Source organism: Ochotona princeps, chromosome 22, assembly GCF_030435755.1.
Source record: "Ochotona princeps isolate mOchPri1 chromosome 22, mOchPri1.hap1, whole genome shotgun sequence".
NCBI lineage: Eukaryota > Metazoa > Chordata > Mammalia > Lagomorpha > Ochotonidae > Ochotona > Ochotona princeps.
In genome coordinates this window covers 31660682-31732770 of record NC_080853.1, presented here as the reverse complement: position 1 = coordinate 31732770, position 72089 = coordinate 31660682, and the positions used below count along the sequence as shown (strand labels likewise).

The window sequence follows — 72089 nt, the reverse complement described above, 5'->3', positions numbered from 1 at the left end:
TGCTACTTTGGTATTAATCGAATTACACCTGTGCTGTCACAATGCCATCACCTACCAGTTCTTTTATGTTTATTTAATCTTAAGTGAAAAGCACTATGCAGTGATTCCTAAAATGTGGGTTTTAAGTTTTAAACTTTATTATTGGTCAAGCAATAATAAATTCAATAAACAGTCCAACCATAATTACCTGCAATTTCCTTGTATTCTTCTCCTATAGCTGTACTTCCTTTTTTGTTTCACCTGCACTACTCTCCTTTTCCTGGTTTTCTGATTTTCATCTTTGATCTACTCACCTAATTTACTCTTTGAAAATACATTATAGGGCCCAACACGACGGGATCCCATATGGGCACCGGCTCTACTCTCAGAAGTCCCGCTTCCCATCCAGCTCCCTGCTTGTCGCCTGGGAAAGCAGTCGAGGACGGCCCAAAGCCTTGGGACCCCACACCTGTGTGGGAGACCCAGAAGAAGTTCCTGGCTCCTGGCTTCGGATCGGCACAGCTCCAGCCATTGCGGTCACTTGGGGAGTGAAACACCGAATGAAGGATCTTCCTCTCTGTCTCTCCTCCTCTCTGTATATCTGACTTTACAATAAAAATGAGTAAATCTTTAAAATACATATATCATAATTTTTACTTATTGTACATTATATTTTATTTGTATTTCCCTAAATACTTAAAGTAATAAAAGATAGAAGTGCACAAAACGAAAAGAGAAAATACTTCACTCCCCATGTCCATCTCCTTCTCCAAAAGAGAATTCTTTTCTCAAAGAAGTATTTATTTTATTTTTTTAAGATTTATTTATTTTATTGGAAAGGCAGATGTACAGAGAGGAAGATCTTTCGTCCAATGATGCACTCCCCAAGTGGCCGCAATGGTCGGTGCTAAGCCGATCCGAAGCCAGGAGCCAGGGACCTCCCCCAGGTCTCCCATGGGGGTACAGGGTCCCAAGGCTTTGGGCCGTCCTCGACTGCTTTCCCAGGTCACAAGCATGGGGCAGGATGGAAAGTGGAGCTGCCGGGATTAGAACCGGTGCCCATATGGGATCCTGACGCGTTCAAGGCAAGGACCCCCTGGAAGTATTTATTTGAAACACAGAGTGATGAGAAGGAAGGAGAGACAAAAATAAAAATCTTACACCTGCTAATTCACTCCTGAAATGCAGCAATGACAGGGCGGGGCCAACGCCAGGGGCCAGGACTCCAGACAATCTCCCATGTCCATGGCAGGGGATTCAGTGCTCAAGCCACCATGTGCTGCTTCCCAGGTGCAGTCACAGGCCTCTGGATCATGAGCGAAACAGCCAAGACTTGAACCAGCATTCCAACATGCGAGGTGGGCATTGCAGCCAATGGTTTACTGCTCCACATCTCAATATTCATCCCCAGGGAATTATTTTTAAGATATTTTAGTTTTGGTTCATCTTCTTGATGATTTCAGGCCAGCACTAACCAGCAGAAACAGAATACAAACTCATATAATAACCAAGCTTGAAAAGGCAAAAATAACAGATTAAAAGGTTTTAATGATATGCTTAACTCTATATATCCAAAATGCTATCACTCCACATTTAATCAACCTAAAACTATATTTAAAGTTGTTTTTCATTTTATGTGTATTTCATATTTATAGCATGCAAGTATCAATGCATCTCAAGCACTCAGCTGTCACATACTGTAAGTGGCTAGTATACTGAACAGTATGGATCTAAATAAAATGGAAATGAAAACCACCATGGAAAGTGTAACTTCAATAACCCGATCCATACTGGGGGTTTTTTGGGTTGTTGTTGTTGCTGCATCCCATGTGCTTTATTGTGTTTGATTTCAGTTTGATTTATTCACAATACTTTTTTTTTCTCTTGTCCAATTCACTGCTGGCTCATGGATAACACAGTGGCATCATTTTTCCCAAGAGACTTTTGTGTTTCCTTTTTGTTACCCGTGTTTTTGTTACTCAGTGACATGTTATTTCATGGTGCCGTAATTTGTTGTTCTTGCTGTTGATGCTGTTGTTGTTGTGGCTGTTGTTCTAATTCACACCAGTTGTTGACCTTATTTCATAGCTTCTCATTTATAGAAATGTATAATGATGGAGTAGAGTACTGGGGTCTACCATATCCAGATGTGGGGGTATAATGCAACATGCATTCCTGCTTCCAGATGAAAGATGGACTCCCAATGAAACTATTGGAAATGTGTAGACAATGGCACGCTGGACTGTGTCTACCAGCAATGTGGGGGCACACTTAAATAAGCAACTGATGGAATTATGACTCCTATTGAAGGACTATACTATTGTAGCAACATGGAGAAAATCTGTCGGGGGTGGGAGTTTGGGAGGGAATCCCTGTCTATATGAAATTATACCACAAAGTTCAAAAAGTCAAAATAAAAATATAACCAAAAATAAACAAATAAATAAATAAATAAAATGAAAATGAAGAACTTAACTCTCCATTTTATCTAACAAACGTCTAAATTTGTACTTTTGGCTTTTCCATTGGTCCTATTTATAATCTTCAAAACTGGACACTGGGGCCAGCACAGTCTCCTCCACTTGAGGCACTGGCCTCCCACGTGGGCGCCAGTTCTAGTCCCAGCTGTTCTACTTCTGATCCAGCTTCCTGTTTGTGGCCTAGGGAAACAGCACAGAATGCCCTGACATGGGAGACCTAGATAGAAATTCCTGGCTCCTGGCTTCAGGTAGGTCCAGCTCCAGCTCTTGTGGCCATTTGGGAAGTATACCGCTGAACAGATCTCTTACGTGTGTAACTCTTCCTAGTAAAATAAATAAATCTTTTTGTCAAAATTATCTTTATTTCTCACAAACATTAGACAACATCTCTATTGAAACCTAGCCATGAGCAGATATGGAAATTAGTATTTTCTTACTTCCCTTCATTGTGCCTGCTATGCCTCCAAACTTTTGTCAACTATATCCATACTTTTAAATTATTAGTTTACAACCTATATACTTTGTTCTATCACTATAATAAAATTCTACTTCCTTGATTTAATGGGGCTTAGGAACGCAGAATTAGTGTTTAGGTATTTTGAGATTGGAAATATTTACTGTAAAATTAAATAGAATGACCGAACCCTTCGGAAGTATAGTCTCACACGTTACTTAAAGAAGAAAGGCTTTCACTCATAACAAACACTCTTATTTCTCAGCATTATGCTGAAGTTGAGTTAGCTCATTTGCAGACCACAGTTCATTATTTAACTTTGTATTTTTTTTTTTGGTTCCCTTAATATCTTTCACGTACTTTATTAACTAAGAAATATCCTGGCCATTGTATTCGCAGGCACGCCAAGCTTTTTAATCATACCTAACTCAACACAGGAAATTGTCTTCTACAAGACTAGAGACGGGCTCTGTTAGTTTACTAACTGCCTTTTCTAATTGGAATTCATTACCATTGTATATTCGGCGAACTGTGACTCTGGCGTTTATTTGCTATGTTGATTAAATCCAGTTTCTCACATGCAAAGTATCCCTCTTTCAATAAAGAAAATATTTATTGAATTATATCCTCTGGTAATTAAAAAAAAAAAAGAGGTAAACATTCTGCATCTCCTGCATGTTTGAAAGTGACCTCTGCTTCCTGTCACACTGGATTGGCATACTTTAATTTCCCAAGAAATATCAGATCTCAATAGTAGGCTTGCATGCTATAAATTCACATTAGTGTGCTTCCACCCACTTGGGACTCATCCAAGTAAGTCAGTTAACACTGTTGGAGGATAAATAAATCCTTGAACTTCTCCCCATTAAAGTGCTGGTGGTGAGGCAACAGCCCACACTTTTACCTTTTGCCAGTTGAGAAATCAAAAGTTTCATTATATAACCCTTCCTGCTAGATACTTGGAGGAATTACAACACACTCCTTCGAGTTTAGAAATGTTGTTTCTCCTGTCCTCATTTTACACAGACCCATCTGCATGGAAGCCACCTCAGAGACTTCTGAAGAACAAGGAGAAATGTAGCCATGCTGGCAAAGCTGGTCATTTTTGTTGTGGATCTCATGCTTGCTTTGGCCATTTCTGTTACTCTCTATGCTGTTTACTTACTAGCAACGACGGGGATTTTTATTTCAGTTGTTTTCTGTCTTCTCCGAGGGGACACGGAAACAAGCTGTGACTTCAACAAGGGCAGAGTCTGGGTGCTGGATTCCAGCAAGGCTGCTGGGAAGCCACTTGAAGGCCACACAGAGAAACTGAGCACCAGGGTGCTTCCTGTCCACTGTCCAGAGGTAAGGCAATGGGCCACACTGCACAGGGACAGCATTTCTCACTTGCAAGAAGCAAGGAGCTCTCTGCTATGGAAGAGGCACTTGAGAAGACTTGCAAAGATGGCACACCCACCTAAACAAGAAATACTCTCTTCAGGTGAGTGAATCAACTGCTCAGCTTAATTCTCCTCTTCAGAAAAGCTATAGCCACAATGAACCTGCGTTCTTGAGCATGTTAATTTGATTTTTTAAAATAAAAAATGTCTTTTAAGAACAAAAACTCTCATTTGTCAGCATCATGCTGCAATCTAGTTAGTACATTTGAGGACCAATAGAGATGTTGATTTTTAAATCACTGCCTTCACTTTTAATAGCACTTTGGGTAACATCTATGGCTGCTGCATTGTTACACTGAGACTCTTACTCACCCAGAAACAACGGAGCTATTTTTCTTTCCCAAGCATTGATCAGAGTTTCAGTGTTCCCTAGAAATGTTGCTGCAAGTTTACTTTTGAGAACATGCATAAAACTTTGGCTACCTATGATATTTTTTCTTGACACCAGCTAGTGAGGTGTGCAACAGCTGCCCTCGAGTGAACAGAGTATTTTCAAAATGGCCCTTGGAATAGAAATGATGTTTGCGTATGTGCATATGCAGAACAGAGACTTACTATCATGGTGGTTCATTATCTGGACACAGCACATCGTGGCGAGAAAATTTCAGCATTGCCTAATGAACTCATTTGGAATTACTTGGTTGGTTGGTCTCTTTTTAGCATTTGTTCAGGGGAATAAAATGGATCAATTCTATCTCTTTCTTTTTCCAGACAAATGGTTATTGTAAGTGAACAGTGCCTGGGCTTTCATGGTAAAATTCAATATGTTTAATGGAGTACACACATTGCGGAAGAGTCTAATAAACTGACCCAACGTTATCAGTTACAATTATACTTCTTAAAACCCATCCCTTGTCCTGTTATTTCTCCTTCATTGCCTTGTGGACTTTTGATATCTTAACTTCTTAAGTTATTTTCTGCCTGATAAGCTGAAAAATTATGTTATGCCAAGTAATGTCTAGATGATTCCTTACCAAGGAAAATAGTAGTTCAATATCACAGGCAGTAAATATTCAAACTTTTATAAAATAATTAAATTGTGTTAGGATAACAATGGAAGGCATGTTTTTGTTCTGGTGTTTACTGAGAATAAAAGCTCTTTTCATGGAAGAAAATGGTGAAATATTGCTGAAAGAGTACGGACTGTAGTAAGGGATTTTAAAATCCTTTCCATTTCATAACTATGAGTTTATAACATTTATAACAAATTTAGACAGGAGCAACCTATCAGGTGAAGTGTTGTACGCTTAATCAAACCATACCTTAAGTGAGTACCCATGAATACTGATCCCTCACATGGAACTTCCAATTACAGAAGCATCATTTCATGAAACGGTTTGCTCAATATGAAGACAGCTTCACAAATATTATGGGAGGGATACACAGAGTGTGCTTCCATTTGTGACTAAATTTTAATTCATTTCACAGCATGACTGGAGATGCCAGAAAGGAAAAGGAAGAAGTTGGGTAAATTCTGATTCAGAGGAGGCAGCAGAAGAGGTCATGTCCATGAAGCGTGGCCTCAGGCTGGATATTGTAGAGAATTAAGGGGCAGGGATAAGGAAAACAAGCCTAGAAAATGTAGAAGGGACATGACTTGTGAGTGCTGAATGCGAAGGCTATCAAGGCAAGCATTCAGTGTTGCCTTGAACCCAGCTTTTGAATGCCTAAGAAACTACACTGGACTGTGCAAGGACACAGGGGTAACAGAATACAGATGTACCCCAAAAAGATGGCTTCTGTGATCTCTGCCATCTGCCCCCAGAGTTATTTTATCTCCCATGAATTCCTACTGTAAAAGATTAATGTTAATGATTGGATAACACAGGATACCAAAAAATGCTTTGCAGTTGTGACATTTTTGAAAGCTAGCCCTCAGCTTCTACCACATTGTTGTCTTACACCTGCCTTCCAAGTACCCACTGGTACTTGAGCACAGTTGAGTTTCTCAAACCTGCTGGGCAATTCCAACACCCCCTGGAGGGTGTGTGTACACCCAAAGCAGGGACTGCTCCAGAGCCTTTATGTGGGTTCCAGGCGTAATTCAGTTCTGCTGAACCCTAAATTCAGTTACGTGAAAATTCATTTTTTAAATTTATTATGTATCAGCAGGGCTTCTTTTAGTTCGACTTTCTATCAGCACAGTCTTGAAAGTCAAAAGGAGCTTGGGAGTCATTCACTACATTTCTCAGCCAATTAAGACACCTCTACAACATTCCTGAAAGACAGTTGCCTATTTCTGCTTAAGTGTTTTGCATGAGATGCAGTTTCTTAACCTCACAGGGCAGCCTGTTCTTCAGAAGTTCTTTATAGTATCTAATAGAAATCTCAGTTGCCCAACTTTCATTTCTGTGTCCTACTTTTGTTCCATTAAGCAACCCAGAAAACAGCTCACTAAGGACAATGGCTTCACTGAAATCATCAATTCTAAGATGAACCGTTGTCCTTATGAATATTCTGTGACTTGAAGCATTGAACTATGCTTCCCTTTTTTGTACAGATAGAATTTCTTCATGTTCACAATAATTTAAAAAAATCTAAAGTTTTTTTTTTAATGGAGGATCTCCAAATTGTCTTTTCTAACTTCTTGTACATATTTGTTAATCAGGGTTTTTAAAGTAAATTTCTGCAAAGCTTCCTCAAGTCTGGGAGTGTTGCCAATTTGCACTGAAGAACAACATTTTATTAGCACACTCATAACTATTAAAATGGAATTCTAACGCACTGACCCAGTTTCATAGCATATCAAAAGTTTAATTCAACCCAAATGAATCTCACAGATGTCCAATAATTTTCCACTGAATGTTATTTGGAGGGTCAGATGAACCTGAACATTGTGGAAATTTGTCAGTCTTTTCAGTCAAATGTGCTGCTAAGTTTGTGGGAACTGAAGTGCTAAAAGCCACAGATTCTGTGACTTTGTGGCTCGCTGAGGGAGCACAAAGTCTTAGAACACAAGCAGGGAGCTCAGGTTCTGAGCAGAAACCGCAGCTTCTTTCTGTGAAGTCACTACCTCTATCGGCTGCCGTCTCCCCTGAAACAAGGGCATGCGACACCGCTGACTTTCAAGACGATTTAAAAGAGCCTAATTCCACCAAACAATATTAGGTTAAACATATAAAGTCTGATCAGCCAAGAACGCAATGTATCCAGAGGATTGATGTCTCAGTACTAAAGAGAAAGTTCTTTGGATAAAATATTCTTAGGGATCCAAAGTTTATCCTATTATTTTCCTTGCACTACTTCCTCACAACAATTTAGATTATATGCATGCGTGCATCTCACAAGTGTCCATTATTACCTTATTTCAGACACCTCTCCAAAACTCTGAACCCATCCATTTTTATTCTATGTTCAAGCCAGGCTTCTGTTTGGAGCCTAACATTGAAAAATTAAATTACCTGTCTTTCAAGATCCCAATTAGTTCATCCACAATTGAAAACACAAAGTAAATGATATCAGTAGTCATTCCTGGTCTATTATTTTAAAGATATATTGAGTAGTTTTTATTAGTTACTAGTCAGTTTTGTAAAAGATACATAATACTTAGATTTTGATGGCCAAAGTATTTCTTTATGTTATTTGAAAGGATCCACCAACTAGCCATGAAACAGAAGCATCAGGCAAAGTAATCAAGTAATTCCATAAAGAACAGGTAACGCTTTGTCAAAAGTTAAAGCTTCAATATCAAAGCCAATTTTAATTTTATTCATCTTTAATGTCCTATGTTTTGGATGAGGCAATTAATCTGGGCCGTGCAATTCATTTGGACTGCAAATCTTGTTTCTTAAAAGATTTACTAAAAAGAAATGGATTGATTGGCAAAAAAAAAAAAAAAAGTATCTTGAATAAGTCACCAAAAGCAGAGGCAAAAAGTAAAAACAGACAGACTGAACAGCATCAAAACTAAGCCTTCTACACCTCAATCCACAGAGGATAATGACAATTATCCTTTGATAATACAATGAGACAATCCCTGACAGAATGGGAGAAAATAATTACACCGCATAATATGAAGTTACTGTCCAAAACACATGACAATTCCTAACTAAACCAGGACAAAACCAAAATCCACTCACTGTGTTTCTAATGTTTGTTTCTGCCTCGATCTCTAACAAGGCAGAAAACTTGAATAGATACTTTTCGAAAACAGAAATTTCTGCCTGCAAATGAAAAATACTTGCATGCGTATGAAAAAAAGAGGCTCAGATGTCTAATCATCAGGGAAATGCAAATCAAAGCTACAAAGAGATTTATACACACATCATAATTGTAATTGCTATGATAAAAAAGAATGACAGAACAGAAAGAAGTGATGTTGAAATTTGGGACACTATGAATTGTGCTGGTGGAAATGTCAAATGGAACATACGCTATGGAAAACAGCATCATGTATATCAAGAAATTAAAAATAGGATTATGATATGCTTTACCAACTCATTTCTTTCTGGGTATAAATCAAATACTGAAAAGAGTATTTCAAAGACAGAGTTGTATACCCATGTTCATAGCACCATTCTTTCTTTTGTTTTTACAATTTTTTAGCACCATTATTTCTAACAGGCAATGATTTCATGTCATTGGTAGAATTGACATGTCCAAAAGAGTCATTCACATGTTTTAAATGAGCTTCGTATTTTCCAAGCAGATCTGCCAGACTGACAAAGTACTCAGGAAACATTTCATCTCTAGGGGTCATGTGCTTTTCAGCTGGATTTGCTTAACTGCAGAGCAGAGCACTTAGGGGATAACAGGGAAAAATAATATCAACATAATGCTGATAAAATATTAAGACTGTTTACATACTCCCAGTCCCAATCACATAAACTAATAATTTAGGCAAAGACAGCAAGGAAAGGATAAATCACAAAGCCCAAGAGCAAAGGGTGAAGAGTGGGCATCTCTCCAAACAAGCCACCTGCCTGGAAAGACAGCCCCTCCCAGCATCCTAACTGGACAGCACTGGTGCTATATGTGAAGCCTCATCTTTCCTTTACCTCCTTGATTACCAGTGGCCACCAGACAGAATTTCTTATATCTCTAAAAGTATACTTACTTTGTTTGTCCATTTTTTTTCTCAGCATTTACTAAGATTACTTGAGAAGAACATCCAGATGGCAGACATTTAACAATATTGAGGATGAAAATTATTTAACTCAATGCTCCCTGTTTTTGGATATGCATGTTACATCAACAGAATAGTGTCTGGTGGCAACTGCTTGTTCCCTTTTCATTGGGGGATTAGAAAGGACAGGTTTTTCTTTCAAAAAGAAGCAAGTAAGTTGAAATATAATTTATTTCTTCTATTTGAAAGAACATTTTCAACAAGCCAAATGGATACCATATGGCCTGTCAGGAACTTGACATTGAAGAACAATACATGGTTTGTATCTTGTTTTCAGCCACAGCATAGGGGATGTGTTGGATACGGCACTCTAATCGCTGACTGCCATTGTCCTGAATATTTCTCATGGGCACAATTCATTTGCTTTTGTTTTTACACAGTGAATGCCAAAGCAGTTTCAAGCTTTATTTTGTTAAAAAAAAAAAAAAACTCAAGCTAAAATATTTTCTTTTTGAATGAAGCTCTTGTCCCAGTTCTTCCATCACCCCTGGGGATTCATCTAGCCGCATTGAGAAAACTAAACAGAGCTCTAATCTTGATTGTGTATGATGTATATAATCCTGTCCTCTCCCATTACACCCCAGTTTCCTCAAGGGGTAGGGCTTGAAAAATGTTAAGATAGATACATTAGAAATTACATACCTAACTGCTTTTAGATCAAACTGGAATTTGTTCATATTTCAAATTTTTATTCATGTGTTTCATTTTATATGATAATAGAGATCATGATGGCACTTGGTTTTCTTAAGTATAACGAAAGTTAATTGAAAAACTTTAAAAAATGTTTTTATCTATTCAATTGAAAGGCAGACAGAGAGATGGAGAGAGAGAGAACTCCTGTCTGCTAAATGCCCCTAACAGAGCAGGAACCAAACAAGACACTGAGCTGGGAACTCGATCTAATCTTTCCACTGCTCCTGCCTCCCAGGGTCAACACTGGAGGTAACTGGAGTGAGGAGCCAGAGTCGGGTTTCAGGTTAGGTACTCCAACATGGGGCACAGGTATCTTAACCAACAGGCTTCACCATCAGATCAGATAACTGCATCCAAATGAAAGCTTTTTAATATTAATGCATAAGGTGAATATCTTCGTAAAGATGACAATGGTTTCTATTACAACTGTTACACGTATAGACAGAGCATAAGAAGTGTAAAGGGTTAATATTGGAAATGAACTATCCCACCCCATATGAATCTGTTTGTATAACATGATAATTAGGCAGCTTTCCTAGATTTGCCAATGAAAATAAGAAATTCCTGAAAAGGATACCACACTTAAGATACTGTTTAATTTATTTTAGTGGGGATTTTAATCCCTCTGGAGAGATAGTCAAATGTTTGGTTTCCACTAAAATTGTATCAGGTCTCTGGCGCATGAGCATGCACAGTTTGTTGGGCTTCAACAGGGCAGAACTGGTGAGTCCAGTCTGGCCAGGCCTGTCACGAGGAGTTTGCTGGGTAGAACTCAGGCCTTACTTGGAGTAGGTCTCAGGTTTGGATTCCTGACGTGATGAACATCTAAGTTTACATGGACAGTCACAGAGGGACACTGAAGGGTTGAAAAAGAGTACCACTTGAATCTCCAAAAATAAATGTTAAAATATATCCAAGTGGGTAACCCAGTTTGGTCATCACTTTATTCTTTTTTAAAATATGCTAGAGACCATAAAGGGAAAAATGACCTAGGCTCTTTCAAACATGTAGAAACCCAACTACTCACGTTATCATCTTACACACTGGCAGGATGCTGATGTGGAAGCAGAAATGGGACCTAACACAGGCATCCCAAACAGTGGTTTAACATGCAGTATCAGAATGCAGACCCTTCTTTATACTAATTAAAATTTAAAGTAGTGGAAGATACAAAAATGAAAACCTATGAGGGCCTCACATTTGAAAAAAAAAAGTCCATAAAAAGAAGAAGTCTTCAACGACCTCATCGTGCTGGGAGTGGCGGAACTGGCAGCGATTCATAACTGGTGAACTATTAAAACCACTTGAGCAGGTATCTCAGAGCATGCCTCACATCTGGGACTTGGGGTGGGTGGGAAACTGGGTGCGGCTTCTCCCTCAATATCCCCCTTTACCTCAGATACAAGAAGGAAACAATATGGACATAATAGTCTTACCCACTTCCCTATAGCCCCTGAACCTTTTTTTTTTTTTTACCATAATTAACTATATAAAGATTGTCAAAAATATAATTTAAAAAAAAGAAAAACTACTCAAAAAAAACCCACAAAAAAACAAAACAAAAAAAGTCAAGTCTGCGTTCTTTTTTACTCCCTACTTAATATTTGCTCTTCCCAAGCTTCCCCTAACACTTTTTCTGAAATGTGTTTGCACTTATTTTAAAAACAGTGTTGAGCAAAGGACTTGTCTGTAACTGTCTAGTGCCTGGGCTTAGGACAATTAAGGCAAGTGAGCAGCAGTGGTCTAGAACATGAAAGCCCAATAAAGCAGGTAGAGGTTGGGATGGGGACTCTACATTGGTTAGTTTCCATTTGAAAAGGACACAAATCTGAGGATGGTTTACAAACTATATCTGGTTTTAGCTAGTCCTAAGGATCAGCAGGATCCCAGACGACAAAGCATTACAAAACAGTAAACTAATAACAGAGCTGGTACACCCTGATACTCCCTTTTTTTTTTAATTCAAACTTACTTAAGTGTGTTTCAAACTAATAAACATCCTATTTGTGTGACATAAATAATATGCAAACAGACTGTTATGAATAGTATAACATCTGTAGCTCCTAGAAGATTAAACACAGTTAATTAAAGATGACATGAATTATGTAATCATTGTTTTTATGTTTAGTTCTTTCTAGGTCATTCGGACGGCATCCACACATGAATAATAATAAGATTCTCATAAACAAGCAGAAATACCCAGGAGGCATGAAGACTCACAATACTTCAAAAACGCATGCATTAGGAAATCATAACCCCAGGAAAAATAGAACCCATAACACTAAAATCTCAACCTTGAAGAGGATAAACATTCTATTCAATGACAAAATACTAAAACTTGTTGAAATGCCTTAGGAGCTGGGAATATCTACATCCATCAAAATGTCCTCAAAAATTAAATTCAAGAATGTTTCTTCAAAGTTCTTAGCCAAGCCGATACACGCATTTTGCTGCTGTGGAAAACACTGGGCACTGCCTGTCATGGTAGCAGCATGACCCAAGAGCAGCCTCTTTACTGCCCAACTAATGAAAGAAGTCAAATCAGTGTTTGTTACCAAATGTAGCTTCTCTCTCCATTGTCACTGGAACTACCCATAGCCATCGGCATCCCTGGGCTCCGCATCTCTGGATTCAACATTATATAGGTGGTAAACCTAAGAAAAACAAAACATAACAACACAACAATTTTAAAAACACAAGTTGCAGGCCTAGAGAGTGGGCGCAGCTGCTAAGATGCTGCTTGGAATGCTCAAACCAGAGTGTCTGGGTTTGGGTCTAGACACTACTTCCAATCCCAGCCCTAGCTAATGCATTCTAGAAGGTAGCAGTGATAGCTCAAGTACTGGGGGGGTCCCTGTTGATCACTGGGAGACCAGATGGCATTGCTGGCTTAGGCCTGGTACAGCTCAGGCTCCTCCTGGCACTTAGAGAATGAATCAGCAGATGTGAGAGCAATCTCTTTTTTCCAAATAAGATGAAAATAAATGACACTGCTCAACTATTTATGTAGAATTTGCACTGTAGTGCATGTAATCTAGAGGTGATATAAAGTATATTGAGGGCATATAGGTTATATGCAAATATTCCATTTGTTTAAGTAATGTGAGCACCCTCAGATTTTGGTGTCTCAGGAGTTCTAGAGCCAATCTCCCAAAAATGCCAAGGGATTGAATATACTTTCTCCCATGTATCACTTCCTGTAGTTTTCTTGTTTTGATCATTTATACAGTTTGTTTTAACATTAGATTACGCTTAAACTTTAGTAACTGCATTTTATTTAGCCACTTTATATCCTCATTTCTAGATACCTAGCCACCATTAATAGTAACAAGAATTTCTGCAAATAAATAAACTTTTCAAAAATCTATAGCCACAGTTGTAAATACCATACATTCCAAAGAAAACTGGAAATTAATGAAAGAGGGTTATCCACAGAGGGATGGAAAAGGTCAACATACAAGCCTCAAGATTTCTCACAAGATTGCTGCAAATATTTGTTTATAATTTTTCAAATGCTTCATATCTTAAGAGCAGGAAAATGTCTCATTTTAAGTGATTTTTAAAAAATGCTAACTGACACACAAAATTTCACCTATTAATGATAGCATGTGATGTTTCAACACATGATTACACTGTGTAATATCCAATCAAAGCAAACACACCCATCCCATCATAGAGCATTTCTTTACTGTCATTTTAAAATGTTCACTCATACTGGTCTGAGAAAGTCCCTGAGGAGCCACTGGGAAAGGAGAAATGAGTATCTGGGCCTTCCCCAGAAAGTCGAACTGGAGGCAAAGTTGTACATTCATCATGTTTACCTGGGACAGGAACATCCCAAGCGACCAGAACGAAGTACTGGAAAAAGTAAACACGAACAGGACATGTTATCAAGTGGGGCCCTGGGAAGCTGCTGAGGACCTGCCTCAGACATGTCCACATGGAGAAACAGCAAGGGAGCGGTCCATCAGTTGTCGCCTACCATTGGTCAAGAGTCATCCCAAGGGCCACCCAGGACCTTGCACTTGGAGCCCTTGTTCTTGGGGACTGCTTCCAAACGGCTGGGAGGTCTGCAGAAGTCACCTTCACAAAGCACAATAAAGAAGCTCCAGGAAAAAAGGCAAGTGACAGTTGCTATAGTTAAAGCAAGGTGCTGTCAGTGACTCCTGTACAAAGGGTTACTGGAAAAAGCTGGAGAAAGAATGTAAGCTGGGACACAGGAGGGTCTGATACCAACTCTCAGAATGACAAATCTACCTGGAAATCAACAGTGCAAGGGCACACCTTCCCTGCTGGAAACAGGTAGAGAAAGGACTCATCCAAGCCAAGTGTCCCTGGAGAGGTAGTCGGGAGAGAGGAAGCCAGGGTCCTGGGGGCATTGCCCTCTCCGAAGGGCAGATGCCACCCTTCTGGGCTCCAAGCACTGGCAAACATCTGGAGATGCAGGGAGAGTTTCTTAATTTGCCACTTGTGACTGAAAAATGCCATCTGCCAGCCCCGGACTCCTTCGTTGTCTTTGGTGCTTTGAGTTTTCTACATCTGAAACAGGACTCTCAGCTTCTTCTGTCCTGCTCTAGTCTGGACTCTTCCAAACTCAGCCTGTGAAGCAAGGATATAGGGAGAATTGATTTACCTGAGGGATGCTCCAAAAAATGCTGCAAGAGGGGTGTGAGGTGAGGAAGGAAATGAAGGTGTCAGTTCCAAGTTGTGTGTGCAGAAGCTTGACACCACACCTCAATATTTCTACAAGTTTAGGCCACTGGCAGATATGGAAGCTAGACTGTTTATATCTATATCAGTTCCTCTGGATGAACCTTGGCTGAGAGCATGACCTCCAAATATTCGTAGGGTTCCATACATGCAGGCAAAGTAAACTCCCTTAGTGCCAAGAAGGCCTCCAAGTAGCAGTGTGTGAATAGTTCAGATGAGAAGGGAAGAGTATGTTCTACAGCAGCTGATAATTTGGGAAATGGCTGACAGGTGAAAATAATAATAATAATAGCAATAATAATAATAAAGCAGAGCAACAGGGCAAGGCACAATGGCTCAAAGACTAAATCCTTGCACATGCCAGGATCCTATATGGGTGTCTTTTCATGTGGCCCCACTGTTCCACTTCCCATCCAGCTCCCTGCTTGTGGCCTGGAAAATAGTCGTGGACAGCCTAAAGCCTTGGGACCCTGCACCTGCATGGGAGATCCAGAAGAAGCTCCTGACTCCTGGCTTCAGATTGACTTAACCCTGGCAGTTGCGTCCACTTGGGGAGTGAACCAGTAGACAGTAAGATCTTTGTCCTGTCTCACCTTCTCTCTGTAAATCTTTTGTTCCAATAAAAATAATAAAGAAATCTTTTTTAAAAAAAAGAACAGATCAACAATTATTTCTACTATATGGGGTACTTTGGAAAGATCATGACAAACTGGAACTAAAAAATAGGTTTGTTTGATGTAAAACTTTTAAACTCCTTCCATCACTTGTTTTAGTTAAATGCATTTTATTCATGAACTTTTTGAAGACCCTGATTCATGCAGAGATTATCCTTATAAAGGCAAAAATCTTCATATGTGGGGAAAAATAATAGCAGAATCTTTCTTCTTGTATCAAAAAGAAAAAATAATTAACAAAAAGGTTAGAAACGGTGTGAATTAGTTTTGAAATTGTTAGTGTTCACAGACAAAAAAAAAAGCTTCAATTTGGCATTAGATTGCCTCCATTGCAATCAAGCTATTTTTAAAAAAGATTTATTTTATTTTTATTGCAAAGTCAGATATGCAGGGAGGAGGACAGACAGAAAGGAAGATCTTCCATTCAATGGTTCACCCCCCCCCCACCCAGAGTGGCTGCAGTGGCTGGAGCTGCGCCAATCCAAAGCCAGGAGCCAGGAACTTCTTCCGGGTCTCCCACACAGGTGCAGGGTCCCAAGGTTTTGGGCCGTCCTCAACTGCTTTCCATGGCCACAAGCAGGGAGCTGGATGGGAAGTGGAATAGCCTAGACACAAACTGGTACCCATATGGGATCCCGACACGTGCAAGGCGAGGACTTTAGCCGCTAGGCCACTGCGCTGGGCCTAATCAAGCTATCTCAAATAACAACTGTTCAGCCCTGTTCCTCTGATGAACACTTGGAGACCACTGGTGTTTGCTTTATTTTCTCATTCCATTCAATGTTCTGGTGAATGACGGAGGTGGGGTTGCCTCGCAGATAAGCACTTTCTGAATTAAAAGTCAGATGGCAATGCTGTGAATTCACTGGCGTCAGAACTGGACAGCACACAGAGTGGAAGATATTCTCAGTGGTTATCCTAAAGAACTCACTTCATTTCTTCTTAATAAAATTGTCAGGTTCTTACCATGACAATTACCCTGATTGTGAATAATGTGCTTCGAGCAGAAGACGTGGGCAGACAGGACATGACCAGCACACTGAGTTTATCTTTGGATGATTTTGATCATCCGTGAGAATACGTCTCAGAAAAAATTACTCCCTCTCCTTCTCTTTTAGGCCCTGGGACAAACTATAAAATATCCTGGAACCCACTCCCAGCCGGGAATGTCAGCCTGGGAGTATGCCACACTGCCCAGGGCTGCCAGGCCAAGTCTATCGAGATGAAACAGCAGAAATCTAGCATGAGCACAGATGTTCACTGCTGTGCAGTGCCCTGAATTTTTAGGTGTATTTGGGAGTTAATTTCTTATGTAGCATTACTGATGACTCATATAAAAGATGGATAATGTTTCCTTCTGAAGCTAAGGCAATCGCTGTAAGGGACAGATAAAGAGCCTTTCTCAGACCAGGGACTCACTGCAGACAGTGAGGAACATGGAATGACCAGGAAACGCCATTGGGCAGGCATTTGTTCCTGTAGAGAACCAACCAGAATGTGGAGTCTAGTGACTGCCTTCCCAGCCACCACGGATGCTGCCGCTCGGTGGTGGCTGCAGGTCAATGGGGCTCCACGAGAATGTCCTTCATTGTTGCCTGGCTTCTGTTTCATTTCTTTGCTTTTCATTTCACAACAGGTTTAAACTTGCCAAAGAGATCCCCTCTATCCCCACCCCATATCTCCTATTATTAACACCTATTTTAGTAGGATAGATCTCTTCCAATGAGTAACTACACCCACACTCCACTTTTATTAGCATCTCATATCGCTATATTTGTCAAAATTAATGACAACCAGTTTCCCCTTTTTATATTTAAATCCCTTCTCTGTCATACCTTCAAGCCTCCAGTAAATAATATTCTGTGAGAAGTTTATTTTCTGTTAGACATAAGGAAAATGTGATAGATGTGATTACGTTACAGATATACATATGTATTATAGACATATTTAACAGAATATTATTCAGCCATGAAAACCAGTCACATTTTATGGTTTTAATAATTAAAATGCACAGAATGCTTACAAAGGGGTGACACTGAGTTCCTGGTAGGTGGAGTTTTCTAGGATATATAGAGATCTAAAAAAATTGGGGAGTACTTTAGTAACCTTTTAACAAAGCAAGATAAATAAGCTTACTGTGAAATACGCAAAATCACAGTCGGGGAAATATAATTAAAAAATAACACAAGTCCACAGGTTCATAAACATTTAAGAATTCTGACATCAGTGTCATTAGAAGAAGTATGGAAACTGCTTCCCACCTCAGTTGTCACTGCGGAAAATCAACTTGGCATTCCTTTCAAACTAAAACTGAAATTTGACTAAGAAATGAGCACACTAAAATGCCCACACCTGTGGAAACACAGAAACTGCTTGTTACTGGTCTCAAAAGAAACCAGTGGAAATGCTGTCATTCAACAAACCAGAATAACAAGGCACACGATCAAAAGAATATTAACATTAAAAAGTCCATTTGAGGTTGTAGAATTTCTCAGAGTATGCAGAACAAAATTATGAAAGTATATCCTCTTTTACAGCTTGCTTGTTGATACACATGTGTCTACTTCTAAATGCATTGTAAAAATTCAACAAACACTAAAGTACTCGTTAGCTTGTATTTTATCTATACTTCTGCACACAAGGTGCTTATTATACCAAAGAACATGTTTATTATCCAGAAGAGAGAGATTAAAAGGGAAGGACGATGGATTTTTATCATACTCATCAATCACATTTCTGTAATGACTGATTTTTATGATATTATGTATTACTTGTGTAATTTACAAAACAAAAGTGAATAACGTGTCACAGGAAAAAGTTTATGAAACAAAAAAAATACTGTTTGGTAAGCATTTAATGGCTAAATGTCATATTTTCTGGAAGTTGCTAAAATAAATTGAAAATTTGCTTCTCAAAGTGGGGTCCTTGGGCCAGCAGTAATGATGAGCTGGTTAGAAATGAAAATGTCAGGATCCTGCTCAGACAAGCAGAATTTATAATTTTAAAAAGGCTTCTAGGTGATGCTTGTGTATCTTAGAGTTGGAGAAAAATTGTTGCATTATGAGCTTTCTTTCTGTTGTGACCACTGCAAAATAGGCTATTTAGAAAATAAATCTTTTTACTGATATACAAAAAACACTTGAAACATATTTTCAAATATAAGAGGTATATTAATATTAATATAATGAATGTTGAATTTCATTAACTAGCAAGGCAGGAGAAGTTGGGAAAAAATGACATTTATGTATTTCATGCAGGGCATGGTCATCTCATAAACTGGTTTGTTTTTTCTCCTGCATGTAAAAATCAGTGTTTATACTTTCCAGGTGGAGAGCCAGCCGAGTACCAATGGTCTGGATTCCCCAGCTCCAAGTGAATTTGCACAGCGCATTAAGAGGCAATGTGGAGGGTAGCTGGTTCCCTACCACTGATGTAAGATAGATGGATTTAGTTCTCAGATGCAGCTAGCTGTGGTCCAGCCCACTCCTGGCCATGGCAGCCACCTGGGTAGTGAACCAGCAGCTTCTTCAGCTTCCTCTCTCGTTGCCTATTACATAGAAAAAAGAATTTAAAATATGAAGGACTAAAGACACAGAGCACAAGCCGACACTCCACAGAGGGCTCAAATTCCTGCTGTCACACATAGATCAAATCTATACCTTACACAACCGCCTCCCACATCAATCTCACCCAAATTCTTATTTAACATTCCTTAAAAAAAGTTCCCTAGTCCAGGTGTGACTCCACCGCTAATTATTCTCTACATCTGCATGTCGTTTTCCTAATTATACTGTCATCAGCATGAAGCAAGGGTTCCTGTTGCCTAGGCAACCAGAAGTAGTACAGGCACCATGCATATAGATTCTACACTCCTTCCAGTCTTCCTATCATGTTTCTGAATTGTCTTTTTTTGTTTTTTGTTTTTTTAAGCAAAGCACTCCTTTCCCTAGTTCTGCCTCAGGGCTTGTTTTGTGCCTCTAAGTTGTTTGGTTTCTCTGGAGGGTGTTACCTTAACTGTCCTGCCCCAGGTGGCTCTCTCCCTTTAAACTGTCACCACTGCTCAAGACCGCTGGCTCACGATTTCGCTCAGCTTTTACCTAGGACTTTCTGAAATGTTTTATTCAGTGTAGAAATGACCTCATTTGTGAAGCTCCCTCAGCCGTCGTCCTTTGCCGCTTTATTCTCTTTCTCTGGGAGATTTTGCTACTATCATACAAGTCTAACAGAAAAAAAATAATGCCCTTTCATGATTACAATTCCTAAGAGAAAACTATATCAAATACGGCCCAGTAAATCCTTTTTTTCTCCCTAAATGAATGGTTCTTAATCTTGGCTGTGCTTTGGAATCTCCTGGGCAGTTCTAACAAACATTAACGCTTGGGTTAGAACTCCAGCGATGCTAATGTAATTTGTTTGCCATGTGGGCCGGGCACAGGATTTTTTTTAAAAACCTTCCTTGGTGATTCTATAAATAACATGTAGGCAAAGCTGGGAAGCTTTTCAAGCTAACCTTTTCATGTTGCTATTCCTTGCCATTGATTATGGAAAATTACAATGTAGATTGCTCTTAAAGCTCGCCATCTTTGGCCTATTGGCTTTCTAATCCATTACTTCCTTTTCCCTGCCCTGGATTGTGCATTTCAGACTGCTGAGTCCCATGGGCTGCGTCTCCCAGCATGAGAAACCTGATTTCCAAGAAGCTTTGGCCAATAAAAGGCCACTCTGGAAGTTTGGAGAGTGAGAAAAAAGAAAAAGCCGTGGCATTTCTTGCCCTCTTCCACCCTAGGATGCCTGCTGCCATGTCCCCCTATTCTCTGGCCCTGGTAGACATGTTCAGTGTACCTACAATGCCCTGTGTGTACCCCAGCCACATACTTCAGTAACACAGTTTTTCCCTTTGACTACCAGTCAAGAACTACGAGGAGTTACCTGCTATTTACTGAACACTGAGGGTCTCACCATCCCACTTCGTAATTCAGTGTACCCACATTTATGTGACCAATGCACGACAAAACTTCCTCTGTATGAAATGCTTAGCGTGCTTTCTGTTTTCCTGTTAGGATCCTGCTTTGCACAGTTCTTAACATACTGCCTGATTTTCTGGACACAGAGCCTCTGATGTTCCTTCCTGTAGCTCACAATAAATGGCCCCTCAGAGGGCAGGAGTGGTGTATAATACAAGCATCCCACCCTGATGAAGCCAGGCTCAGTGCCCACGGTGAGACACATACATCACATTCTGACCCAAGATGTGCTGTTCAGGGTTACCCCTGCAACAGTGGAGGTCTAGATGGGACTTCCCTTCCCGGCGAAATACAACTGCACATTGCTAGCGTCATGTTCAGAAGTGGAGAGCTCTGTGCTTTGTAGTCTGCAGAGTGAGCTCCGCAGGCCCTTGTTATCCCAACAGTGTGCCAGGAGCAAGAGCCTCGCATGAGATCTTTTAGAAAAGCAGAATTCTAGGTCCCTCTCTGACTTTTCCTTTCTAAAAATTAACACATAAAATTATAACATCTATTTATTGAGGGGACAGAGTTAAAAAGGATTTTTGTGCACTCATTATGTTGTGCGTCTGTTGCCAGTATCTAATACCAGAGTATTTTCTCCACTCCGAAAGCAAATACTGCATCCCCAAGTAGTCACTTTTCATTCACCCTTCCTAATTACTAGGTAACCACCAATCTATTATTTCTGTCAATTTGCCTATTCCGGACATTTCACATACATTATATAGATGGGATCATAATATTTGGCTTTGTATCCCCCAAGTTCATGCATTCTGTGGCCTATATCAGTACTTCATTCCTTTATATAACTGAATAATATGCTATTTTATGAACTTAGCACATTTTATTTGTCTATTCATTACTGACACTCACATTTTGGATTATTCCCCCAGTTTTGCAATTATGAATTATATTGCTATGAACACTCATGTAGAAGTTTTTGTAGGAACATATGTTTTCAATTCTCTTGAGCATGCACCAAGGAGTGGAACTGTTGGGTAATATGATAGCTCTGGGTTTTAGTACTTTGAGAAATTGTCAAATTGTTTTCTGAAGTTACTGCATCATGTTACATCCCCATCAGCATGTATGCAGCTTCCAAATTCTTCTAAGATTTATTATGGCTCTTTTTTATGTTATCAGCCTTTACAGTGAGTGTAAAGTGCAATTGTATTGTGATCTTTGGATTTGCAGTTCCCTAATAATGACATTGACCTTCTTTTCATGTGTTTATTGGTCATTTATCTATCTTATGTGAAGCACCTATTTGTTCATTTACAATTTGGATCACTAGGCTAAAACTGTTTATTTGTAAGATTTTTTTTTATATACAACGAATCCTAACATCTTACCAAATACATGATTTGTAACTATTTTCTCCCATTCCATGGCATTCTCCTTTAAGGCATAAAATTTTTAATTTTCATTATACTCTATTTTTTACTTGATTACTTGTACCTAAGGAATCATATGTAGAAAACCACTGCCAAATGTCACAAAAAAGTATTCCTATGTGTTTTTTTTTATCATTTCACCTCTGATAGTCAGACTTTGAATCTCTTTTGAGCTAACTTTATTCTATAAGATGTGAGCACAGGACTGCACCTCACCTTTTACCTAAGAATGTCCAGTTATCTCGGCATCCCCCATTGAAGAGAGGATACATTTCCTCACTGAATTGGGTAACCTTGTTAAAAATCCCATCAGTTTATTTCTGGACTGTCAATTCTATGTCTGTCCTTATGCCAGTACCGCACTAGTTTGATTTCTGTACTAAAATTTGAAACCTCAAGGGCTAGTTCTCCAGCTTAGATTTTTTTTTTTTTTTTTGAGATTTTTTTTTTGTCTCTCCCTTTGCGTTTTAGGATCAGTTTATCAATATATATAAAAAACAAACAAAAACCAAAAAGCTGAGATATGTATAAAGATTGTGTTGAATCTGCAGCTCATGTAACCATATTAACAATCTTAAGCTTTCCCATCAATGACCTGGGCCTGTCTAATCATTTGTTTTTAACTTATGCCCAAAATGATTCATAGTTTTCATTTATAACTTTACACTTTTTTGTTAAAATTGTTCCAAATATTTATTATTTTTGATAGTCTTACAAATGAAATTCTTTTGATTTGTAATCACAGGCCTGCAAGAGTCTCAAGTAATTTTTACACATGTAAACAGTTCCAGGAATGCTGTTTTATTGACCAAATCAACCCACGGATCATTCCATGCCACAATGACAAACTCTTTCCATAGAACAGTTAACTCTCCAAAATGAAGTGTCTTGAAGCAGCATAGTTACAGGAAACAATGCAAAAGCCAAAGATACCACTTAGCTCAATGAACTAATTGTTTTTAAATAAGAGGAAATAGCATGATAATATAACTAGGATTCTGAGTTTCAGTTTTCATGCAATGGAAAGCTAGTATTAAATATCTAACTTAGGTGGAAACAATAACATTGAGTCTTGCCAGAATTTTATAGATAAGTGGACATTTGAAATAACTGCATGAGGGGGGTCTTCAAAAAATTCATGGAAAATGCATAGCATGAAGAAAAATTAAGCATAACTTCAAAAACACTTTGCACTAAAGTGATCTTTTAATTCCATTTCAGTGTGCTTTTTAATTTACTTTCTTGTCAATACTTATCCATGCTCCATTTTACTTTCAATGTATTTCTCATTTGCTCAATAATAACAACAATTACAATGGTTAGACTTTATCATGAATGTTTCCAAAATGTATTCTACTGTCTGACTCCAGATCTGACTTAACAAATCCCTGAATTGTTCTATCTTACAAGATATGCAATTAAAACAATAAAAAAACCAAGTTTCTCATATTATCAAATTATTTTAGTCACTTGACAAAACTCTATCATTTGTTGAAGAACCTTTATGATTTTCTTTTGTGTGAGTCAGAGCATTCATTCTGCAGTCCCTATCCATCTCCATCATTCAGTCACTCTTTCAGTTGCCCGGAGCATAACCTTGACTCACCTTTCTCCCACACACACCCGATTTGCTCTACCTTCAATATAGACTCAGAATCACTGACTTCTCTCCACTTCCATAACTCACCATCATATCATACAATACAATACATTCAATAACCCCTACATTTGTTACTTAAATGAGCTGAGAGTTGCAGGTGGGATTTACAACGCTCATCTGGGCGACTCTTCTGTTCATGGCTGACGTTCACACACATGTTGCGCAGCTACCTGCTGGCTTACCTAGGGTTGTATTTGGGATGCCAGCCTCTTTCTCAAGCTTTCTCTTTCTTCTAGCATGCACGCCAAACCCAGGAAAGAGGAAGAAACATGTAGATCATCGAAGCACCCATCCACCACATTATCCCAGACTAGACATCCACCCTCACCTGGACATTGGTAATCACCCAACTGCTCTACACTTCTCCTGCCTTACTGCTGTCAATTCTCCTAAACCTGCAGAGAAAGCCTTTGCAATTCTAAGTAATTCAAACTCTTGTATCAGAAAAAATGTCAAGGTCTTTACCCTGACCATCAGGATCCTGTCTGAAAAGACCCTCTCCCACCCCAGCAAGCACACTGAGTCCCAGCCGCAGAGAAGTCTTGTGCCCTTGCGATATCACTCTAGTGGACTCAACTGTCTGAATGACTGGATGCCTGACAGGAATTTCAAAATCCACTCAGAAAAAAACATGCTCACAGTTTAATACAGTACGAATTTATTGTTTTTACATTTTTTCTAAATAATCATTCTAAAATGTCCACAAGACTTTAAATTCACCAAATACTTGAAAAGAGCAACACAAACAGCAAGTTTCCTTTCCAAACTGTCTTACTAAAAAAATTCACTGTTTTGAATATGAGTTACTTTAAATTTATGAGAACCGAGCTTAGAAGAATAAACAAAATTTTTAGTGCAGTAATCATTCTAATTGTTCATTAGAATCGAAAATCATGCCATGGGTCTTAATGGAAAAGTTGGCCAGGGGTAGTGAGAAAAATGACAAAGCATGCAAAACTAATCATATTGTGTCTGCACAGTATTTCCCATATAAAGTTCACTTAGTAATTTGGAAAAATTGAGCATAACTTTACCAGTGAGAAAAGAAACAAACATATCAGAAAATGCCCAACCCACTGCTATATCTTAATGTAGCCTCTGATCCAAATATATTTCCTTGCATGGAAAAAATAAAATGAAATCAAAATCTTGTTACAGTATAAGAAGAAACAGTAATTAAACTAAGATGAAGTATCATAAACTATGAAAATATGCTACTTGAGTTTTATTTATTTAAACGTTTTTATTGAAATGAGCATGTTCTTTTAACAAATTCAAGAATTGACTTAAATATTTATTATGTTTTACTTATCACAACTCCAAGAGAAAGCACTGGATATGAATACATTTAATAAAAATGTCTAATCAACTTGAAATTAGTCAACTATGTGTTTCTTCATGAGAACATAATTTCTAGAACAATTTCACTCAGATTTTTGTAGGGATATTCATATATCTATCCTGTTCTACATAGTGTTCGGATCTGCTTAGAATTATGCCAGTTTATTTCAACTGATATCTAGAAAAATGCTAAATAAGAGAAATGTATTTTATTTTCAATGTTGAGTTAAATGTACAATAAGGAATAACTTCATGATTGGTCAAATTGTACATATTTGATCTATATGTTTATGAAATAGTCAAAGATTGGAACTGCTCTCAATTAATATAGGTGATATAATAGTTACATTCTTCAACTGACTGAAATTTCTGGATGGATGGGCAGACCATATTTATACAGAAGAGAGAGACATCAAAAGATAAATTTAATGAATGTTCCAAGTGCTGATAAATATTTGATAGAGCACCAAAAGATTGTTGTATTAGGAAGATTTTGACTATGAAGAAAGATTCATTTCAAAGCGGCTTCAAAGTATGAGGCATTTATATCTCATTGGTATCAACCTAGATGCACAAAAGTTCTAAGAGATTTCAAGTTAATGAAAGCCAACTTTTCTGAGTTTTCTGGTGTCAAATGGTTGGCTTTTATCATGGGGATTGGACAAACAATCTCCTAACGATGAAGCCAGCCTGAACATACCATATAAATCAGGTGGACACACATGCTCACCTTTGCATAATCAATCATGCCATTATTTGCAAAGTCTCATTCTCCTTGGTTGTGGGAAAATTAAATATTTTACTCTCTAGTACAATCCAGAATTTTTTTGGCCTAATCCTGTTATTAAATTATCCATCACAGACAGCCCATAAAATCTGAGTATAATCAATATTTGCACAGATGAAAGTACGGTCCTTCTCCTTCTCTTTAACTCTATTTCTCTCTAGGTTTTCTAATAGCAAATGCATCCTTCAAAAAAGCAGACCAGAAGGATTATTCTGTTTATCCTTCAGGAATGAACAGGTGAATTCTTATCCAAATATTCTGAGTATTCCAAAGCACAGGAAAATTCTGAGAAACAGATAGCAGAATTCCTAAGAACCAACAACGGGCACTACAAATAAAGAAAACATGCTGTGAGCAAGACACCTACTTCTAATTCACAAAAATTGCCCCATGTGAGCCTGGAGAGGCTTTCCTCTAAGCCAAAGAATACCTGGGACAAGCATATGAGTACACTTAGTCTCAAATTGCTCAGGAACTAAGGGGCAGTTGTTCAGCTTTCATTCATGCAAGAGCTGGTTTGTTGTTGTTCCAACATACAAGAAATAACTCTTAATGGAAGGATTAGTAGCATTATATGTTGTTAAAAAAACTTACTTCCCATTTGAAATTTAGTTGCCATGTTCTCATTTCTCTTTGGGAAAAAAAATCAACTAAGTGGCTGTTAGCATCAATTCACATAATTTATTTGTGCAACAGAGCTTTAAACCACTATGTAGAGTAAACGGATAATCAACTTTCCCATAAAGACAATGTGAAAGATTTATTTACAGATGGAAAAAGTTTTAAAACATGGACTTTATAAGAGATAGATTTTACAATTAACTATTTCAAAATGCGACAAAATTCTAATTTAAACTTATATTAATCTCATGAAAGAATCCACAAAAATTCAAGAAATTTTGTTCCCCATTAAATACCCCTTCACCACTAAGCAGACTAATTTCAACCTGACACTTCAGTTATTTTGTAATCTAAATTATAGTTGTGAGTATGAAACAATATGGCTTATGTTTCAGGACAGTGCAATAAATTTTATAAGTTTCCGGTAACTAATATAACTTATTATTGGATTTTAATAATTCTGTAAAGATGTGTGAGATAATTAAGGTCTCTGTTATTCACCAAACACTTTGCAGAACAGAGGGACTATACGAAAAGTAATACATTTACAACCTCTTTTAATACAAATAAAACGTTACATAATACCAGGTAAAGATGTAAGCACAATTCAGCCAATACATCAGTGTTTATCATAGTTGATGTTGGTAAAGAACTACAATGAACCTATCTGTCACCCCGCAATTATCTCTTTTTTGGGCAATGGGGTTCTATAATACTCTTTCTCTCGATTTTTCCTTTGTGTGGTACAAGTTTTAACAAGTCTATCAACAAATGGCTAAGGATAGCTAAGAAGATTTTGTGGTATTTCCTCCTGGTTAAAAAAAGAAAATGTGTCTATTCTTTAGTCCAGGAGTACTACGATTTTAGTTTCAGAAGTTCAAGATCACATATGATTGTCTGCTATTAGGTTCCTTCTCAGCTATCTGCTGATAAAATCAAATGGTTTTCAGGAAGCTCAAAGAGTACTCTTGGTGGGGAATGAGGGAGGGTGATTCCTTGAAATCAAAAAGAGCAGTTCAGACCTCTTTGTTTATCTCAAAAGTCTCAACCAACAAATATTTTCCTAATGTCCATTCAAAACACTTCTCTAGTAGTTCTCATGTGATGCAAGCTTAGTTTACTTATTTTTTTAAAAGCTTTTATTCATTTAAATGGCAGAGTGAGAGAGGGGGAAGGAGGAAGAGATCTTCCCTTGGCTACTTCACTCTCCAAATGGCCACAAGATTCTTATCTGAATCTCCCACTTGAGTGGCATGGGCCCAAGCATTTGGTCCATCATAATCCATTGCCTTCCTGGCGCATCAGCAGAGCTGAACCAGAAACAGAGCAGTTGGGACTTGAACCAGTTTCCACATGGAATTGCATTGCAGGCAGGGAGTTAACCCAGGGCATCATAAATGCTGTCCAAATCTAAGCACAGTTTAAACGTTACTAATCTATTCCCTTCTGTTTCTAGAGCTACCCGATTTTGAAGTGCCCTTATAGGAACATTCAACAGAGTTAAAGGTAGGCTATCCTTGACATTAATTTTGTTTCCAAAGTGAGAAAGGAAGATGAACTCATGAAGGTGCCTACAGACCTGTCATACAGTACTGGGGCCATTCTTCCTCCTTCGTGGTCCCTGGAAATCAGTCAAGGGGTGTTTCTTATTCTTTCTCTTTCCTAAATGTCCCATAAATATTTAAATCTAAGAAACAATCCTATATAATACGTTTTATGTGTGTGTGAATTTTTCCTTAATAACATTTTTAAAAGTCTCTCAATAGAAGACAGTTTAGTGTCAATAGCTATAGCTTTTATTTTATTTATTTATTTATTTTTATTACAAAGTCAGATATACAGAGGAGGAGAGACAGAGAGGAAGATCTTCCGTCCAATGATTCACTCCCCAAGTGAGCCGCAACGGGTCGGTGCGCGACGATCCGAAGCCGGGAACCAGGAACCTGTTCCGGGTCTCCCACGCGGGTGCAGGGTCCCAATGCATTGGGCCGTCCTCGACTAATAGCTACAGCTTTTCATTAGAAGTTATTAATATTGCCTCCAAAAGAAGTGTGTGTGAAGGCTGAGGAGGGCTGTTATGACGGATTCGCAGATTCTGAAATAAAATTACGTCTGGGATACATTTGCTCCCGATTGTGTATAAATATTTTTAAGGCAAACATTTATCTTAGCGTGTGGAAAGAACACTTTTGGAAAGATCTGCAAAAATCTTCAGTGGTTGAGAGAAACCATATTGTTTTGTTTGTGGGTTTTATTTTGTATGTTCTCATTGGATTTTATTTTTTCAGCGCCTTGCTGTTTTCCATATGCCGCTTAATTTTTCTACTTGTTCTGCATGAGGGCAGAGCCCTGCGCCCACCTCAGCAGAATGGCTTGGAGATCTGGGAGCTCATCTTGAGCCAGCAGACTGGCAGCAGGGACGGTGGGCGGGGCCTCCGCCCCGCCCTGCACCTGCGAGGTTGCCCTGGGAGCCTGGCCGGAGTGGAAAAGCTCACAATCGACCCTTTGGGCGGCTTTCCCCGCACGCCGCCTTCACCAAGCGGCACGCTCGCCCTCCGCAGACTCGGGGCCCATGGACACACACACCTTTCCGTGCAACCCTGCTCCCCTGTTCTTTCCAAAAGGAACTCACTCAGGCCTGCAAGCCCCACACTGGGCTCCCGTTGGACGTCACCAGGCGGCAGAGGACGACAGCCCTGGTGGTTTGGGGGCTTCTGTGCAGCCCAGGAACCTTGGTGCCCTGAGACCCACGGCCCCGGATCTTCCTGACAACTTAGAGGTGAGATTGGCCCTTGGTCCTTGCCGCCTGATCTTTCCCTTCTCCTCTTATATCCAGACTTTGATGAAACTCAAACGTGAAAGTCACAGAAGATCCCACTCTCTTCCCAATAAATAACCCATTGTTTCAGGTGAACTGAATGAAACCTACGGTATCGAAGAGGCTTGTGAATACAAGTATCTCCTTTCCTTTTAGCCAAGCACCATGAAATGGAAACTACTGTTCTCCTCTGCTTCCAGACACTGAGGTGTAAACTAGAAAACAGATGTCCAAAGTGTATGCAATCTGTTCAGGTGCTGTATACAACCATTTTGTGAAAATAATACAAAAGAGGAAGGAATACACTGAGAGTTCCCCATTTCAAATCCTACACTATTTCCCCTGCTTGTCCTTCATTCCTTTCTCCACCCTTGTCTCACAAATCCCTTTGAGTTTGTTTTTGTTTTTTTTTAACCTTATTTATTTGAGAGATTAAAAAAAGGCAGAGAAACGGACAAAGCTATATTCTCTGGGTTACCTCACAAATGCATGCAATGGCAAGGATTATGCTGCAGCTGAAACCAAAAACCAGAAACTCAACCCACTTTCCGCATGGGGGTGGCAGGAACTCAGTTACGGAGTCATGGCCACTGCCTCCCAGGCTTGCATCAGCAAGGAAGCTGTAGCGAGGAGCCAGAGCTGGGACCCACTCTCAGACACTCCAGTGTGAGATGTGAGCATGTGAGTCCCAAGACCACCTGCCCACTCCCTGCTTTGAGAACTTGATGAGCTCTGTGGCTCTCAGCCCTTAGGGAAACATTCTGCCTGGGCACAAATACCCTCCTCAGAATATTCAGATGTCAAATACAGACTTCAAGTCCAAATATTCTGTTCTAATCTACCATCTCTCCACTACTTAAAAAAAAAAAACTTTTTATTGTTATTGGTATTTTCCATGACACTGTTCTGTAATTATAGGGCTTCCTCTCTTTTCCACCTTCTTCTCCCTCCCATTGCCCACTCCTCCCCATTTTCCCCTGTGTTGTTAAAATAATACAGCCCTTCAACTGCAGTCACAATTCCAACATTCTGCTATTTACATGTATCATGACTGTAGGTATAGGTAACAGAAGAAAAATCTAGCATCAGATTGTCAACATGCATTTAACAGTTTCATGGGGGTCTTATACCACTTCTTAATTCTTTAACATATATATATGTACTTGTTTACCTATACATCTGCTGATCTTGTATTTTGCATGAAGGTTGCCTTATATCAGAGAGAACACATGGTATTTGTCCTTTTGAGACTGGTTTATTTCACTGAACATAATGGTCTCCAGTTGGAACCACTTTGTTGCAAATAGTAAGATTTCTTTTTTGATGGCTAAATAGTATTCCATCAAGTCATTTTACCAGAGGGTATTTTTTTTTCCATTCCTCGATTGACGGTCATTTGGGTTGTTTCCATGCATTTGCTATTATGGGTTGTGCTGCTATGAATATATGGATGCAGGTTGCTTTCTCATATGTAGATTTTACTTCATTTGGATATATTTCCAGGAGTGAGATTGCTGGGTCACATGATAGATCAATTTTCAGGTATCTGACCACTTTACATACCGATTGACGTAGTAGCTGCACTAGTCTCTACACCTGCAGTGGTCTCTCCGCTACATCCCCAGTTTGCTCTAATATGGTTACATGGGACATGCCAAGGTGGCTCGGCATGGTGCTGACACAAGTAGTGCCATGCAATCTGTCAACAGCATAATGTACCTGACAACAAGGGCATCATGTAATTTTCTAGGGACTCAGGGCTGAAGGGCAGCAATTCATACTCCTCTCTTGTTTAGCCCACATTCTGATTCTGAAGGATTCTACATGGAGCACCACTCCCTCTCCAGTCTTTCAGGGCTGTAACAGGAGCTGGACTTTACTGGTGTAGCCTGACTGGACAATGCCATATCTTGCTACTTCTTGCTTAATGATGGACACTGGAAAAAACAATATCAAAGTCTCAGAGTCCCTATCCATACAAATTACAGCCATTGATTTTGTACAACCACAAAGAGCATCTTATGCTATCCCATGCACTGTCCCGTAATACACATTTTCCATGAAGTCTTTGAAGACCTCAGCATTTGTACAGATTTCAAACTTTTCACTGGGATATATATATATTTAACATATATTTAAATTGTAGTTCCCACAATTTTTAAGAGTCCCCATATCTAACATTGTGTGTGTGTGTGTGTGTGTGTGCATTGTAATCATGCTGCACCTAGCCAAGAAGAAGACTGATCATATGTGCAGCTGTTAGAACACTGGAGCATCCACATCCTGTATACGAAGCCTTAGGTTCAAGTCCTGGATTCATTTGTTTTTCTAAAAATTATTTACTTATATGAAAGGCAGAGTGGCAGACAGAGAGAGGGAGAGACACCAAGAGATAGCTTCCATTCACTGGTTTGCTCTACAAATGCCTGCAAGAGCCAGGGCTTAACCAGGTGGAGGCCAACAAGAGAATTCCATCTGGTCCTCCCACATGATCAGGGACCAAGGACTAGGGTCATCATCTGCTGCTTTCCCAGCCACATTACCATGCAGCTGGACATAAAACAGAATAGCCTACACTCAAACTGGCACTTTAACATTGGATGAAGGTGTCCCGACCTACAAGCTTTTACCTGTAACCTCCTGCTCACAAGGTTCCCACTCCCACCCAGTTCTGTTTCTTGCTCTGGCTTCCTCCTAATTTGCATCTGTGGAGGCAAGAGAGATGGCTCAAGTCCTTGGATCCTGAATTGGGTTCCAGCTTCTCGGCTTCAGCCTGATACAACAGGTGGGTGAACAGCGATGCCACTAACAAGAATGAAAACAACTGAGAAGCTAGAAGCGACCCAAGAATTCTGCTCCAGACACGTTGCTTTTTAGATGCCTGTTAGACATCCAAGTGAGGACAAAGCAGCGGTAGAGTACAAAGGTATTTCCAAAGTTCATGGGAAATGGTATTAACATACATTTCTTTTTACTGCAAAATGTTTTAGTCCATGTATATTTTGTACATAATTCACACTTTTCATGCACCTTTTGAAGATATTTCAAGGAAAGACAGAGGTTACTACGACTTTGAGAGTAAGCAATTAGAAGTTGAAGACTGGTCCCCAGCTATAGGCAATGGCCTGTGTTGCCATGTACCTGGGCAAGTGTTACACTGCTGGGAGAAAAGCAGCTAAAAGCTGGCGGGCACTCTGGGCCTGGTTAATGCTAAATTTGTAGTAACTATATCAGTGGCCTATTCTATCCTATTCTGTTTTTTTTCTAAGATGTGTAGGGAAGGCAGGGAACACTAAGCTGGGACATGCCACCCTGGCCACCAAGCAGGGGTGCTGCAGACTGCCCAGAGAAGGGAGTCTGGGCATATACTGCAGTGGGAGTGGCTCGGGGCATATTTGACAGCAAGGAATGACTTCTGGGGTCTTACAGGGACCATGCCACTGCACTTGCAAATAGGCAAGGGAGTTGAGATGGAGTGGTTTAGAGGGGGGAGATTGGAGGGCATGTCTGGGTGAGGTCAAGGCACCTGCCCAAATGGGAGATCTGTGATGGGCTAAACAGCATGGCTCACTGCCTGCTGAAGCATGCAAAACCTGGGCCTGAGGAAAAAGCCTGCTCCGGCTAGGCCATAGTACCTACCCACAAGTGACAGAGCAGAGCAGAGGGAGGGCCACTTCCGGCTGGGTGCAAGCACCCATCAGAATATAAGAGAACTGGATCCAGGGCAGATTCTATAGGGGACTTCTGTGCTCACTTCTGTGGGACTGCAGCACCTGCCAGTTTGCAGGAGAGCTGATGGTGGTGACAGGCTGAGCCAGGCTGGACCACAGAACTCACCTGACAATCACAGGAACCAGTGGCTGGGAAGAAGCTGAGTTGGGCTAGGTTGCAACAACCTGCCAGTGACAAATGAGACTGAGAGTGGGCCATGCCTGGCTAAGTTGAAGCTTTCGCTAGCATGCACAAGATCTATGGCTGAGAAAAGGCCTGGTAGGGGAAATCTGGGGAGTCCCCTACTAGGCTGCAGCTCCCACTGGTGAGCATGAGAGCAGGGGCTGGGGTCAGGCCAGGCCAGGCTGGGCTACAGTACCCATCAGTTTCCATGAGAGGAAGGACTGCGGGTGGAACTGATCAGGGAGCTACATCTGTGGTATGCATGTTGGCTGGTGAAAGTGACAGACCAGTTCTGACTGGTTGGCACACACAAGGGTCAAATCTGAGGTCAAAACTCAGGTAAGGTTTCTTGGGGACTTCTCAACAATATGGCAAGATTCAGAGCCTGGCCACAGGGAAAACCACAATATATGTGGTCTGATCTTGGAATGCATGTATTGGGACTAGACCTTCTCAGTTGCTAATGCCTGTGCAGTGGATGGCTGCCCAGATGCTCACGGGATATGAAAGCCAGCTGATCTAGGCCAGCAGGGAACATTGACTGCCTCATCAGAGGATGGCAAGCAGAACAGATTGAACCACTCTCCTGGCCAAGCTTTGCAGCATGTTCCTGGGTCTGTGGGTGCACTAAGGCAGACTCTGTTAGCTAACAGACCTTACAAATATTTTCTCAATGCCGGTGCACTGAAGCCGACATCTCAGAAGTGTCAAAATCATTCAAGTAACACCCTCAAAATACCCTTCCCCACACCAGAGTCTCCAATGAAGCTACCATTCTTTTTCATTAACAGTGTTGGGAACCCAGCCAACTAACTTATATGCCAAATAAGTTTAGAGTGGGATATATTTACTCACACACCCCTGAATGTAAAGTGGTAGTTGGCTTCTGGCAAAACAGATTTCAGGGTGCTAGTGATGCTATCAGCCCTGTCTCCAATGGAGAGTGTAGGTTCTCTCTGTAGCAGCTATGATAGCTACCTGTATCCCAACAGAACAGCTGACTGTAAATCAGCATAGGCAGACATAGCTTTTCACAGTTTTGGCAGAAGGGTTTCACATGATGCTGACTGACGCCTTTGGGGAGCACGTGCTTTGGCATTTTAGTATAGTTGCAGCATGCTGCTAGTTCACTGACATGAACCAGTCCTTAATCATAGACTTGTATCTGCGGTGGAGACAGAAGGGACAACTCTATACAAACTACTTGGAGTAGATTCCTGTGTGACACAAATATTAAGAAAGAAGAGCAAGATGGATAAACCTTGCATAGATTACTACTCAATCCAAAAGGCTGTCATTCCATGAAAAATAAGGGGAGGCAAAATTCTGCATTGAAATGGATATCGTGGAGCAGCTGTTTAGCTTGCCTCACTTCAGAGTCCTGAGTTCAGTTCTGGTCCCTGCAGCTTCCCACCAAGGCAAACCCCTGGAGGCACTGACTGCTTGTGCTTCTGAAGCCCACATGGGAGGACTCAACTGAGTTCCAGATCCTAGTTCCATGCCAGTCTCAGAAACAACCCTGTGGGCATTTGGGGAGTGAATCAAAGGATGGAAGATTCTGTGTTTGGGGGTGTGTGTGTGTGTGTGTGAGCACGCGTGCGCACATAAGTGTGTCTATCTCTGTATCTCTGTTTCCTACCACACCTCTCTGCCTCTCAAAAAAATGTTCAGCATAATTAAATAGTAAGTTTATAGAAACTTAAAGTTGTCTCTTATTTAAGGATCTCATACTATGCAACACAGAAATCCTACATCACACCTTTGGTATCATGGAAGTCCAATAGATGTGTTATTCATCATGAGTGCCTCACCATTCTTTAACATTCTTTATAACATTTTTAAAAATGAAACCTGTATGGGTCCTACACTGCAGGAGACACGCTGGCATAGAACCATACATATGGGAGTTTAAATCCTTATCATAGCAATTTAATTATCCTCATAATTTGCCTGGGTAAAAATGAAAAGCTGCAATGAGGTAGGAAGGTTAAATGAAACAAGAAAACCAGCAGCAAACTGGTATTAGTTATAATGGAATATTTATTTTAAAATATTTTGACTTCATGCTAGCTGTTTTTTTAAAAATATTTATTCAAAAGGTAGAGTGCAGAGAGAGTGAGAGAGGGAAAGATACAGAGAGAAATTTCCCGTCTGTTCATTCCTTCAAATGACCATTCTAGCAGGAACTGGGTTAGGCAGAATCAAGTAGCTTAGGCCTCCATGTGGTTTCCAAGGTGGATGGCAGGAGTCTTAGCACTAGGTGGTTGGATTGGAAGTGGAGCAACCAGGACTTAAAACTGGTGTTCCAGTGTGGGATCCAATGCTACAAGAGTTATCTTTTTCTTTTTTAAAGATTTATTCATTTTATTACAGCCAGATATACACAGAGGAGGAGAGACAGAGAGGAAGATCTTCCGTCCGATGATTCACTCCCCAAGTGAGCCACAACGGGCCGGTGTGCGCCAATCCGATGCCGGGAACCTGGAACCTCTTCCTGGTCTCCCACGCGGGTGCAGGGTCCCAAGGCTTTGGGCCGTCCTCAACTGCTTTCCCAGGCCACAAGCAGGGAGCTGGATGGGAAGTGGAGCTGTCGGGATCAGAACTGGCACCCATATGGGATCCCGGAGCTTTTCAAGGTGAGGACTTTAGCCGCTAGGCCACGCCGCCGGGCCCGATGTTATAAGAGTTATCTTAACCCACTGCACCACTACAATAGCTCTGAATTTTTATTTTGTGTAGTGTGTTTGTTTTTAATATCTGGTTCCTACTATCTGAAATCAGTTCCAGCAAGTAATGGCACTAACATTTAATGAGAGATAGCCTCATTTCTTAGGGAAGGCTTAAAGTTTGTTTTTTAGATTTTTATTTTATTTTTATTGGAAAGTCAGATATACAGAGATGAGGAGAGATAGAGAGGAAGATCACTCCCCAAGCAGCCGCAGTGCCTAGAGCTGAGCCGATCTGAAGCCAGGAGCCAGGAGCCTCTTCCGGGTCTCCCATGTGGGAGCAGGGTCCCAAGGCCCTGAGCCATCCTTGACCACTCTCCCAGGCCACAAGCAGGGAGCTGGATGGGAAGCAGGTTCACCAGGATTAGCAGCAGCACCTACATGGGATCCCAGCACATGCAAAGCCAGGACTTTAGCCACTAGGCTACTGCACCGTGCCACGTTTGATTTTTTTTTAAAGATTTATTTATTGTTATTAGAAAGGCAAATATACATAGAGATGGAGAGACACAGAGAGAAGGATCTTCTGTCCACTGATTCACTGTCCAAGTGGCCGCAACGGCAGGGGCTGAGCCAATCCAAAGCCAGGATCTCGGGTCTCCCACACAAGTGCAAGCTTTGAGCTATCTTCAAGTGCTTTCGCAGGCCACAAGCAGGGAGCTGGATGGGAAGTGGAATAGCCAGGACACAAACTGGGACTCATATGGGATCCCAACGATTGCAAAGTGAGGACTTTAGCCACTAGGCTACTGTGTTGGGCCTAGGAAGGTTTAGAGTTTATCATTATAAAGGATAACAAAATTAAATTTGAGCTATTTTTATTTTCTTTTCTCTGTCTTTTTTTTTCTGTCAAAAGTTTCTGTTTTGGTCCAGCTATTAAAAGAAGCTGATCAAGCATGGCTCTAGCAGATAAGAGACTTGAGAACTTGCAGATCTACAAAGTTCTTCAGTGTGTTCGGAACAAAGACAAGGCGCAGATAGAGAAGCTCATCAAATTCGGATATCCTGAACTAGTCAATTTCACAGAGCCCGTCAACGGGGTCAGTGCTCTGCACCTGGCCTCCGTCTCCAACGACATTGACATGGTTAGCTTTCTCCTTGAGCTTGGTGCTCATCCTGACGTTCAAGACCGAATGGGCTGCACCCCAACCATGAGAGCAGCAGAACTGGGCCATGAACTGTCCATGGAAATATTAGCCAAGGCCAAGGCAGATATGACTATAGTGGATAATGAAGGAAAAGGTAAACATCCCAACATCCTAACCAGGAGAATGTCATTCACTTTACAGCCATAAGCAAGATCTTGCTCTGCAGCTTTGGATATGAAATACTTAGTATGTTAAGTTAAAGCCTAGATTCTCACTCCTCTACCTAAGCATGTTACCTCCTCAGAATCTGAAAATGCTGTAAGGTATATCTTAGGGAAACATGCTCTGTGACCTCTTTTGCTTAAAAGGAAAATTAGAATAAAATTAATTGCTGGTGGCTTCTTTTTAAAATGGGTACTTTTCAAGATTACTCACTCGTATATTACTATATTCAGGATATTCCATCATAAGATGTGGAATCTTATAACAAAAGAGGGAAAACCTTTCTAATTCTTAAATTTTACATTTTAGAAGTTGTGGTTGTCAATCTAGGACTCGAGAGGGATTTTGTTCCTTCTCTATCGCAGTCTGATGTAGAAAGACGTTGCATTTTTCTACAAGTTTAGGAAGTAGTGTTTGGTATACACTCTGACTTTCTGAGCTCATTTTTTAAATGTATTTAGAAAGATGACTTGAAACTCTAGACATGACATTTTGTCAATTATTCAGATGAGACAGCTCTGTTCCCATATCATCTGCCCTCCCTAATCCCATCATGGTCTGATGGTTTCTTTCCCGAAAAAGTTGAGATTGATACACCCTCATGAAAACCACAAATAGTTACCACCAGGCTTAGTATTAATTAGAGTTTAGTCATTTGTCCTAAAGAGCTAGTCATTCCCAGTACCAGGCCGTTAATATTAGTCTCACTTTGGAGAAATGAATTCCATTTATCATGTTAATTTTTTCTGGAAGCAGCGAAATCTACTTTTGTATCTCTCTGCAAAATTTGGTGTTTGATAGATGATTTGCTCAAAGCAAGAGGAAGAGACAAAAGGAAGAATTATTTAATAGAAAAACAGAATAAAATAAAATTCAGCTGCGTTGAGGAATCAACAGAGTTACAAAAATGTTAAATCCTGAAAAAGCAGAAGCCTCGTGCAACTCAGTGTGTTCTGTGGAGCACAAAGTCACTGGGATGTTTACAAGAGCTCCGGGCAGAAAAGGCTCCCTGAATTCATTCGAGAAACATCCCAGGAAACCAATTTAAACATGTCTCTTTAAAGACAGTGATATTTTTCTAAGTCTATGTGACAGTGATATTTTTCCAAATCTATCCAATTTATCTCAATTTCCAGTAGGTTTGGCATCATATTAAAAAACATGTACTACAAGGGCATAATACGTATAATAGATGCAAATATGTTTTTAAGCTCCCCATGATACAAGTATGTTTTCATCAATATTCATTTATTTTGCTATATATTTCCTTCTAGCTTCATTGTTCAAAAGCTATGTTTTACTCTTTAATCATAACAGTTTCATATGTACTTGGCTTCTATTTATTGAGATAACACACAGCATTCACTGATTTTTTTAACTGTGAAAGATGAGATGAATATGGCAAGACCATTCCTCTCACCGATTCCACCTCTTTGTACCAACCAACTTCATAGTAAATTATTCCCAACTTTACAGTGAATTATAATCCCTTGTTCTGTCCACAATTCCCTTCATAATTTTAAATGATAAATCTTCATCATTTACTTTATCTATTTGCTTTAAATGATAACTCAGTCTCCAACAACAAAAGATGAAAAAAATCAAATGCCTACACCGTTTGTCCTTCCCTCCTTTCAATCTAGATTTTGTTCAGTTATAAGGAATTGTAACATTCTTTGCCGTATCTAGAATCTCCAAAGTGACTTACACATTCATTCCGTAGTTGAAAAGATTAAGCACCCATCAAAATTATTAAGCACCCATAAAATTACTTTCATTCATACATTTTCTATTTTTCATGGTAGACTCATTTTTGTACCGAGTTGTTTTTTTTTTTAAAGATTTATTCATTTTATTACAGCCAGATATACACAGAGGAGGAGAGACAGAGAGGAAGATCTTCCGTCCGATGATTCACTCCCCAAGTGAGCCGCAACGGGCCGGTACGCACCAATCCGAAGCCAGGAGCCAGGAACCTCTTCCGGGTCTCCCACGTGGTTGCAGGGTCCCAAAGCTTTGGGCCATCCTCGACTGCTTTCCCAGGCCACAAGCAGGGAGCTGGATGGGAAGTGGAGCTGCCGGGATTAGAACAGGCGTGCCGAGTTGTTTAACTCACTATCTTGGGCTCATATCCCTGATTTCCTGAATTCTTAAAATTACTTGCGCCTGTTGCTTTTCTACATGAACAAGTTTGATGAGGTATACAAATTTTCTATTTTCTTCCTGAGGTGACCTTTAAATGTCTTCCAGTATTTAATGTGGCTGCAATGAATTCTTGGGCTCTTTGATCTTTTCTCTTTAAAAATGAGCTGAAGGGCCCGGCGGTGTGGCCTAGCAGCTAAAGTCCTTACCTTGAACGCCCCGGGATCCCATATGGGCGCTGGTTCTAATCCCGGCAGCTCCACTTCCCATCCAGCTCCCTGCTTGTGGCCTGGGAAAGCAGTTGAGGATGGCCCAAAGCTTTGGGACCCTGCAACCACGTGGGAGACCTGGAAGAGGTTCCTGGCTCCTGGCTTCGGATCGGCGTGCACCGGCCATTGCACTCACTTGGGGAGTGATTCATCGGACAGAAGATCTTCCTCTCTGTCTCTCCTCCTCTCTGTATATCTGACTTTGTAATAAAATAAATAAATATTTTAAAATAAATAAATAAAAATAAAAATGAGCTGAATTTTTGCCTGAAAAATTATCACAAGACACCTTTTTCTAGCTAGCTTTCCCGAGGCATGTTTTGCTGATTGTAAGCAACTTTTCTGAGCTCCTGCAGAGTCCAGATTCAGGCTTTTGCTTCAAGAAAGTTTTCTTCTAGTATGTCTGAATATAGGCTTTTATTTTCTGTCCCATTTAGGCTTTTATTTTGAGTATCAATTATATACAAGGTGGGTCTTTTCTGTCACTTGAGACCATCAACCCCTTTCATCATCTGAGTTGTATTTTGCTCATTTTTAAGTTTATTTTTCTAGATTTAAGTTTGACTCTCATTTCTTCTTTTTTTTTATTCTTTTGTCCACATTTCTTTCCTAAGTTTGGCTGTCTAAATTTCACCTTTTAAATTTAGTTTATCTTTTCTTGTCGTAACAGTACTGTTTTGAGCTATTAGTCATTGCACTTTTAATTTAGAACCAGGTATTTATAAGATTGTTTTCATAAAAACAAGTAAATATTTTCCTTATATGACTTTTTCTAGTACATGCTTTTTGCCTCGCTTTCATTATCAGTTTATGTAACTTTTTTTTAAAGTATCTTTCTCATAGGTCATATGCTGATTTCTCCTTGGTTTACTGCTCCTCTTTGTGAGTGAGTTTGGAGTTTAATTATTGTTTACCCAGGTCTTTCCTACCAACACTGTGCCCTAGGATTATAACATCCCTGACCCCTAGTACATTTTTTGGCATAGATTAAAGGGCCTGGGTGTAGTGACTCATCAGGTGCCTGTCTTCATTGGAATCTAATGAGTACCAAAATGACAGAACTACCTGTCTTGTAGTTTTTCCTTTCAATGTTACTATAGTGACCATCTGCTTTCCTGCACACAAGGCCAGTCTGCACATGAGTCTGCAGTGCTAACTATTCTGCCGTGCTGCAGTTCTAGAGGATCTAGGGTCCACCCGGTAGCCTCCGACACACACAGACACGCACATTCCAAGAAGAAACATTTGTAGGATGGGGTCCACAAGGGCTCAGCTAACAATTTGCACTCCAGCTCCTTCCTCAACCAACTCCCATCACATTTGGCTGTGAGCGTTTTCTGTTTCCCAACAGAGATCTTTTTTTTTTTTTTTTTTTCTGTCATGGCATTTTGGTTATTTCAGAAGGAAACTCAACACAGATGACACGCCTTTTCGTTAGTGTCCTTAAGTAGCTAAAATAGACTTTTAAATTATGTTTTATCCTTCCTATAAGTTTCAAATATATAGAGACTAATTGAATACTTTGGGGGTGGGTTGTATTTTTGTGCAGGTGTTTTGTTTTACTGCATTTTGCCCACCAAGCGGCACTATCGCTGTTCTCTGATCGCACTTGAACATGGTGCAGATGTCAATAATTCTACCTACGAAGGGAAGCCAGTATTCCTTCGAGCATGTGAAGAAGCACATGACGTTAAGGAAATGTGCCTGACGTTTTTGGAGAAAGGAGCCAACCCAAATGCTATCAACTCCGTATGAATATCCCTGTGATATTATTTCTGCTTTCAATTGCAAGTCGTTGATATAATTTTTGGCATTGAAGTATGATAAATTATCCCGTTAGCTTATAGATTTTTTTTTCATTTCTACCTAAAATTCCTGAACTGAACATACTTTGGTTATGTTTGTATTTCCATGATTCTACATCCCACTGCCTACTTAGATTTGGAAAACTGATATCTATTGTACATAATGTCAAAATATTATAGTGAATAACAGAGAAAGAATATCCACTATTAAGATACTTGTTTAGAGAGCACATACTTCTCCCATTTCTCTTGCTTCCTTCCACACTCATTTGACTAATACTGGTTTTTCTTAAGAATAGTTATTTCTGGATGCTACAATTAAATTTTCTTCCACTAGAAAAACCCATCACTAAAGTTTAGCACTCTTTGTTTACCCACTTTGCTTCATTTTGCAAGAACTAACTTTATTTTAGCTTCACGTTCTCACAAGGTCATCCAGTGTAACCTAGATTCTGATTTGAAACAAATCTTTATTTTGGACACTGACCCACTGGCTGAATTTTTCCTCTTTGTTACATGAAATTAGAAGAGAAAGCAGAAAACGAACACATTACTGTAAAGTCAAGTGAAAGGGATTCAACCATACTTCTACTGAGTGTGCTACTTAATAAGACAGGTCTAACATTGTTGAATTTTAATGAATTTGCTTCACATACAGTCCACAGGTCGCACAGCTTTAATGGAAGCATCAAGAGAAGGAGTACTGGAAATAGTTCGGGGGATCCTGGAAAGAGGAGGCGAAGTGAATACATTTGACAACGAAAGACACCATGCTGCTCATTTTGCTGCCAAAGGAGGGTTTTTTGATGTAATTATCAGCTCTTTGCTTAGAAATTTGTTGCTAAAACTATTTTCTCCTTTTTCTCAAAGATGTCTGTTATACAGGATATTCTAAGATAATTTTTTCGTGAGTTATGTTGTTTCCAGTCAGATTCTCTTTTAGAATCCTAAAATTACATCTTTAAAAACATATTTCAGTTTTTATTCAGTTGTATCTATGTGCTTAAAAGTCTACTTACTAATAACAAGAAGGGATTTTTTTTCCCTTTTTTTTTAACTAGCAAAGTTTCTATTATACTCTCCTTTCCTTTTTCATTTATATGGTCAGATGTTCTCCTGACTTTTTTTTTTAAGACAATTTTTATAAATACTCTGCAGCTCTTGTTTTTCCTTTTAACTTTTTAAACATATAATTTAATAACTTCGTAAACGGAACTTCTCTCTCTTAAATAAAGGGCTATCTAACCACACAAACAGGCCATGTAAACAGCAGGACACACCGACACACCCTCCACGCACACGCACACCGTGGGCTCCCTCAGTCCCAGGCTCCAGGCCGGCCTCCCGCCCGGGGCCCCACAAACCAGGGCTCAGAGCGAGGCAGCCCCTCAGTGTCCTACTGCCTGGTAGCCTGCTGGACACTGGGAAGGCAGGGCGGACAGGGGCCCTCCCTGCCTGGGGCACTCCCTCTGCCCACGTGGCCTTGGTACAAAGGGGAGCTGGGGTGCTACACCGACCAATCCCAGCGCACAAAACAGACCACAGGGAGATCAGAGGGGCTCAGCCCAGTGCCCGGGGTGTGGGTTGTGCTTTGTAGGGAAGGCTGGAGCAGGGAGAGCAGGAGGGAGAGGAGGGGTGGGATAATGATGATTCCTTCCCAATGGGACTATCCCATTGTAAGCCCCCATTATGTACTAGGAGTCAGACAATGTGCTCTGACCCCACTGAGGGAGAACAGTGCCCTATATGCTTCTGCATGGTGGCTGTGTACACCTAATGTTAGACATATCTTTAGTAAAAGGCACCTGATAGATCAAGGGATGTGGCAGAAACAAAACAAGAATTAGTGCTATCTTACTTATCAAATTCTACATTTTATTTAAAACTTCTTTACTGCGTTTTCTTTGCCTTGTAGCACTTTATTCTCTCACTGCCATACTTTGATGCTTTCTTAAATTGCCTACACTTACCTAAACGATAATTCCCTGGTGAGAATGGAGTTTTCTATAGACTGTTGCTGTTTGATAAAAAAATTGAGTGACAATGAAAACGAGCTGGTATAACGTAGTAGCTAGACACCTTTTTCAGTATTTTAAGTGTAGTGAAACTAAGGGTCTAAACTCAGATTTTTTTCAATTTGCTTAATTTCCATTTTAATTGTCAATAGCCACGGGTGTCTAATTTGGCACTACACTACATAGAGCAGATCTAAGTACCATTCCTCATTTGTTTCTGATTCCTCTCCCATATGCACTATTCATTTTGCAGATACTGAGGCTTCTTTTTGCCTACAATGGAGACATGGGACTGATCGCAATGAATGGCAACACACCACTTCATTACGCGGCCATGGGTGGTTTTGCAGATTGCTGTAAATACATAGCTCAGAGAGGTAAAACTGCCTAGAAATTCTGTGCTTAAAGAGCTTATGGTCTTCCCATGTCATGGCTGAACAGAAACTTTGGATATGGAACTCATCAGCTACTTGTCTTTTTCAATAGCAAAACCTAACTCTGATGCAGAAAGAAAACTTGAAATTTTTTCTTATTTTTTTTCTATTAAATCATCAATTTGGTATTTAAAAAGACCAGTTCTTTATAATGTTTACATTGTTAAAAACCAAAAGTAGATTGTTAATTTGTCAGTCAAGTCTAAAAATGCTTATAATTCATAAATTGCTTTTTTTAAGAAACACCAACATCAACCTAAAGAGTGATAAACATTAAAAACATTTTCCTTTAGGCTGAATTTTTATTGTATGTTTAAAAAATGTTCTGTTATTCCAAACCTATTTTCTGGACAGTTCTCAATTCTTAGAGGAAATATCTTAGTGAGGCAAACATATAAAAAAATAAAAATTTTTATGGAAAATTTAAAATGTGATTTCCTGTGACTTTCAAGTAACTGTTAAAGTAGGGGTAATAGGTTCCTTAAAATAACAATATTAGTAACTAAAGATGGGGATTAAGTTATTGTTAATTCCATACTAGTTTTTCTCTTCATTGTAAATGGAACTGTATTTTGTAAAAGACAAAATTTCTAGTTTCTGAGAAATAGACAAAAAAGTCCAACAACTCTACAGCAGAGCCAAGAACCAAGCATAGAATTTCAGAAGTCACTAGAACCTGAAGATACCAGACTGTAAACATCCATGTTATAAGTAAAATCACTCACACACATAACTTAGTCATTGGTTGGTCCATTTTTACTTTTTTAAGTTCATGCTTTTTTCATCCCCACCAATAATAATAGGTTTTTTTTAACACACAAGGAAAGAAAAGTATATCAAATGCAATATTTTTTCATTCAAAATGTCTTAATTGATTTGTTTTCATATTTGTCACAACTATACATATCTACATAACTATAGATGTATATAATTATATATAACTAGATGCTATAACTATAAATGAACCATGTATTCATGAACTGTCACGGGGTGATCTTTTTCATTCTAACATAAGTATTTCCACATGTGGTGTTCCAGTGCTTATGCATACCTGAGATGGTCACAGAAAGCCCATTCAAAGAGCAAGGGGCCAGGGCTTGGGACATGCCAGCTGAGTCCAACACCCAATTCAACAGAAATCTCAAAAGTCCTCCTGGAAGGATCCTAACATTACAATCTGAAGCAAAGGTCTGAAAATGCTCCGAGTTCTGCAGCATAGTTGAAAGCACAGCCACATAATCACACTTTGTGTGGACAAGCCGATTTCCACAGCACAAGTGTTACCAGTTAATATTTCTGGCTTTGCAATCTAAGACCGAAGGCATGTGAGGCAACCCAGCTCCTGCTGAAGTGCAGGTCATGGCTGCAGTGACGGGAGCCCTGCCACTGCATGAGAAACCCAGACTGAGCTTCGGGGCTGCCCACTTTGGCCTGCCCCAAGTGCAGTTTTTGCAGACACTTGGGAAGTGAGAGAATGCAAGTAAAAATAACTTTAAGATTTAAGGAAAAACCTCCTAAATATTCTCCTCTTTTGGCCACTGGAGCAACTTACAACTCCCTAGAAGGTGGGCAGTATGAGAACCATAACCATGGGGGAGGGACAGAAGTTGAGGCAGTCCTTTCCATGGACTCCTCCTTGGGGGCTTTCGGTTCCAGGAATCTCAGCAAGCTGAAACCTGAATGTCTACCAAGGAGGGTGGAAGGGACTCTGGTGTTTTGGGGGTTTGATGCCATGCCATGCCATAGGGAGATGAAAATCTCACGATGCCCAAGTCTCTTATATAAAGTAGCATAATAGCACTTTGGTATATAATAGCATGTGCAATCCTGCTGTGTACTTGAAATTAGATCTAATTTGATACCTAATACCAGGTACACAATTTGTAAGTAGTTGTCGTTTGTTTTGGGAACAGTGATAAGAGAAAAAGTCTGTGCATGTTCAGTACAGATGCATTTTCTTTTCAAATATTTTCGCAGCTGAGGCAGAGGAAGAGGGCAGCTCTAACCTTAAAGGAAGTGAAGCGTCCCACATCAAAACGAGATACACTGTCAGGTCTTTTGGCTGAGATGTGGGAGTCTTTTTTCCTGTGGAAAGTTTTCTGACAAGGAGGAAACTGAAAGAAAAAGACAGCCAGCTACAGCAGATTTAAAATCCTTTGGTCCTTAGTGCTGGGATAGCAAAGAGGATGTGACACGAGAAGTGGGATGTGGGATGCCTAGACGCAGGGATCCACAGTTCAGCTAAGTGGAACCAGCATCCTCTGCTACGGGATTGCCCTGCAAAGTTACTGCTGAGCGATCAGCTCAGGTCTAGGTGTGCAGCCACTCGGGGGAATGAACCAGCAGATGGAAGATCTTTCTCTGTCTCTCCTTCTCTCTGTAAATCTGCCTTTCCAATAAAAATAAGTAAATATCTTTTAAAAAATTCAGTGAAGACAATATTTATAAGTATTTACAAAGCCAACTAATAAGGCACCCACATCTTTTATTGTATTTTTTTTAAACTTTTTTATTTTTATAGGAAAGTCAGATATACAGAGAGGAGAAAAGACAGAGAGGAAGATCTTCCATCCATTGACTCACTCTCCAAGTGGTTGCAACGGTCAGAGCTGCACCGATCTGAAGTCAGGAGCCAGTAGCCTCTCTTGGGTCTCCCATGTGGTTGCAGAGTCCTGAATCTTTGGGCCATCCTCGACTGCTTTCCCAGGCCACAAGCAGGGAGCTGGATGGGAAGTGGAGCTGCCGGGATTAGAACCGGCGCCCATATGGGATCCCGGTGCATTCAAGACAAGGACTTCAGCCACTAGGCTACCACGCCATACCCCTATTGTATTTCTTTTAACTCCTACAAATAAGAAGTGTTATTTATATTTCTGTATCTGACATATCACTTAGCACAGTGATCTCCATTTCCATCCATAGTGTTACAAATGCCAGAATTCATATTTTTCTGACTAAGTAATATTCCCTTATCTATATATACCCTATTTTCTTTCTTTACGCATCATGGGCATCTAGGCTGATTCTCTGTGTTGTGCTGCAACGAGCCTGGGAGCCATGGCATCTCTTTTATATAACAGGACTCATTTCCCTTTGGACCTACTCCCAGAAGTGGGAGAGCTGGGTCATGTGGCAGATCTATTTTTAGTTTTCTGGGGATTTTCTGCATTGTTTTCCACAGTAATCATACTAATTTTCATTGCCACCAGCAATGTGTTAGGATACCGTTTCCCCTGCAGTTCTGTCAGCTTTTACTGACTTCTGTCTTTTTGATAGTAGTCATTCTAACTGGAATGACACCTCACTGTTGTTTTAACTTGCAACTCACTGGTGACTAATGAAAATGAGAATTTCCGTATCTTTTGAAAACTTGAGGACAAATTTTGACTAATCACTTGAAGCTAAGAAAACAGTTGGATAAATGTTATTTCTATGGCTCTGCCGATGTCTTGGTATCGTTCCTACCAATGAGTTTTCCTGTTTTAGGATGTGACCTGAAATGGAAGAATTTAGAACATAAAACACCCAAGGCTGTGGCTAAAGATGGCGGCTTCAAAGCAGCAAGTAAAGAAATACGCCGAGCAGAGCGAATTGCTAATAAATTAGCCAAGCCGGGAGTCAAAAATCCTAATCCGCTCTGGGCCCTCAGGCTACACGACTGGTCCACAGAACATGAGACTTTCCTTCGGGAAGGCTTCTCCTTTGTGGACCGGGGTGATGGGACGGTCAGCAAGGAGGATTTTGTGTTGGTGCTGGAGGAGAGACAAGATTTTGCCACCTCAGAGCAGTTGGCATCCATAGCTCAACTGCATGAAAAATCCCGTGGAGGGGGAGTTAACATTAATGAATTCTTTAAAGGAACCAGATACTTAAGCAAATCCTTTGTCTTGGGATCTTATGGGCCCAAGAAAAGGAAAAAGGGGCCGGGCAGAAAGGGAAGGAAAGGCAAGTTTGTTTTACCTCTCCCCATTTGCTTCATACCCGAGTCTGCCTTTCCACGCCGGCCAGATGGTGGGCCGCCGTATTACATGATTGAAACCTACCAGAATGTCACTGATTACAGTCGGTTCAATCGAGATCATCCGCCAGAACATCCCATTCAGGATGACTCTGCCTGGTACATTGATGACCCATCAGCGGTGTTTGCCAATATTAACTTCATCACCAAGGCAGGGGACCTGGCCTCTCTGAAAAGAGCTTTCGAAGGAGGAATCCCCGTGGATATGAAGGACAATTGCTACAAAACACCTCTCATGACAGCCTGTGCGAGCGGAAACATAGAAGTGGTCAAATTTCTTCTGGAAAAGGGGTAGGTGCTTGCTTAGATGAGCTCTGACAAACATCCAGCTCCAAGATTTTAGCCGTAGAACGAAGTGCTTCATTGCTGACATCCAAATAAACAGATTTTTTTTCGAGAAAACCAAGCTAATGGGACACAGGGTTGCAGGTGCATAGTTTGCCAGTAACGGTTATGTACAGAACATCCTTAAAGGATTTTTAAAGATTTGCACATTTACTGAAAACAGGTAGCAGAAGTGAGAGAAAGATCTTCATCTCCTGGATCACCACTCAAATGTCCATAAAAGCCAAAGCTGGGCCAGGCTGAAGCCAAAGGCCAGAAACTCCATCAGTGCCTTCCCCATGCAGTAGCATAGACTCAAGGATTTGGGCCATCTTTCATTGCCTCCTCAGGCGCATAAGCAGGGGCAGGAAGTGTAGCAACCAAAACTTTAACTGGCACTCCCACATGGGATGCTGGCATAATGAGCAGCACCATAATCCACTGCACCAAAATACAGGCCCTAAAAGCCAAAGCATTTTGACGGTGGTGCACAGGTTTGCTGCCTGGGCATCAGCAGTCTCCTATCAATGACAGGACATTCCGGATTCATCTCAGAACTTTAATCAGAGAGTGTGACATTGCTTTTTAACCCAACTTAAGCAAATGGGGTAGTGGTCATCATGACTACAGTTTGGATCCAGGGAGGGTGGTGTTTTCACTGGTTCATTTGTGAATATCATTAAAATATCAAAACATGACATTTTATTAATATTTAAACTAATACAATTCCTGAGGTTTACTTCTACCGAACACATTATCTTAGCTGCAATTTTGGCTTTTGTTTTTTCAGATTTATTGACTTTTTGAAAGGCAGATTTACAGAGAAAAGCAGAGACCGAGAGAGAAGGTCTTCTACCCACTTGTTCCCTCCCCAAAGGCAGCAAAGGTCAGAGCTGAGGTGATCCAAAGCCGGGAGCCAGGAGCCTCTTCTAGGTCTCCCATGAGGGTGCAGGATCTCAAGGATCTCAACTATCCTCTGCTCCCTTCCCAGGCCATAAGCAGAGAGCTGGATCAGAAGTGGAGCAGCCGAAACACAAACCAGCCGGATGCTAATACCACAGGGTGGAGGATTAGCCTGTGGAGCCATGGCAATGGCCCCCAAGTTTGTTTGTTTTTAACATTCATATATCTCAATTTTTTCACTTACATGAAGATCCTAATGGGACTTGTCTCAAAAGTTGTTGATTCAAGGAATTGAAATATGCAAAATACTAATACAGTAATGAATCTCTTTAGAAAATATACTAATATTAGCACTAAATTTTAACATCAAAGAAATACAAATTTGTGTATTACCAAGAGAAGTATAAAGCAACTAAGGAGCATTTTAACTTTGGGCACTGAACTTCTACAAATCATTACAGCTTTAAATAATACATTGCGATGCTTAGAATTTCAATAACGAAGGCACACTTAAAATTTTATGACATTCAGAAGAAATAGGTCTGAGATAAGTAATTTTCATTTCCTATTAGCTTTTCTCTTTTCTGAATTCAGTCCTCCCCTTTTGCCAGTTTTAATATTTACAAAAATGTTAATTCTTTACATCTAAGCACTTTTTAAAACACTAAATATGTGTATACAGAAAGAAACTCCAGACTGTCAAATAATGCAGAACAAAGTGGTTTTGAAAAACACCATCATACAAACATTATTCAGAGCACCTGTGGTTCTCACTTTAACAAGTTAATGACACTATTAAATCTGCATTTTAGCTTCCTGTGCTTAGAGCCACCCGTATTTTTAATGTGTGCCTCTATGTTATCTTTTAGGGCTAATGTTAATGCCACCGATAATTTTCTGTGGACTCCACTTCATTTTGCGTGCCATGCCGGGCAACAAGACATTGTTGAACTTCTGGTTAAATCGGGAGCGTCGGTAGATGCTCTGTCCCTCAACAACTCAACTCCGTTAAGCAGAGCGATTGAAAGCTGTCGAATGGATACTGTAAAATATCTACTTGATATCGGTGCTAAATTCCAACTGGAAAATAGAAGAGGTACATGTTCCTATTATTGATAGCTAGTATTAAACAAGAAGAGTTAGTTTTTTATTCCAAACTTTTTCTAATTGTTTTCTTGTAGGATCCCATTTTTTCCTGCCTGAGTTCAATATCAGGGATGTTTTTTTATAACGCAGGACCTCTTACATCACTGGTGCTGAAGGGCCAGTTCTTTATGTCAGGAGTCTGTCACTAACTGATACTTTTGTAAAATACAAAACGACTTACTAGAAAAGTGAAAAGGGAAAATGAACATAAAAACCTAGACATTTTTCAACCATTAGATTCAAAAGACACAAAATTATTCTGTAACACTGCAATACAATTTTCTAAATACTTAATTTCTGGAGTCATTTCATTGTGGTTAACTGTTAATTTGTGGTCTTGCATCCTTTTACACACTTTGAGTATCACACTGTTGCAACTATTATTTCCTAAGTGGCATATTTTAAAGACACTGTGAATGTTGGATTCCTGAGCTGAGGTTTGCTGGACTCTGGGAAGTACGCAATGGCCTACTTTATGTGGGTCATAAACACCGCATGGGAAGACTGCAGTTTCATCTGCGTGAATAGCTGAGCTCCTCTGGCTCTGACAGAGCATAGTATCTCTGGCTGCTTTAGGCTGACTGAATCACAGGTCGTGTTGTGCCAGGTCTGCCTGATCATGTTAGTGTCACAAGTGACAACATCCTCAACCATCTGAGTTGCACACCTGCGATTGCTTCTCCAGGCCTTTTTAAATTCCCACTCCTATAGTATGGGAGAAGGAGGATGATGAAAAATTATCACTCTAATGAAATGTGCACAATGTGGAGAGCAGGTCATCAACTGATCATTTAAAATGGCATCTACTAATATTTCCTATCCATTTTAAAAGAAACACGGTCATGATATTAGGAAATAATTTATTTTCATGCCATTACCTGGCATTTTAAATTATAGGGTTTCAAGTTGGGCCTACCATAGAGAATAGTGGCTCCAGCAAAATGAACCTATAATGGCAGGCTAATGGATGGTATGCTGAAAAACTTTTGCATTTCTATCATTAATCTGTTTACTATAAATGAATGTGCCTTTTGTCTCAAACAGGGCACAATGCTATGGATGTTGCAAAAGCATATGCTGATTATAGAATAATTGGCCTGATTAAAGAAAAACTAGATAATTTACCAAAGCCCACAGAAAATCCAAAAGTGAAAGGCAAGCCGCCTCCTAAACCCAAGACTGAAGGTGCTGAAATTAAGAAAGAAGAGGTAAGAAAAGAGATTGACTCATTTACAAATGAAATTCTTTTAAAAAGTTGGTGGTGCTGGTCACCAGCAGTGTTTATATATCATTACAAAAATGGGGGAAAACATACATAATGCATACCTTGAGCACCATTTATATATATGTGTGTGTGTATATATTTTTTAATCTAGGAAAAATATTCTACTACTGAAAGTCTAAAAGGTACTGCTTAAAAACAGAACACACACAAATACCAAATTGATTTGGCCAAATACAGTAAGATGTTGAAAAAATAACTGAAGTTGGATATGTAAATACTTAGTATTGAATTATACAAACGTGTTTAGATACTCCAAACAGAGAAGGGTAGCCCTCAAGAGAAATGAAATAAACTATGATTTTCTTCCATTGAGGTCTCATAATCTTACACTGTCTATCTCCTTCATACCCAGCCCCACTGAACTTTGGGATATAAAACTGCTTAAAACTTGGAATCCTGAAAAATGACTCCAGAAGCTTGCAAACATGTCAAGTTGCCAGTTCTGGAAAAACAAAGTAGTTTAGGTACCTATAAACAAAGCTAGCAGTGGAATGTCCAGGTTACTGCCAACGGAGATAACTAAGTCCTCAGGAATTCACCATTCTCCAGGAAGCCTTAGTAGGTGTGTTTCCAGGCTGGCTGCTCTTGCTAGAGAAGCAGAAGATTCAGAGGAAATCCTTGGCAGACAGAGGACAAGGCTGAAAATGGTGAGGCAGTATAGTTGGGAAAAACTGACAGGGTGACGGGATTATAGAAAGAGGACAGCCTTATAAACACGAAAAAAAATAAAAACACTGAGATGGAAAGAGATGAAAGAAGATGAATTGGCTAGAGTTCCTACTACATGCACCATTACAATTTTAATAGGATTCAATTATCCCGATTAATGAATGGCCACAGGTCAAGGATGGATATCCTAAACATTTATGTGACCTGTCACTGATACTACTAATTAAGTAGAGTTAAAAAAAAAAAAAAGCAAAGCAATATCTCTTCTTACCCAGTATTAATATTCTATCTTACCAGAATTATAACTTGTATAGTGACATTTTTAAGAGTTTCTTTCTGACTTCAGAATAAGGTGTAGAAGAAGTAATGTCAATTATGAATAGGTTTTGCATTTTACTTTTTGCATTGTTTTCAGGAACTACTTACATCTGTTTATGCTGTTCCAACCATATCAGAGGAAAAGAAAATGCGTAAGGATAATGTGGTTCATCTCAATTCACTGATTACCAGTGGCCATACCAAGAAAGTGGATATCACATTTGTGCCCCGAAGGGTAAGCACTGTGGGTTAGCTTCACAGCATTGCAGAAGCTCATACTGATATTTTAACAGTGACTTTTCATGCAGACCATCCAAGCAAATATCCCAAGCTTCTCTTTCATGATTACTCTCCACATCCTGATACTTTCAACTCCCAAAATCTGGCTCCTTTTCTTTCTATTTCCATATGGACATTTGAATTTTTCTTGAAATACTTAAGACTTATTTTGGTGAATGACATCCCTACAGCCATTGGTCATCAAGTTCTAGATGTTTTTTGTTGTTACTTCCCAGACCACACCCTTCCTCTCACTTGAGAATTTCACTAATCTCAAGATTGGATTCACTGAGTCTCCTGAAACATTTCTATACCAAAGAGACTGGAGACAAATTCAGGATTTCCAACGCCTGTCAAACCATGCAGAATAAACAGCTCCTTTTGTTTTCTATTAAGAAAATATGTTTTGTTTAAACATGAAACATAAAGGTAGTAAACCTGGATGACTTTCTAATTCTTTTACTTTCCTGCGCTGACATTCTAAAAGTGAACAACAGCTGTCTTAAGGGCTATTGGCCAGACAAATGTAATGAAGTAGCATTTCAGATAGCCATCATCAAAAACAGGGATGTTAAGATGAGCACTAATGGAATGTAGGCGGGGGGAACAGTTTAAATGCATTTAGAAGCAAATTTGACAGCTTTAAGTTAAAAAGTTCAAAATGCTTCTTAAAACTGTGGATTGAAAATGGATGGATGCTGACATATGTGTGGACTGTCTTACTCATTGCGCTCTGGGTCTCACTATTTTAAGGTTTGGAGTCCCGAAGCCACGACAACCGAGCTGATCAGGAAAAGGGAACTACAGCGGGAGAGGTTTACGTACGAGGTGGACTTCGACGATTTCATGATGCCATTCCAGAAGAACATCACAGAGAAAGCCCGGGCTTTGGAAGCTGCCTTGAAGACCTAAATCCCAACTGTTGCTTTTTGGAGTAAATGCTTTGAGGCCCATAAGAAGTTTTAGAGAAACTATTATCATCAAAGCCAAAGCAATCCACATATTAAAAACATGTTACCAAATACTTCCTTTTGCATTAATAACTATGCGTATGTTAATACTACAGAGGAGAAGATGTATTTCATTTAACAACATATAGCATTGAGTCTGGATGAATCCCCCATTTTGCTTTAACAATGTAACAGAATATAGGTCATGTGAGTTGTAAACATTACTGTCAAAAATTATCTAATAATTCATGTTCACTGAAGCTCAGATCACAATAGGGAAGATGTAGACTCAACCCAGATGTCGACTACTGATGACTGCATGAAAAACATGTGGTCTGTATGCACTATGGAATACTACTCAGCCATAAAAAATAATGAAATTGTGTCTTTTGCAACAAAATAGATGCAACTGGAAACTACTATGCTTAGTTAAATAAACCAGTCCTCAAACGTCAAATATTGTATGTCTTCCCTGATTTGTAATGACTAATTATACAGAGTGTATAAAAATGTAATGTATGTGACCAAAATGGATATTTTAAGATGTGATTATCATTTACTGCCCTTGTCTATGTTCTTGAGTAACAGTGGGGTTTTTTTCCTAATTTCAACTTTTTGAATTCTTTACCTAGTGGAGTGTTAAGTCTGTTATTGTAAAATAAACTGAAAGTATGTCATTGTAAAAAAAAAATCTTTTAAGTAAGAAACAAAAGAGGAGAGAGTATGGCAGTGTGGGTGGGAGTGATGATAGGGTGGGAAGTAACACTGTGTCCCTAAGTCTGTATATACAAAATTTATGAAATTTGTTCACCATATATAGATAAAATCATTTTCAACAGTGTACCTGGGCCTGACGCAGCAACCTACTGGCTGAAGTCTACACCTTGCCAGGCCAGGATTCCATACGGGTGCCAGTTGTGTCCCAGCTGCTCTATTTTCCATCTAGCTCTCTGCTTTCAGCCTGGGAGAGCAGTAGAAGACAGCCCAAGGCCTTGGGACCCTGCACCCACATAGGAGACCCAGAGGAGGTCCCTGGCTCCTGGCTTCAGATAGGCTCAGCTCTGGTCATTTGCAGTCACTTGGGGAGTGAACCAGTGAATGGAAGATCTTTCTGTCTCTCCTTCTTTCTGTAAATCTGACTTTCCAATAAAATAAGTAAATCTTAAACAACAACAACAACAACGTGTCTTAGAAACAGTGGGTCAATTTGAATACCCCTACACACAGTGTGTGCACTGTAACCACATCCCCTCTTCATGGAACTACCATGCTCTCAGGCTCAGCTTTCACATGCCAGAGTGCCAGTGGAGATTGTAGAGCAGGGCGGGAGTGCCTGTGGATTTGCATCACCCTAGCCTAGAGACAACTCAGGACCAGCTGCTGGTCATACCCAGTGCACTGAAGCCCCACTCCCTCACGCCTCCAGTAGGATGACTATAAAGTCCAGGCACATTCTCCCTGACTCCTAGATCATCCACTGGGATTAAGATCAAGTCTCCCCCAGTGGCAATTCCTTTGACAGCATACCCTTCATTGCTGCCTTCCCTTCTCTGTCTTATTTATCCCTGCCTTTCTGATCTTTGTTGAGATCATCAACGTTGCTTTTGGAAGGGCCCAAGCTGAGTGAAACTCTTTAGGTCCGATACTGTGAATTTCCTAGCGAAAATTTTGAAAATATCATCTCTTACCTTCTGTTTACTATAAATAAATATTCCCCTGTGAGTTTGCCTTTGAAGTGTTTTGCAATTGACAGGTTGTTCAAGTGCATAGATACAACATCTATTTGGACAAACATAACAGAAAATATGAGGATGGCTAGCTATTAAATGTGATTTTCCTTTAAAGCAAATATGTTGAGGGCAGTAAAGAAGCAGGGACTGAACAGATCCACCATGAAACATCACGAGCGCCCACTTGGGTTCAGGCCTGGGTATGGGAAAGAGGGCCTGTGAGCATTTTTCCAGATAAACAGGACCAGTAAGATGGATGGATAGCTAGATAGAGAGGTAGACAAATAGACAGTTTTATTGTAAATAGATGGATTGCATGATTTGGGCAGCGGGGCGGGGGGTGAGGGGTTGGGCCTCTGGCCAGGCAAATTCTAGGTTTGTAGGGCAGGCTAGACCGATCAAGCTGAAGGCCTCTGGGCAGGAACTGGCCCTGAAGTACATAGTCAGAATTTCTTCATGGAAAGCTCCATTATGCTCTCACCCACAAACACATCAGTACCTCCGCCTAAGGGCATTCTTTTGTATAACCCCATGATTACATCTCTCTCTCCACTCACGTCACCCCAGTCCACTCTGTCAAGAATCTGCTACTTGTTCACTGCCATTCCTTCTTCTCTTCAATCTACGCTGCTGCCAGAGGACTCTTTACAGAAATGGAAAAGTGACATTCAGCACTAACCCAACTGCCTGTACAAATGCTTTGAAAGTTTTCATTGTTCTTAATATCAAACTATACATATAAATATAGCCTGCAACATCCCAAGTAGTCCAACCTGTACCCCCCATGCCAGTCTTTAAGCATTCTGCTGAGGAAAGTCTATTGTATGTCCCATATTCTTACCTTACATTAGATGTTTGCATGAAGCTAGACCTTCAACTTAGCAACGATTCTCTTTCCTCTCCCCCCTTCTCTTCTTCACCTATATAGTATTCATTCATTTTTTATTTCTAACAAAAGCAAACACTTTACCACATGGGCTTCCCTCATCTTCCTCATTAGGAGCATTGAACGAAATCTTGCCTAAACCTGTCTCTCTATTTGGGTGACAGTTTCACCCAAAGTACTCTAAAGAGAGTGAACTGAACCCTACCTACCCTGACCCATGAACAATGCAACCTAACCTAAGTGTACAACCATATAAACAAGCAACTGGATCACAGCCAATCAAAGTCATTGATCTTCTAGCCCATTAGTATTCTTCTAGCCACTTACACTAATCAGAGTGCATGTCACTTGCTTTTATGTGTCCACAAATGTAACTGGCACAAGTGGTATGGGCTGGGGGGTATGCAGAACCTTCTTCAGTGTGGAATGCTGCCTAATTCTAGAGTCTTTTGTCTTATTCCAATAAACTTGATAAATTTAACTCCTCTCACTTTTTTTCTTCTAAGAAACTGAATTCCCTTCACATATATTCTCATAGCACCGTTCTTTGCAACTCTTACCACCCTTATGACTTCACCTTCACCTGTGTAATCATTTATTTGACGGAAAAGCCTATCACAATTGAGTGCTCCAAAATGCGGCACATACATTCCTGCCACATGGACAAGATGATAATGTAACCTAAATTCACACTATTTTGATAATAATAGAATACAGAGGTATGTTATTTTTAGCCAAATTGTATTCATATATATGTGCGTATTATACGTGCTCAGTCTGGTACTGTTTTGACAGCAATTCATCCCTGACTGGGTTCCTACATCCACTCTTGAGAATAAGACATTTTCTTCCTGTTGCCTCCCTTAACCCTCGTGGTTGCCATCAGTAACACAGCTATATGGAACTATCCCAGTCTTCTCCCACACGGCTGCCTGTATCACTGCCACTGGGAGAGGGGCTCCCTTACTCCACCGGTTTTTAACTCCACCCAGGGCCTCAGTAGGCACAGACATTGCCGACCATTGTTAAGAAGTGAAATGACTGCAAATCAGAAAGGTAAAACAGTCTTAAGTACTCTTTGTACATGACCCTGTCACAATTCTTTTCCTTTCTGGAGAACAGAGTGATATATCTGACAGAATAAAAAACACTCTAGTCCTAGGCCAGATATCAGCAGATAAACATGTCCTGCAGCATTAAAATACCTGTGTGATACTCATTCCTAAAGGTGCCATGTGTTTAGAACACATTGCCATATATTTTCCTTTTTGAGTGAACTCGGAGAATTGAAGCATCATGAACTGGTTAGCAACAAAGTTGTTCCATAAAGTACCCCATACAGCTTTTGGCTTATATTCATTTGTGTGAGTAAGACAGCACAAAACACAAGAATAAATGGTATTATCCAAGCCATTTAGTAAGAAATGTCTGACCAAAATAATGCACTTATTGATTCAAATGCAGTCATCGGTTTAGAGGTTTGCTATATCATCCTTTGCATTTGTCACCTTGAATGGAGCAAAATGTTCTTAAACTTTTTTACACCTCATTTCAAAAATTAATAATCAAAAAATATTACCCTTCAAGTTTTTTTGTTAAAAACAAAAGCAAAAAAAGCTTTAGAATATCCAAACAGTAGTAAGGAACTCACCTGAAGTCATCTTACAGACTAAAAGTCATTTATTCATTCAAATATTCACTCATTTTAATATGAGGGTCTGCCATTTTCCAATAGGCCTTTTGCTGTAGGAAGTTGAACAGAGAAGTCAAGGCTCCCTTGTCTCTGGCCACCCTAATGCTTACATAAAAGGAGAGGGCCAGTATCTGATCCTAAATACTTTATCTAAAAATAGAAAGCCACATTCCATTAAAAACCAACCGTATACATTTTTTTAATTTACCAAATCATTATGCTTTCCCTCAAGAGTATCTGACAAGAGCTGAGCCAATTATCTGCATGTAGTTACTGGAAATGAGAAACAGATAAATTTTTAGATTTAACCTCAAATAAACCCATAATAAACAATCTGAAAAAAGAAAATTTAAAGAAAATCTTTTTCTTAAAATGATATTGTCCTTTTTCTTTCATTCTCATTTTTTCTCCCAAATATGCTGGATCTATAAATACACACCTGTATACATTATGACTAAGACTGTTTTTACCACTTCACAGTAAATCTTTTGCTGAATATGTAGGATCTAAACCTCCAGTGTATTATGCACGGAAGGATAATTGATATGGTAGCAAAAATAGAAAGCCACATTCCATTAAAAACCAACAACAGAATTCATAGTGGCACTCAAGCTCTGTTTCCAGCCTGACGGTACTTTTGGCTTCCACAATATCTAAAACAACCCCACAGTTTTATGCTTTCCAGAGTCATAGTCACTTAGTTTAAAAGAATAACATCAAAATTCAGTTAAATTGTTTTCCATGCATTTTCAAAATCACAGCTTAAGTTGATTTGCAAAAAGATGAGATTTTTAAAAATTTAGTGATTTCTTAATAAGCAGGTGATTTATTCACATTTTGAGTCATGTTGGTTGATTTTTTAATATTTAAATCTTTTCTTATCAAAGGAATATCTAACCATACTGAGAAATACTGAAAATTAGAAGGAAGAAAAAAAAATCGTTCCAAATCTACAAAGGATCACTGTTAGTCAACCACTTGAGGATTTTTCAAGTGCTGGCATCCTACATAGGGGTGCCAGTTCATGTCCTGGCTGCTCCACTTCCCATCCAGCTCCCAGCTTGTGGCCTGGGAAAGCAGCAGAGGATGGTTCAAAGCCTTGGGACCCTGCACCAACATGAGAAGAAGCTCCTGGCTCCTGCTTCAGATTGGCTCAGCTCTGCCTGTTGCAGCCATTTGGGGAGTAAACCAGTGAATGGAAGATCTTTCTGTCTCTCCTTTCTACAAATCTGATCTGCCTTTCTAATAAAGATAAATCTGTCTTTAAAAACATGAATGTGATGCCAATATGTCTTAGTGGGAGGAAAAAGCTCTATGGGAAACCAAAGTTTGAACTCTGCAATAGACCTTAGTCCTTGGAGATGAATGACAACACAGAAAGGGAGGAGGGGACCTGGGAAAAGTGCACTCTAGAATCAAAGGTAATTCCAAAAAGCTGGAGGACAGAAATACAGTGACAAGAGAAGACAGAAAACGCTGATGCAGGCTTTGTCTTCTATGATAAAGAGCACGAATTTGGAGTCTGAGTTCTGGCAAATAGAGTAAAACTTCCTTCCACCACCTGTGACACTGCATCCTATTTGGATGCCAGTTCATGTCCTAGCTGCTCCACTTCCAATCTTCCAATACAGCCTTGGAAAAGCAGCAGAGGATGGCCCAAATGTGGAAGACCAGGAAGAAGTTCCTCTCTCCCGGCTGTGGTCTGGGTTGGGTTTGGCTTAACACTGGTGTTGTGGCTAGTTAAAATACTATACTGAAGTACTGGTGGAGTCCTGGCTGTTCAAAACTCAGCTGTTCTGGTCCCTCATGATGGTCTAAGGATTTGAATCCCGGCCAGCCACAAGAGAGGCACAGACAGTGCTCCCGGCTCCTGGCTTGAGGCTGGCCCCACCACAACTACTGAAGGCACTGGGAAATGAACCTGCAAAAGGGACATCTTTCTGTCTCTCCCTTTCTTTGTTAATCTTCCTTTTAAATAAACGAATACATATTTAAAATGACGATTTAAACATTTCATTCATTCAGCCTTCATTGACAGTAAATATTGTGTTGCTAAACAGACAAAAAAAAATACACCAAATATAAAGCCCAATTGAAAATTGTGTCAATTGAATAGAAGCGTCTACTCCCATTGAAAAGTCTCTGAACTGTAAGAATAGTTGATATAAATACCACATAATAGTATATAACAATAAAGATCTTCATCAGAGGAACAAAAATCGTTTAGACTCTCTAGGAAACAGGAAAAAAAAATCATGTTCAGAGGTGATAACAACTCAAAAACGTACCAAAAATATGTTCCTAAAGAAAGAAGCGGAAAACGCTGAGGAAGGGAACTGTTGCTGATGAGAAATATGTTGGAAGGACCGCCACCATCACAAAAGAGCAGATACTGTTTCCACATGGAGAGGATTACAGAGACTCAGAAAAAGAGTGTGAGCTGACCTGCTTCATAACTCTTCACAGTGTTTGGCATTTAACAAGATGTTTAGTATTTAATGCTTTCCTCCAGCAGTATTTAATGAATTTTTTCAGGGCAGCTGCATGTCCCTTGGGAGTGTGCATTTTGATAGTAACTAAGTAGCAAGAATAAAAGAATCTGTGACTCAAGGCCTTTGGGATGATAATCCATCAAAAACTATTCTGATTTTTTTTTTCTTGATGCCATGTAATTATGTGGAGAACAGTAAGACCCTGAGAAACTCTGGGAATAATCTTTGGCTTAAAGGGCCAAACTTAGAGAAATTTTACAGGCAGGAAAGTTTGAGCAAGTCTAGCCTCAGGTACCCTGGCTTCCCTCTTCATCAGCAGCAGAGAAAAGGGAGGTTTCTCTGGGTCTGGAATGAGATTTTCTTTCTTCTAAAGAACTATCGTTCCCATGTCACTCTGAGAACTACAGAAACCTAGCATGAAAATTGTCAGAACAGCACTTGGTGAAAATGAGCTCAGAAATTTGGCAAATGGTGGGCAGAGAGGAACTGGTTGGATAACAGAAACATGAACATTAAAGTGATCTAAGATGGAAAATGTGAAAGTTTATCTTGTAGCAGGTGGCTAGAACAATTTTACTCTGAATGAAAACATAATTGCCAAAAACCAGTCTTCAAGCAATCTAAGATTCAAATTGCCTTGTTTTAGGTTCAGAATAAAAATGGAGGAAATTATAGAGAAAACGTTGAGTGGTAGCCCTTAATTCTTCATACAAAAAGCTTCGCCCCATTACTGAACTTCTAATTTTTAGGTTCCCTCTTATTGTTTTGGACAATGAACTTACACAGTCACTAAAATACTTCACACATATGTTTCAAGTGATTACAAAATGACAACCTTAAATACCATTCACAGAAACACACATCCAGACCAGAGGCTGTCAGAGCACCCAAACGCTGCTCAACGCCTCCTACCATTTTCTTCTAACTCTTCACACTGGCCATCAGTCCTGGGCACCCTCACTGTCCCTCAGGACTTGCCCTGTCTGTAGGAGCATACTCCAGTACTAGGGTGGTTTCGAGGCATGTGTGAGTTGATGCCTCTTGAAGAATTCTTCAACAAACATCCAATGAAAAGTGCTGGGAAAAGATCCCATCTCCCTTGCTTTTGGGTGGAACAACACTGAAGCAGGTTCTGCAACGTCTCTTGAGAACCCTCCAAAAAGTGTCAGCTTCCGTTGCCCCGGGAATAACTACCACATGGCTTTCCTCCCTTGCTTGTCTGCCTTCCCCTTTTCACTTGGTGTGATTTCTGGATTTTCACTGAAACAAGAAATTTACATTTCATTCATTCTGTAGAGTGCACTTCTGGGGAGATCCAAATTCAGATAACATTTTTTCCCAATGGGGAAAATGAACAATATTTAGAAGAAAGTAGATGAAGAGGAATTTGACTGATGCATTGAATAGCTGTAGTTAGCAACAGGTCAGAACTCCAGCAATGCACTAACAAAATCCCTATTCATGCCGTGTGCCTCCGTGCAGCAAGGGAAGACATTTTGCCATCCCGGGAGTAGAAACCAACTTCCATCAAAATCCAAAGTACTTTTCTTCAATACTATGCTGTACAAATGCCAAATTTTGCCAACAGTGAATTCCTAATGTAGTAACTTATGGGTATGTAGCACTTGGTTTCATATTTCAAAATGAAATGGTATTGTATAGCATATTACCTGCCTATCACAGAAAAAGAACTCAACATTGTATCATGTTGAACCTGAAGACTTCTGAAAGCCTCTTACATACTGGAACACCTTCTATTTTTGCACTAAATTTAAGATGTCACAGACTTTAGGTAAAAAAAAAAAAAAACAAAAACCAATGACCACAGCAAATGGCTACTGTTTTCTGCACAGCCTGACCCTTAGGCTAAAATATATATATGTATATATATTAAGCAATAAATTCCCAGAACTTAAGAGAGCAAACACACCTGTAAGGGAAAAAGAAAGCGAAAAATACACAACAGTCTTACTGACCTTGGGTTTGATATTTACTCTTCTCATTCCTGGGTCAGTGCTGCTGAGAATAAGCTGGGCTGATGCCAGATTCTTACCATACTCCTTCAACAGTCATTTTTCAGCAAGTTTTGTTTTCTGGAAAATATAAGAAAACAGCTCCTGAGAGGAAATCAACCATGTTTGTGTTGCTAAGTGATTCTATTAGTTCCTTGGGAGAGGAATAGGCAGACATCTAACCCACTCTTGAGAGAATGTCCTCTTAATGTTTTCTCATTTCCTTTCACATAGAAACCTCAAGCCCAACTGCCTCTCAGTCTGTAAAAGTGTCTTTCCCAAGTAGACTGCAAGCAAATTGAGGCAAGAAATCATCTATTCCACTTCCTCATCCTTAACAGAGTTTCAGTCAAGGAGCAAGAACCCCTACACTTGTTCCCTGGACAGGAGCAAGGAGAAAAGCAGAACTTCACCACTGCAACCCCTGCAGTTGCACGGACTTGGGCTGAGGTCATCGCCTGCTGAGCTGCCGCGCCTCCCCTGTCCAGATTTCTACATTCCTTTCCTTTTCCCTAGGGCCCTCCCCTAATAATCCACCAGAAAGTAATCCTCATCCTATGGTTTGCTTGTGCACACTGACAGCTAAAACCCTCCTGATTAAAGAGAGAGAGAGAGAGAAAACTGGAAGCAAAGTGGGCAATATGCAACCTAACAACTGCCAAGTAGGCTGTTAGAGACTCTTGATTTTGACTTACATTAGCTTGCGTGGATAGGTTATGAAAGGCCTTAACTTGCTAGAAGTACACTATACTCTGGTAGAATTAGGAAGCTGTGTTTAACTGGTAGGTCCATGTTTGTGTTTAACTGGTAGGTCCATGTTTGTGTTTACCCTGTAGGCCTCTTCTCTGATTCCTCAGCACTTGTTGTCATCTTCACACTTTTCCCTATCTTACCACATCAGCCCATTTTGTGTTGCTATAACGAAATACCCAAGGCTGGATACTGTATAAAGAAATATATTCAGCTCATGGCTTTGAAAATGTAAGAGTACTGAACCAGCATCTCCTTGCGTCTGGCTAGTGACTTCTGCTATACTGCAACATGATAGTACAAAATTGGGAACACATGTAAAAAGATCACATGCAAGTCAGGAAGCAAAACAGATCTATGTATTTTATAACAACCCATTCTTGCAATGACTAACCCAATCTCTATTCTCTGCCAAGGGTGGTACCCTATGACTTAACTACTTAACTACTTTCCTAAAGCCCTACCTCTTAAACTAGGACACCTCAACATTGCCACACTGGAGACAAAATTTACAAACCTTGTAGGACACACTCAATCATACCCAAACCATAGCATCTAAGATATTTTACTCTACTATGCTTGCACACATATTTGGAGTACTAAATGAAGGAAACATGTGTTTCAGATCTATAAAGAATCAGCTTATTAAATACTGTAATGCGCAAGGTCAACATGTCAAGAGAAACATTTAAAAAGAGAATCTGGTGCTACCCTGAGGTCAAGGGTCTGCCCCATCATAATCAGATGTGGCACACAAACAAGGTGATTTTCCATGATGTGGACACGTCTGCACTTCCACAAAAGGAACTGAAGACCCAAGGTAGAAGGTAATATCTGTAGAGACTTTGTGATGGCTAAACTAGTTAATCCTCCAACTGCAAGAACCAGCATCATATATGGGCACCCAGTTAATGTCCCAGCTGCTCCACTTCCCACTAGCTCTCTTCTTATGGACTGGGAAAGCAGGAGAGGCTGGCCCAAAGCCTTAGGAACCTGCACCCATGTGAGACCCAGAAACTCCTGACTCCTGGTTGTGGATCAGCTCAGCAATGGCCATTGCAGCTGCTTGGGTAGTGATCTCTCCCTACCTCTGTAAATCTGACTTTCTAATAAAAACAAACAAATCTTACTCCAGCTATAGGCAACTGCTTAGGTTTTCTTATACCTAGGCAAGCATCACACTGCTAGGAGAAAAGCAGCCAGTACTTAGAGGGCATTCTGGGCCTGGCTAATGCCAAATTTGTGTTAACTATACTAGTATGTCAACATGGCTGCTTATTCTTTCAATTTTTACTTATTTATTCATTTTTAAGATACATGGGAAGGCAAGAAATACCAGCCCCAGGACATGCCACCCCAGCCACAGACACGCCACCACAGCCCTAGGTTTGGAGGGGGGCTACAGAATGCTCGAGGAAGGGTAGAGTGAGGGTGGCGGAGAGCAGGTTTGACAGCAGAGATATGACTTCTGGGGGCTTCAAAAGACTGAGCCACTGTACGTACAGACACAAAGAGGGCTATGACAGAGTAGTTTAGAAGGCAGAAACCAGAGGGCATGCCTGGGTCAAACCAAGGTACCTGCCCACATGGGAGACCCAGGATAGGCTAAATAAGCATCACCTGTGACCCACTAGTACATGCAAGAGTTGGGGATTGGGACATGCTTAACTGGGCTTGGCTGTAGTGCCTGCTCACAAGTGTCAGAGTAGGGGAAGGGCCACATCGGATTGAGCTGCAGCACACACCAGAATGCAAAAGAACCAGATCTGGGGGCATATTCTCTAGGGGAATTATGGGCTTGCCTCTGTGGGAATGTAGCACCCACCCGTTTACACACAGAACTGGGATAGTGACTGCCAAGTAAGAACTCGCCTGACAGAAAACTACGTGACACTTGTAGAAGCTGCAGCTGGGAGGAGGCTGGGCAGACCCAAGCTACAGCAGCTGCTGGCACATGTAAAGGCCAGGCCTGAGGGGAGAGGATGGGTGGGATCCAGGGCAGGGAACAGGCCTCACAGGAGAACTTGGGAAACTCCCATATTAGGCTTAACTCCTGCTGGCGAGCACAAGGGCAGGGTTGGGGGCAGGCTAGGCCAGCCAGAGTTGCAGAGCTCAACATCATTTGTGGAGGGACAGGTCTTGGGTCATGCTGGGCTGGGCCAGGTCGTAGTACCAGTTTGTATGAACCAGAGCCAGGACAGGGTATGGGATGCTCCTGGCTGGGCTAGGCTGCAACACCCACCAGTAAAAGCTGAGACTGGGGCCCAGAGCAGTAGCCTAGTGGCTAACGTCCTCACCTTCCATGCACCTGGATCCCATATCGGCACCGGTTCTAAACCCAGCAGCCCCATTTCCCATCCAGCTTCCTGCTTCTTGTCTGGGGAAGCAGTCAAGGATGGCCCAAAGCCTTGGGACCCTACACTCACCTGGGAGACCTGGAAGAAGCTCCTGGATCCTGATTTCAGATCGGCTGAGCTTTGGCCATTGTAGCCACTTGGGGAATGAAGCATCAGATGCAAGATCTTCCTCTCTGTTTCTCCTCCTCTCTGTATATCTGACTTTCCACTTAAAAAATAAACACATCTTTAATATAAAAAAAAAAGCTGAGACTGCATGTGGGTCATGCCAGACTGGGTCAAAGCACCTGCCACCACAAGCAAGACCCAGGTTGAGAACTGGCCATGTAGAAGGACTTTGGGGACACCACCACTTGGTTGAGGCTCCCACTGGTGAGTGCAAGAGGCAGGGCTTGGGGCAGATCAGGCTGAGCAAGGCTGTAGCACCCATCAGTATGCATATGGGCTGGATCTTGGGCAAGGCGCAACTGGGCTGTGCGCCCACACCTGCTGGTGCTTCCAAGAGCCAGATGGGTATGGGACAGGCCAGGCTAGGCTGCAGCATCCACCAGGTCACATGAGAGCCAGACTGGGCTAGGTTCCAGCACCCATCACCGAGAGGCAGAATGAATGATTGCTACAGTACTCATTGGTGAGAGCTAGGACTGGGGCTAGCCATGTCAGTCTGGGCAACAGCACACACAAGATCCATTGCTGGGAGTAGGCCTGGTAGGAGAACTTGGGGACTCCCTGCTAGGCTGCAGCTCCCACTGGTGAGCAGGGCAGCAAGTCAGACCAGGCTGGGCTGTAGCACTCATCATCACTGGCAAAACTGTAGTTCAGGTCAGAGCGTGGGTCAGGTTGTGCCGGTCCACAGCATACTCTGGCACAAACATGAGCCAGGATGGGACACAGGTCAGGCCAGGTTGGACCTCAACACTTGCCAGTTCATATGAAGGCTGGTGCCCCACTGACAAGAACTGGAGTGAGGTTTGGCTGAGCTGAGCCAGGCTATAGCACCTGCTGTTGAATGCTGAGACTGTGGGCAGGCCATCGCATACTGGGCCACAGCATCCACCGGCATGCACCAAGACCCAGGGCTGGGATCAGGCTTAGTAAGGTAACCTTTAGGACTCGCTCGCTGGGCCACTGCTTCCATGAGTAAACAAGAGAGACACAACTGGAGGCACCTCCAGAGAGAATGGAAAGCAGAACAGGTTGGACAAATTCTTCTGGGCAAGCTTTGCACCATGTTCCTGGATCTGTGGAAGCACTACGTTAGACTTTTTCAACAGACCTGGGAAAGATTTTTCTCAACCCTGGAGTAATGAAACCAACAACAACTTTTCAGAACTAACAAAACCACTCAAGTAACTCCTTCAAAACAGTCCTCCCCACATCAAGGTCTCTCTGTGATGCCATCAAAAGACCCTCCTGTATCCCTGGGTGCTGATACAGTTTGAACCCTCTCCAGTCCCCTGTGGACACACACACACTCACACACACACACATACGCAAACAACCTGAAGCATTTGTCCCAATCACCATCCTTAGTACCTGACATTCCCCGCCCTAATCAGAGGCCCATATGGACATGCATCCATCTCTCTCAATTATGTAAACACTATTAAAAAGAAAATTCAGAACAGTAAGAAACCAAGGCTTTGATGTTTTGCTTTCCAGCCTCACAATGTTGCTCTGCTCCAGCCAGCCAGACATGAAGATGCCCATCGTTCTTTGTGTTCCATCCAGCCCACCCATGACTTCCTCATTGTCTCTCTACATGTGCTACTAGAATCATCTTTATACTTTCTCCCCATTCCTCAAACTAGACAGACTTTGATTTTGATTTTGTGAACACTGTCTTTCCTTCATTTACTACCATCTCCATGATGACTTTCTCAAAAATTCCTTTCAATGCCAATGTCATATTTATCCATTCGTTCACTGTTGCATGACAGTCAGGGCTATTTGCCTCACCCAGACAGCTGCTCAATATCAGGTGAGACCACACCTCCATCTCTTTCTTCTACAAAAAGTACTTGACATGGTTCTGAGCACAGAGTCAGCAATGCGGTTGCTTCTGCCTCCTGCCCTGACTGAAGTAGATTAAACTGTTCTATTGCACTTGGTTCAGTGCCTTACTCATAGCTGGAGGCATGGACTGGACACATCTGTCAGGCACAACTACTGCAGTGTGAGCTTCCTGTTTCCAACTTCCAGGCTCTGTAACTCCTGGGCTTCTGCCCAGCCCGCAGAATGCCTCCGCTGCAGCAGGCTGCATAGTCTGAGACAGGAACTGCTGGTTGCATGATCAGCTGGGTCACCAGCTCCTTCATATCCACAGGTCAGTTCCTGGTCTGCATTCGTTCCCAGAATTCCCCAGTGGAACTGAGCTTGACCTGCCCACAGCGGTAACTTACTTGATAATGCACTCTTTATGGCTTCCTCTTCCTGTCTCACTTCCAAACTCTCCTCCCAGTTTTTCCTGGGGTCACATCCCAAATTGCCTGAACTCTTGTCTCAGAATATGCTTTTAAGCAAAACTAAATTAAGACATTCAATTAAAAGCTTACAGAAAAAAAATGAAAGTCTAATTCTCACCTTTCCCTTCACAGACAGAAATAAGGTTGGATTTGCTAAAACTAGGAAAATATATATATAGGAATATATATATACATATGAATATATATATAGTTTTATATATATATAAAACTAGGAATATAGATAGATAGATAGATAGATAGATAGATAGGCTCTATATATTTGTCCTGTTTCTTTTAATCAAGGAAGTAAAAGAAGAGGAAAACAGGAAAAATGATGACAAGTGTCTACTTCTGAGGAACTTGATTAAGTAGCATTTGACCCAAACTATGAAATCTTGCAAATGTCCCCATGATGCATGTTAAATTTTAGAGCAAATCCTACCTGCTACAATAGGAGTGAAACAGACAAAAGTCGTGCAAATGGTTGGAGAATCATGGGGAAAAGAGTTATCCTCTGATCAGCTGGAAAGAAAGCTTACACATTTCTGAAGGGTGATTGTGTAATTCCACGTCTTGAACGGTCAGTGCACCACCCCTTCGGTTGCTGGAGGACTGCAAGTGCTCAACGAAACTGAAGAGGCTCGACAAGGACTGTTCTCATGACCACTGGCCAAGTTCTTGCTTCAACTTGCTTACTTCATCAAATATCTATTTGTGATCTCTTCCCGAACCTTATTAACCCTTTCCTTAAAAAGAAGCTAACCTACTCAAACAGGAAAGCTTATTCATCATATTTCAGAGGATATTGGCACTTTTTAACAATTAGATACAGGCCCCAGGTTCTGGACAACTATCCAGTTCAGCAAAATATGAGTTCACAGAAAAATCCACCTAATTTCCGGAAGAAAGTATTGTCGGTGAAAGAACTCCTGAAACAGTGTTAATCTGTCATTTCAGTCAAAATAACTAGTTTCGAGCAATGCAACAATTACAGTGAATGATGCCCAATCTTCACTGGGTGAAATCCAGAAAAAAGCTCCGTCATAACTATAATTTAAGATCTGCCTGATTATGCTGATGAAAACCAATTTAATGAACATGTAAATTTCTCATTGTTTTCTATTGTAAAAATGCACAGCATATTTCCTGTTCAACCATGCACTCATTGCTATAAATTCGACCTGCAAAGACTCTGCTTTTTTTTTTTCCCCTCCCAAAAAGATAGCCTGCTAGACGAAGCAGGGGCTTAGAAGACTCTTTAGGGTGCCTTCCTACAGTAAATCATTATGACAGGTGCAATAGTGCCTACTTCCCCATTTCAGTCCCTGGAAACTGAATGTTACCTTCCGTGACAAAAGGGTTTGCAGACGTACAATGCATTTTGAGATGTGGGGATTTTCTTGAATTACCCAGGTAGAACCAGACAAACCCAATCACAGAAGCCTTTAAAATTGAAGGGGCTGGGCCCGGCACAGTAGCCTAGTGGCTAAAATCCTCACCTTGCACGCACTGCCAGATCCCATATGGGCACCAGTTCTAATCCTGGCTGCTCCACTTTTCATTCAGCTCCCTGCTTGTGGACTTGGAAAGCAATTAAGGATGGCCCAAAGCGTTGGGACACTGCACCCACGTGGGAGACCTGGAAGAAGCTACTGGCTCCTGGCTGCGGATCTGCACAGCTCTAGCCATTGTGGCTACTTGGGAAGTGAATCATTGAATGGAACATCTTCCTCTCTGTCTCGCCTCCTCTCTGTATATCTAACTTTCCAATAAAAATAAAACTTAAAAAACAAAGAAGGGACTTTCTCAGTTTCTATCAAAGGGAAATGCCATTATGGAAAAAAGACCAGGGATATGCACTCTGGCTGGCTTTGACACGAAGAAAGATGCGCAAACCAGTAACTGGGTAATTTCTAGAAGCTGGGAAAGGCAGTGCTGCAGGTTCTTCCCTAAAGCCTCTACAACCCCTGCCAGGCTGACCTTGACTTTAGCTTCTAGAATTATAGGAAGACAATGAAATCGGCTATTTAAACCATGAAAATGGGTTAATGTGCTACAGAAACAATGGAAAACTAATATTGTGAACAATAATACATTTGAATGTTTAATGAAAAGACTTTCATAATGAAAGAAAAAAATATATCAAAGTTCATCTTTCCTGCCCCCAAAAATGTCTAGGTGTATTTCTTCTTTCCTTTCTCCCTCCTTTCCCCAGCCCTTCCTACCTTTCTTCTTTCCTTGCTTTATCTTTCCTTTCCCCCATCCAGAAATAACAGCGGTTACCACTTTGCCTTTTGACATTCCATTCTGTTTTGGAAGGAAGTAAAATATTACAGATGAGCATCAGGGTCCTTTTAGGCATAACCCCCTAGTCACATGCCATAACCCACTCCATCCACCATACTCACATTTTAGCATGTATGCTTACCATCCATTTTTAAAACCTATGTGTAAATGCCCAATCAGCATGTAAGTTATTTTGTGTAAAGTTTTGAAGTTATAGAAGTTACAATGCATGCAGTATAAAACATGCACAGAAAGGAACAAGGTGACAATTCAATCTCCTGGCTTTCCTCTCTTGCTGCATGCACTTCTAACCACCCACCTATTCCCATGGGCTGCATACATATGCAGAAGGCACTGGCCAGGGGGCCTGAAACTGTAGTCTGCAGAAATGCGCCTTTCACGCCGCACAAGAGTGCAGGTGAAGTGTGAAGACCAGATCTGAGAGCAAGCACAAAAATCCTAGCAAGTGCTTTGCTGGGTATGTATTGGATTTAAAATGAACAGACCTTTAAGGGAAAAAAAACACCTTTCAAACCTTCAGCTTTCCAAGATGACTGTGGTTGTTTGGCATTTTGTGTTTGCTTGTGCATAAAGACTTTACGCGCTTAAAAGAAAATTCCACAGAGAATCCCTACCATGGGTGACTGAGACTCGAACCCCAGGTTCAACAGCTTCCCTGGGGCTGGAGTACAAACACAGATGCTAGATCCCAGGGCTACTTTGTTATTAAAGCGTCTTTGGGCTTTGAAGCAGAAAGAAAGAGACTATAATGGAGCCAAGTGGGTTTATAAGGAATGTCAGAATAGTTCAAAATAATATCAAATGTGTGTGTACAAAATTTACAACAAAAGTGCAAGGTGAAAATTTTATGGTAATATATTATATTTTGTATTAAATAGGAAGTGGTCTTCCTCTTTAATTCATTAGAAACTCAATTTTATACGCTTGAACTAAAAAAGTATCATAAAGCAAGAGAACAAGCAAGAATTTTTCATCCATCAAATAATTACATGAAAATGGCCAAAAAAAATTTAATTGATCTGTGCCAGTTGTTTATAAGAAAACAGAAGGTTGCTGACTCATTTCTTCAAGCAGTTTCCAGAGTGACAGCTCAAATCCTGAATATTTTGAAAAAACAAGCCAAGACCTTCACCTTCCAAAACAGAAGGCGAGTGTCAAGCCACAGTTTAGAAACACACTGTAAACCAATTTATCACTGTCCCACAGAAATACAGCATAAATTGTGCTTGAAAAAAATACAGAGCAGTTACATTGGACTTCCCTTTTGCCAAGCTTCCTTTTGATGACCCAAGCCTGTGGCGCTTCCCCATTCTTCTTCAGGGAGTTTCCCTGTTTGTGCTTTAGCACCTGATTATTTCTGATGTTCCTGTATTGAGAGAGAGAGAGCTCTCCCATCTACTGGTTCAGTCCTCCAAATGCCAGCAGCAGCCAAGACTGGACCAGCCTGAAGCCAGAAATACAGAACTCAATCCACATTCCCATGGATATGGCAGAGACCCACCACAGGTGAAGTTCTCTGGAAGACAAGGTGGAATCTGTAAGGATTTCCTTGCAGCCGATACCTATCCCTGCATTTATTCTTCCTATAATTACAGAATCTAAATAATGAAATCCTCAAGTTCCTAGGATTTCTTATAGTTGGGAGTGACTATATTATCCAGTTCTAACTGGTGAAATAGGTTTTTTTTTTTTAAGATTTATTTTCTTTTATTACAAAGTCAGATAT

The 72089-nt window shown here is 40.4% G+C and overlaps 2 protein-coding genes across 4 annotated transcripts; both read left to right on the top strand.

Annotated features, from left to right (window-relative positions):
- Positions 1–3919: 3919 nt before the first annotated feature.
- On the top strand, positions 3920–12669 carry LOC131482992 (uncharacterized). 3 transcript variants are annotated; one of them, XM_058679685.1, is made up of 2 exons: positions 3920–4396; positions 12302–12669. In XM_058679685.1, the coding sequence occupies exons 1-2, from the start codon at positions 3997–3999 to the stop codon at positions 12526–12528; spliced, it is 627 nt and encodes a 208-aa protein (XP_058535668.1). In that variant the 5' UTR covers positions 3920–3996; the 3' UTR covers positions 12529–12669. The 3 variants fall into 3 exon arrangements, with proteins under 3 accessions (XP_058535668.1, XP_058535669.1, XP_058535670.1); XM_058679686.1 differs by lacking the exon at positions 12302–12669 and adding an exon at positions 7667–7730; XM_058679687.1 differs by lacking the exon at positions 12302–12669 and adding an exon at positions 6964–7326.
- A 16182-nt stretch (positions 12670–28851) lies between these two features.
- ANKEF1 (ankyrin repeat and EF-hand domain containing 1) lies at positions 28852–54120 on the top strand. Its single transcript, XM_004593355.4, has 10 exons — positions 28852–29145; positions 36661–37046; positions 41075–41274; positions 41989–42138; positions 43599–43722; positions 47266–48088; positions 49894–50120; positions 51215–51378; positions 52540–52677; positions 53475–54120. Exons 2-10 carry the CDS (start codon positions 36701–36703, stop codon positions 53631–53633), a joined length of 2331 nt encoding a protein of 776 aa, XP_004593412.2. The 5' UTR covers positions 28852–29145; positions 36661–36700; the 3' UTR covers positions 53634–54120.
- The last annotated feature ends 17969 nt before the right edge of the window (positions 54121–72089 follow it).

What these genes read in the sequence shown, in the direction of transcription:
- LOC131482992 (XM_058679685.1), top strand. Translation starts at nt 3,997, where the DNA reads ATGCTGGCAAAGCTGGTCATTTTTGTTGTGGATCTCATGCTTGCTTTG. An exon ending in ACAAGAAATACTCTCTTCAG is followed by an intron (nt 4,397 to 12,301) that starts GTGAGTGAATCA and finishes TTTTATGTTTAG; the next exon opens with TTCTTTCTAGGTCATTCGGA.
- ANKEF1 (XM_004593355.4), top strand. Translation starts at nt 36,701, where the DNA reads ATGGCTCTAGCAGATAAGAGACTTGAGAACTTGCAGATCTACAAAGTT. An exon ending in ACCCAAATGCTATCAACTCC is followed by an intron (nt 41,275 to 41,988) that starts GTATGAATATCC and finishes CTTCACATACAG; the next exon opens with TCCACAGGTCGCACAGCTTT. An exon ending in TCACATTTGTGCCCCGAAGG is followed by an intron (nt 52,678 to 53,474) that starts GTAAGCACTGTG and finishes CACTATTTTAAG; the next exon opens with GTTTGGAGTCCCGAAGCCAC.